This window comes from Phascolarctos cinereus, unplaced genomic scaffold, assembly GCF_003287225.1.
Source record: "Phascolarctos cinereus isolate Bilbo 61053 unplaced genomic scaffold, phaCin_HiC Scaffold_2;HRSCAF=192, whole genome shotgun sequence".
In the NCBI taxonomy this organism is placed as follows: Eukaryota; Metazoa; Chordata; class Mammalia; order Diprotodontia; family Phascolarctidae; genus Phascolarctos; species Phascolarctos cinereus.
Window position 1 is genome coordinate 226004841 of NW_027555625.1, and position 72089 is coordinate 226076929.

Sequence of the window (72089 nt, forward strand, 5' to 3'; positions counted from 1 at the left end):
GCAAAGGGGGCATGGGGAAAGGAAGGAAAAGAGAAAGAAAGTGAGGAAAGGAAGAAGGGAGGGAGGAAACAAGGAAGGAGGGAAGAAAGGGAGAGAAGGAGTGGGAAGAGAAAGGGTCATTGAGGCTTTTTTTTTCCCAGAGAGCAGAAGGAAGACCAGAAAGATCAGACAAAGCAGGACAGTTTTGAAAGCTGCAGACTCAACTTATATATTTAAAAATAAAAGCAAGTTGTACAAAATAAAGTTGGAATTTCATGTTCACTCCTTTTTTCCTGTTCTACTATGTATATGGAAATGTCTATTCTATTTTGTATTTGTTAATTTTGGAATAAAAATAAAGTTCAGGGCTCCTCATTTCCTCTAAGATCAAATACTCTATTGTTTAAAGCCCTTCACAACCTGACTCCAACCTACCTTTCCAGGCTTATTATATATTGTTCTCTCATGCATTTAATGGCCCAGCAAAACTGGCCTTCTTACTATTCCTTACATGTGATATTCCAACTCAAACCTTTTTTTTTTTTTAAGGCAATTGGGGTTAAGGGACTTGCCCAGAGTCACACAGCTAGTACGTGTCAAGTGTTTGGTCTGAGGCTGGATTTGAAGTTAGGTTCTCCTGACTTCAGGGCCAGTGCTCTATCCACTGCACCACTTAGCTGCCCCTCGAACCTTTTTTTTAATCGATGGACCTTGGAATCATGTCTCACACATTTACTAGCTTTATGAAAAATAGGTAAATCAAGCTTCAGTTTCCTCATCTGTAAAATAAAGATGATAATACCTGTACTACTTGTCACACGGTTGTTGTGAAGAAAGTTCTTTTGCAGATTTACAAAGTATTTATAATGTAATATTATTATTATTATTATTTTTAAAGTTAATTTGACTACTTCAGTGGAAGTATGGTATCCAGAATAAAGAAGATAACAGTCACTCTGTTGTTAGCACAAGGCATTCACATTTGTAATATTGAATTCATTCTGGGTACCACATTCTAGGAAGTATATTGACAGGTGGAAGATGTCTCCAGCAGCAAGGAGTCCTCACCTCATGTCCTATGAGAAAGAGGTAAAAGTAACTAGGATTGTTTATTCCAGAGAAAGAGAATTTAGGAATGGTATAATCTTTCTCTTCCCATATTTGAAGAAGTATCATATGAATGCAGGGTTAAATTTATTATATTCTCGCTCCAAGAAATAGAACTAAGACAAACAGGAAAAAAAAAACCAATTCAAGAGCACCAGACACCCCAAGCTACGTTGCTCCATCAATTAAAAAAAGGTCTACCTTTCCCTCTTTCCAAAGCAATCTGCACAGAAACAGGAAACAATTGCATTACAGGCCTCTCTATAAATACCAGCCCAGAGATTCTGCTTATCCATGCATTTGTCTGTTGTCTTCAGCAGCCTTAGGGAGGCAGGCTGGTATCCTGCTCAGGGTTATTACTTAGCTACCCTGGCTTACTTCATCAAGTATAAAATTCTCTGTTTGCCATGTTAAGCTCTTCATAACCTGTTCCCCTGCCTACTTTTCCAGTCTTCTTACACCTTACTGCCTCCTACACAGGCCTACTTTTAGGTCCTTGACTAACATACTCCATCTCTCATCTGCATGCTTTTTCACTGCCTGACTTTCTCTCATCCTTAGAATGCTCTGCCCCCTCACTTCCACCTCTTAGTTTGCAGAGCATCCCTCAAGATTATTCCAATCCCACCTTCTGCAGGAGGCCTGTCCTGGCCCCTTCCTTTACCAGTCCCCATTGTTAGTGCCTTCCCCTTTCAATTGTATATAAGTGTCCTAGTACCTAGTTATTTACATGGGATCTCTCCCATTAAAATGTATGTATCTTGAGTCTGGGACTGGGTTTTGTTTGGGTTGGGTTTTTTTGCTGTTGTTGCCTCTTTTCATACTTCTAGCATTAAGCACGGTTTCTGACGCGAGGGCTTCATAAATGCTTGTTGACTCTCCTTTCTTAAAAAAAATCTTTTTTTTAAATTGTGAACTTAAAAATTTTAAGGTACAAAGAACACGAATAGGATTATATAACAAAGTGACTTTCCTTTGCCGTACAGTGGTTTAAAAAAAAAAAGAGAGGGGCAGTTAGGTGGCATAATGGATAGAGCTCCAGCCTTAGAGTCAAGAGGACCTGAGTTCATATTTGACCTCTGACATGTACTAGCTGTGCGATCCTGGGCAGGTCACTTAACCCTGATTGCCTCACGAAAGGAAGGAAGGAAGGAAGGAAGGAAGGAAGGAAGGAAGGAAGGAAAGAAGGACGGAAGAAAGAAAGAAAGAAAGAAAGAAAGAAAGAAAGAAAGAAAGAAAGAAAGAAAGAAAGAAAGAAAGAAAGAAAGAAAGAAAGAAAAAAAGAAAGAGAAAATAAAGAAATGCATGTGTGTTTAACAAAGTAGTAACAAAATTACTCTGACTTCCTCTGTATTTTTTTCCTGTGTATTTTTTTTAAAAAGATTTATTGGTGCTTTTTTTCTCCATATCTATCATTACCCACTAACCCACCTGTCCCCCACCCCATGTCCCCCACTTTTAGGCATATCTTACGTCTTCCCCCATCTCCCTTTCTAGTACATAACCCTAGGTCTCCCTGAGCACCCCTCAAAAAGCTGGACAGCAGGTACAGAGAGAGGCATGGCCATCCTTTATCAGTTCCCTGGAGCCCAGAACTATAGGGGCTCCAGCTCAGTTCCTAGTCTGCAACTATGCTCTGGAGAGGCCAGAAGAGGTATCATTTGCGGGTGTTTTCAGCTATTGGCTGGACTATGCTTCTCCTGGCCTTTCACACACAATTCAGTGATTCTTTCCCTCAGATTGTCTCTTCATCATAAGTACACACTATATTAGCCTACTGCAGTGGGTCAATCCAATCGACATATTGCCTCCTTATCCCTCTGGCTTGCTTTCCTTTTTCTCTTCCCATAGACCTAGGAGCTCAAGTGCTGGACTCAATTGAAGTGGGTATGAGCCTGCTACAGACACTCTTACTAGCTGTGTGATTCCAGTCTAGGCACTTGGTCTCTGACCCACTGTTCTCTCATCTGTATTCAGGAACCGTAATTCTTTCACCTATATACAGGAGCCATAGTTCTCTAACCTGTACAGGATAATAATAGTATCTATCTCCCAGGGTGTCATGAGCACCAAATGAAGTCATATATGTAAAATACTTTGCAAACTGGAGAGTACTATTCAAATATCTGCTATTCCTATTACCTTAGTTTCCAGGTTACAGGATACAGGTTACCAACTGTCTAGGGGTTCTCTGGATCAGAATCCAGTTCTCTTTCCAGTACTACAGGAGGACAGAGCTCAGCACCAGCAGCTCCAACTGCTACTGTCTTCCATCAGGATGGAATCTCTTGTGAGTAGCAGCATAATTCCTTGAGTATCCCAAAGGGAGACTGTGTGGTTCGGTGGTTAAAAATGCTGGATTTGGAGTCAATGTACCTGGGGTAAAATCTTGGCTTTGTACCTTACTACCTGTATGACCTAAGTCACTTAACCTCCTGGACCTCACTTTCCTGTTCTGTAAAATAAGCAAGCTAGGCTCAACAGCCCCTCAGGCCCCTTTCAGCTCTAAATTCATGATTCTAGGACTATCAAAAAAAACAACAACAACAAAACCCTGTGAGGCAGATGCTATCATCTACCTCATTTTACTGGAGAGGCTAAGTAACTTTCCCAGGGTTGCATGATAAGTGTCTGAGGCAGAATTTGAACTCAAAGCTTCTGGATTCCAAGTCTAGTGCTTTCACTACTATAGTGTTCAACTGATAACTATCCAAACCTCCCTTATAAACTGAGAATAGTTCACCTTCAAGCAGTTATTTGTTTTTAGTGCAATGGAAAGAATCCCGGACTAGGACTCAGAGACCTGAGTTCCAGTTCTGTCACACTGCTGACATTTATATAGCACTCTAAAGTTGTAAAAGGACTTTACATACATTAACTCATTTGAATCTCACAGCAAAATATGTACAACAAGTATAACTATTCCCATTTTACTGATGAGGAAACTGAGATTCAGAGAAGCTAATTTACTTGTTCATAGTCATGTAGCTAATAAGTATCTGAGGAAGGATTCAAACTCTTCCTGACTTGAATACAGAATTGCAGACACTGTGTTGTATTGCCTCTTTAACTTCTTGAGTGACCATGAGCACATTATTTCACCAATCTGGATCTCAGTTTCCTCATTCGGAAAATTAGAAATTTGATGGCTTCCAAAGTACTTTCCATTTTTAACAGTCTATGATCTTATGATTCAATGGGTGGAAATATATGGGACATATTATTTTAATAGCTCTTTTCAGAACTTTGAGGGTTACACCTATACAAGTGAGGAATCTATTTCTCATGTGGTCTGCTACAGGTCGTCACTTGGGCAATTCTACAGATTTCTCTTGGAGAAGGATATACAACACAACAGTTGACTTCCATGCTTCTGTATCCTCAACAATAGTTCATACCTTGTGGCAAAGAATTGGACATTGAAGGGATGCCCATCAACTGGGGAACAGCTGAACAAGTTATGGTACATGAATGTAATGTATTACTATTGTGTTATAAGAAATGATGAGTGAGAAGTTTTCAGAAACACCTTGAAAGACTTACATGAACTGATGCAAAGCAAAGTAAACAGAACCAGGACAACATTGTACACAGTAACAGTAACATTGCACAACGATCAACTATGAATGACTTAGCTATTCTTAGCTATACAATGATCCAAGACAATTCCAAAGGACTCATTTGAAAAATGTTACCCCATTTAGGGAAAGAACTGATAAGAGTCTGAATGCAGATCGAAGCATACTATTTTCATTTCATTTTTTGTGTTTTTTCTTTTGCTCTGTTTCTTCTTTCACAACATGACCAATATGGAAATATGTTTTACATGATTGCACGTATATAATCTATACAAAATTGCTTATCATTTTAGGGAGAAGGGGGGGAAGGAAGTGATCGAGAAAATTTAGAACTAAGAATTTTTAGAAAGTGAATGTTAAAATTTGTCTTTATATGTAATTGGAAAAAATAAAATACTATTAAGAAAAAAAAATAGTTCACACCTGACTCTTTGCAGTATGATTCTGATCTAATCACATTAACTGAACTTCCTCTCTCCAAAGTCACCAATAATCTCTTCATTGCAAAATCCAGTGGCCTTTTCTCAGTCCTTATCCTAATGCAATCTTGGACTGCTTCAGGAAAGATACAGCTCCTAGGACTAAGTGGTAGGTAGTCTCTTTGTACTCTGTCCTAATCAGTCTTTATCTGGAGTATTGTGTTCTGTCCCGGACACCAGGATTCAAGAAGGACATTGATAAGCTGGAGACAATCCAGAGGAGGGCAAGTAGGAATTCTAGGATCCAGTGACACTGGCATTCTTGGTGTTCCTCCCACATGACACTCCATCACCTGACTCCATGACTTTTCAGTGGCTCTTTTCCCTGCCTGGAATAATTTTCCTCCTCACTTCTGTCTCCTGGTTTTCCTGACTCCCTTCCAGACTCACTTCAAATATCTCTTTCTACAAGAGGCTTTTCCCAGTCCTCCCATTCATCTCCCCATCCCAAACCCAATACCTCCCCTCTGAGATTACTTGTATATATCTTGTATAGACATAGTTATTTCCAGGTTGTCTCCTCCATTAGAATGTGAGCTTCTTGGATCAGAATTCTTTTTGTTTTTCTTTTTATTAAGGGATGGCTCTCTGGGAGAGGAAGAGAGGAGGGATATAGGGAGAAATGTAAGTAATACTGTAAAGACAAAATATGGCAATAAAAGTAACTTTTTATAAAACAAGATTTGGTTCTTTGGGCCAAGAAAGTTTAGGATGTGAATTATGAAAAACCTGAAAGACTTAGCTTTTCCCAAATTCCAAGTCAGACCATTTTACAACCTATATTTACAATCATCTTTTCCTGGGTCCCCTCTATAGGTGAAGGGAAATGGATAGGGAGAAGACATGATACAGTATATGAAGAGTGATCTTATTTGTACAGAACAAGGGGGAATCTTTAGGAATGAAGTTGAATTGTCAATAAAGTCACTTTATCTGATATAGATAATTATGATATGATAAAGAAACTTCCTGCCGTGTATTTTAAAAAATGAGGAACAGCCAAGGAAAATGAGATGGAGTTATTTCTCCAGTTCCTTATTTAGGTTTCTGATAATGAAAATATCATCTGCATTCACTGCCTCCACTTCCTTACCACCCACTCACTTCCCATTCTCTTACAATCTGGCTTCTGACCTCCCCACTCTATTGAAACTGCTCTCTCCAAGATTACCAATCATTCCTTAACTGTTAAATCTCAGTCATTTCTCAGTCCTTAAGTTCTTTTACTTTTTTACAATTTTGCTAACCACTTTTACTTTTTACCATTGACCACTCTCTCCTGCTAAACACTCTTCTTCCCTAGCTTCCAACATTGCTTTTTCCTGGTTGTCTTACTTGTCTGATTTACAGCTTTTTCTCATTCTCCTTTGCTGGGTTATCATGAATTTCTTATGCCTCTAACATGGGAGAGCAGGTACTCTCCTGGGCCCTCTTCTCTTCTCTTTCTCTCTCTGCTCTTTTCCTTGGGGATCAGCCTCCCTGGATTCAAGTATTCAAGTATTATTCCTATACAAAAGATACCCAAATCTCCCTATTCACCCCAAATCTTTCTCTTGAATTTTAGTCACACATTGTTGGCTTCCGATTGGATAGCCCTCACACATTTAAAATTCAACTTATCCAAAATAAAACTCATTATCTTCCTCCCAAAGCTTATACTTCCTCCAAACTTCCCTATTCCTCTTCAGGAGACTACCATCTTTTCCAGTCACCCAGTCATATTCATGGAATCATCTTTGACTTTTCCCATCGCCTTCCAGCTCCTTATCTAAACTATTGCCAACTCTTGTGGATTCTACCTCCAAAACACCTCTCACTCTTCCCACTTGCAAGGCCACCACACTGACTCAAGTTGTCATCATATATTCCCTAAACTCTACTGTAAAAAATAATCTCCCAACTGTTCTCCCTATTTCCAGTCTCTCCCCTCTCCAAACCATTCTCCACATAGCTACCAAAATAATCTTCCTTAACTCCAAGTCAGTCTTCTACTCAGATATCTTCAGTGGCTTCCTATTGTCCCACTTTCTACAGGAAGCCTTTCTAGATCCTTCTTAACTCTAGTGCTTTCAGTCTGCTGGTGGAGGGTCTTGCCTCGTGTTGATGGCTGCTGATTAATCAGGGTGGTGGTTGTTGAAGGTTGGGTAGTACAACAATTCCTTAAAATAAGACAACAATGAGGTTTGTCACATCCATTGACTCTTCCTTTCACTTGAACACTTAGAGGACATTGTAGGGTTATTAATTGGCTTGATTTGAATATCGTTGTGTCTCAGGGAATAGGAAGGCCAGAGGAGAGCAAAGAGCAACAGGTCCTCGAAGCAGCCAGAGCACACACAACATTTATCAGTTAAGTTCTCTGTCTTATATGGACGTGGTTTGTGGAATCTCAAAACAATTACAATAGTAACATCAAAGATTACTGATCACAGGTCACCATAACATATAATAATGATAATTATGAAAAAGTTTGAAATATTGTGAGAATTACCAAAATATGACACAGAGACACATTGTGTACACAACATGTTGGGAAAACAGTACCTATAGACTTGCTTGACATAAACCTTCGATTTGTAAAAAGTGAAGTATCTTCAAAGGCAATAAAAGGAGGTATGCTTGTATAGCTTATTTGTACATAGCTGTTTGCATACTGTCTTTCCTCCTTAGATTGTAAGCTCCTTGAGGGCAGGAACTGTCTTATATCCTCATGGCTTAGCAAAGTACCTGGCATATTGCAGAAACTTGATAAATGTTTATTGACTGACTGACTATAGGAAAAGCTCTTAGCTAACCGCTCTTTCCAGTCATATTTCATAGAGCTTCCCTTCACAAACTAGCCACTTGTGGTTCCACACATACAGTATTTTATTTCCCATATCTATAAACAGGTACAGTATCTCTGTGCCTGGAATATACTCTCTCCTCATCTCTGCTTCTCAGAATCCTTGTCCTCTTTGAACACTCAGCTCAGGCACCACCTTCTCTATGAAACTCATTCAAATACCCCCGTTGCTCTTTTCTGCCTTGTTTCCTGTACTATATTTATACATGTACATATTGTATTCTCATCTTCCACATAGACTATCAGCTATTTGAGGGTAGGCACATAATAGGTGCTTAATAAAGTCTTGCTGAATTGAATTCAAAGTAACAAGGAGAATCACCTTGAGTCTCAAAAGCAAAGACTTGAAAAGATATAAAGCTTAGTTGTTGAGGGGTAGCTATTAATAACACAAATGTGAGAAATGAGAACAGTGATGGTATCATGGAAAAAGCACTGGATTCAGTCAGAAGACTTTAGCTTAAATTCCAGTTCTGCCACTTACTCCCTTTATAACACTGGGCAAGTTGCTTAATCTGTCTGCATCTTGCTTTCATCATCCATAAAATGAGGGCACTGTATCATGTCGCCTCGAGTCCTTTCCATCTATGAACCTATACCTTCCATGTTGGAGGAATTCCACCTATGTAAAATAAATGCTTTCATATCTCGACTAATGGTCTCTCTCAGACTTTTTAATGCTTCCCTCCAAAAAAATCCACATTTATTAAACATGTGCCTGTCACATAGAAGACAGAAATAAAACAGTCTCTGCCCTAAAGGAGTTTATAATCTATTGTGAGAAAATAATATAAACACAGGTAAGTAAATATAATACATTTGTGGATGGGGAGGGAAATGGGTCAAGATAGTCTTTATCAATTGATTCCCATCCCCACCCCAGCCAGTTGATGGAATTGCAGAAGATATTTGGAATTGCAGGTAATAAAGACAATGAAGTATTAATGTAGTAGACAAGAAAAAAGACACAGCTACATGTTATTCCTTTACCAAGTGTGAAGAAGTTCTCTTTGATAGAACTAGAGTATGGCTAACTGAAGCTTTGGTTACATGGAAGAGTAGAATTTTAAAAGCTAAATAGCTTTGTAGAGTGTGACCCCTGGCCACAAAGAAAAGAGCCGTCAATGAAGGCAGAACCCAGCTCTTGAGAAGGGATTGCTTTTTGTTTTTCCCCTTACACCTTTACGGGGAATCCCTCCTTAGTGAACCATATGCCATTTTACTTTGCAGTAAAGCCACTTGCTTAATGGGAGACATTACACCCAGTAGGGAATAGGCAAGACAAAAAAAAAAACTGAGATGTGACATCTCTAAAGAGAGTGACCTCTGGCAGCAAGGAAGAGAGCTAGCTATAGATTCAAGAGTGAATTAGCCCTGGTGGTCAGGAGTAGAGCTGCAGAGAGAAACAGGCCAAGGGAATTCAAATAAGCAAACTGCTGTGAAAAGATACTGCACTTAGAGATAAACAGTATCAGAGCATCACGAGAAGAAAAAGGACAGGAGGTCCCTGCAATGCAGGAGGCATGAGTTACCTCATCCACATCTATACCTTATATTTGTGGCCCTCTACCAGTATTCTCTATGCTCACTATTTCTACTGCTTTCTATCTGCAGTGCTTTGGACAGTGCCTGGCACATAGAAGATACTTTATCATGTTTATAGAATGAATGAATTTCAGTCATAGAATGTATGAGATAAGCATTGAATATATTTCATACTCATGGTTTTAGCTCACTCTGCCCCATACAGATTATTGATGTAAAACTCTATCAGTTATTTGGGTGGCTTTATGTTTAGGCAATCAAAACCTCCTAATACTAATAATGATAGCTTGCATTTATATGGTGCTTTAAAATTTGCTTCCCACTTTATGAATGTAATACCTGCTGGCTAAATTTGTGGGTTTTTTTAATATCCCCACATATTTCTTTCACCTGTGTCAAATGGGGAAAGTATCAGTGACTTGTACAGCCTCAGGGGATTAAGCAAAGGGGAGCTGCATAAGGGCTTTGATGAGCCTTTAAATACAATTTCCTGAACTTCTTTATGGCACCCACACCAGAGCGACATGCTTGGGCACTATGCTGGGCAGACCAGGCCAGAAAGACAGGCCAGAGACAGACTCCATGGCAGTGAGCTAGCTGACTACACTTAAAATGTTGGTTGGAAGTCATTCTGTGACATAGCAATAAGGGATTCCCTCTCCCCCATCATTTCTCTTAGGCTTCTGGAGTTTAACAACAGGGACATTGAGGGAGAGGTCACTACTTTGAAAATGTGAGGGAAATGTTGACAGAGATACAGCTTAGACAAAGAGCTTACCTCATGAATTAATAGGACCCTGGCCAGACGGCAGCATCAGATGACGTCAGGGATCTTTTCTGGAACCTTGGAGTCAGACATAGATTATCTCTTCATGAGTCAGAGTGGGACCTCCTCTCAGGTGTGATGAGACTGTCTATTTCATTCATCTATAATATTGGGGATCAACAACAGCTCTCCTCTGCCAATGACTCATTCCCTTGTCAAGAGTTTCCTAGAAGCAACTACCTGGGAATTCTTTTGCACAATATCTTCTTTAGTTCTGATTTTGGTTGTATCATGTTCTTTTGATTCTCTTTACTGCTGCCTCCTTGTCTTCTCCTCATAGGCTCACAGGCTTAGTCCTAAAAAGAAGTTCAAAGTTCATTGAATTCAACCCCCTGATTTTATAGATGAAGAAACTGAGGCCAGAGATATTAAGTGTCTTGCCCAAGGTCACACAAGCAATTGGTATCAGAGGCAAGATTTGAACTCACATCATCCAACTAAATCTAGTCCTCTATCGTGTCACAAAAGCTCCATAATAATAGATGGTATTTATATAGAACTCCACATAATTACATCATTTGATCATCATAACAACCCTGTAAGGTAGGTGCTGTGTATTATCATCCCAACTCTACAGATGAAGAAACTGAGGCTAGGAGAGAAAAAGTGACTTGGCTAGGGTCATATATCTGGTAAGCGTCAAAGACAGGATTTGAACCTGTGTTTTCTGTCTCCAGATCCAGCATGTTTATACACCACACCCATCATACTGTCAAACAAAAAGGAATCACTCAGAAAGGGAAATCAAAACTATTACTCAAAAGTAAAGAATCTTTGATGGTAGATGGATGGATGGATGGATGAATGACTCTATGGAGCTGTGTCCTATAAATATAGGGATTAACTTCTCCCTAGAGTTGCTCAATCAACACTTACTTATGGTACAGTGTTTTAAAAATTAAATTGAGCACGTCATGAATACTGTGGATAACATACAAAAATTATGGTATCATTGATGCCTTCAAGAAGATTACTAGCAGAATCTGGCCCTTTGAATCCAAACTTCACAGGACACAGCTCCTTAATAAAATGATTTGTTCTGTAAAACTTGGACTCAGTCAAAAGGCCAAACCCAAGAACCTAGAAGGCCACATGTGGCCTCAAGGCTGCAGGTTCCCCACCCCTACAACAGGTTAAAAGGAGGACAGTTTCATGTAGGGAAATCTCATGAGTAAGGGCAAGAATGAGACTTGGAAAATGTTCCTTCTTGAGTCATAGCAATAAAACTGTTTAAAGTTAGAAAGATAAGTCGGCCTAACCTTTCCATATTTATAGGTAACAAAATTGAAACCCAGATTGGGAATTGGCTTTTCCAAGGTCACATAGCTAGGAGGACCAAGGTTTGAAGTCAGTTTCTCTAGCTCCAAATCTGGTGTTCTTTCTACTATATCACTTTGCAAGCTTTATTTTGCAATGAAAAAAATACACAGTTTTTATTTCCAACAAAGAGTCTCAGACCTTCCAATTTCTTGGACATCATGAAAAGTTGAGCCATATACTATACCTTTGATTATAGGGTAGGACAGATCCAAGTGATTGTTTAAAAATAAAATTTGAGGCCTCCAGAAGCAACCAAAATTTTCAAATGGGCAGTATCACCCAGGCAGGCTCAGAGGAACCATGGATGAATTTGATGATCTCTTAGGTCCTTTCTGACTCCAGAATGTTGCGATATGGTACCCATAATGGGCTGGGCCCATGGGGAACTGCTTCCACCAAAGCTAACAAAACGTTCTAGGCGGCTGCCTGAAACACAGAGGTTAAGTAACTTGCCCAGGGTCACACTGCTAAGAATTATTAGAAGCAGGATTTGAAGTCAGCACTTTCTGACTCTAAGTTGCTTGCACTCTATCCATGATGCCACCCGTTTTGTCTTGTGATTACATTCCAGAAACCAAGTGAAAAAAAGATGATACTCTCCAGACCCAGAGGAAATACAATGAAACAAACAAAAAAGGGCTAGGGGATCTGGCATGGATCTAAACATTCCTGAACTGAATTCTTCTTTTCTTTTTTTTTCCCCCTTTCTGAGGCAATTGGGGTAACATGACTTGCCCAGGGTCACACAGCTAGTGTGTGTCAAGTGTCTGAGGCCATATTTGAACTGAGGTCCTCTTGATTCCAGGGCCAGAGCTCTATCCACTGAGCCACCTAGCTGCCCCACCCAAACTAAATTCTTCAACTTCTCCAGAACCCTGTCCCTGCCTCTCCCTGGGGCTTCTCTGTATCTGCTGACGGTACCACCATTTCTCCAATCACTTAAACTCAGAAACCTTATTTATCTTTTACTCATCCCTCTCCTTCAACATCCAATCAATTCCCAAATCCTACTGTTTCTGCTTCCCTAATATACCTTGCATCTATCCTCTCCTTTCTACTCCTACCTCAACTCCTCTATTTTAATAGCCCCCTGACTGATCTGCCAGTCGTCATTATTTCCCCCTCTTTAATCTCTGCTTCTATCACTGCCAGTTTAGTCTTCCTAATGTACAGCTCTAAGTAGTTTTGTTCAAAAGCCTACCTTGGCTTCCCATTGCCCCCAAACAATCAATCATGAAGTATTTAAAGCACTTACTAGTGCCAGGCATCAAACCAATCACTAAGAATACAAAGAAAAAGCAAAAACAGTACCTGCCTTCAAGGAACTTACATTCTAATGAAGGAGAAAATATATATATATCTAGAAGTGCCAAATAAGTATCAATTCTCCTGGTATTCAAGATCTACAATCTGGTTCCAGATTTTTCCTGCCTAACTCCTACTGCTTACCTACACATATTCTACATTTGAGCCAGACTATAATACTCACCATCCCACCCTGCCTGCCCCGCCCTTCTCCCATCTACTTTGTTTTTGCCCTGTGCCTGGTAATATACTATCCTGCAAGCCCCCCCCCCCAAATCTCTATGTTTTGAAATTCCTCTATTCCAGTAGAAAGAACCCTGGCTTTGGAACCAGAGGACCCAAGGTTCAAATCCCAGCTCCATTTACTAACTGTGAACTTGGGTAAGTCTCCTTACTTTTCTGCACCCCAGTTTCCTCATCTATAAAATAGAGGATGTTCTTCCAGATCATTACATAACACTCTCCTTCACAAACTCTACACTCTAGCCAAACTGGCCTGCTTCCTGTTCCCCATACAGAACATTCCATCTCCTGTATCAAGACCTTGGCACAAGTTGTCCACCATAATAGGAAGTCTCCTCACCTCTGCCTCTTAAAATCCCTAACTTCCTTCAAAGATCAGTTCAAGCACTACCACCTACAGGCAGCCTTTCCTGATCACCACCCCTCAATTCCCAGTTGTTCGTGTTTTCTCCTTAGAAATCATTTTGTATTTATTTTTATCTGCTTTTCTGGGTACCAATTATTTTTTCACTATTTTTGAATTTTTTGTTGTATTTTAATTTTTAATTAACAAGCATTTACTTCCTCTTTCTCCTATCCTTCCTCTAATTAAATAGATATATAATATATAATAAATACATAATATGAATACATATAATAATACAATATAAACATATGAATATATAATATTATATATACATTTGTGTATATATATGTATACACACACACACACACACACATAGTCAAGCAAAACACATTTGCATATTATCCATATTGTTTCCATCCAATAGAATGTAAGCCTCCCTAAAGGGAGAATGATTCATTTCTGTCTTTGTATCTCTATCACTTAACACATTGTCTGACACATAAATTACATTTAATAAATGCTTGTGAAATGAATGGATAATAAAATAAAATAAAATAAAATTGAGGATGTTGGACTTAGGATTCTTGGGGTCTAAAAGCTCTAAATCTATGATTCTATGGTCAAACTCAGGAGTATTCCTGGATCCCTCTAGCTCAAAAGGAAGGATCTCCTCTTCCTCTACTTGATCCTAGCACTTTGGACCCCTCCTTTTGTATACGTCCAATTCTGCCTTGTGTTACATCTATTTGTGTTTTAATATCTGTGAACATGTCTTAACATTATGCTTCTAGTGAAGCTTTGTGACTATAAATGGTAGAGCATTATAGTCTCTGAAGAATTTATGTCAGGGCTCTCAACCAGAGGGCAGTGAAAAGGTGAATGGTCCATGTGAGCAGGACACATTTGTAAAAAGAAAATTGTTCAGGAGAAGATCTTTATTATCAGAGAGATGTGTGGGGAACATATGGGCAAAAGAGAGGGAAAACCAGTGGACAGCCACCATGCTCCATGATTATCCTGGCAAGCTGGAGAGCAGGGATTCCTAATCTGGGGCCATGAACTATGCAGTCTAATCCTATCTTCTTCATCCTAATTAGAGGTACCATATAAGGCTCTGTTGACTGGTTGTACCTCTTAGGGATATTAGATTCTTCCTCATTTGAGCTTTTTTTTATTTTAAGAGGCAGTATGATAGAATGGATAGTGACAGTTTTGAAGTGGGCAAGCCCTGGGCTCAAATCTTGCCTCTTCTTAGGGGGCAAGTATCAGCTGTGTGACCCTGCGCAGGTCACTCACCCTCTCTGAAATTCAGTTTCCTCACTTATAAAATAGAGAGAGTAATACCTGTCTACATGCCTCATAGGATTGTTATAAACCTTAAAACCTAAGAAAATATGAGTTATTATTCCAGAACTATTCATCTACTTAGAGAGTAATATCTTGGAGTCCAGGGTTTATTTCTCTTTCCTTAGATGTCCTTGTGCAAGGTGGATCTGATGGTGGCTAGGGAGTTTAAGAGCAGTGAGACTGGAGTTAAAAAGCTCAGGCCTCATATCATGCATCTGTTCCCAGGTCCTATAGTTTTGGTGGTCCAGGCTCAAGCTGTAACACCCTCAGCTGCCATGACAGCCATGAGTAAAGTACACTGTCGATAGGTCCTGAGACCACCTTGGAACCCTGGAGACTAGACCTGGGAAGTGCCTGAAGACCCAGCTTGCACCACTTTCTGCGTGAAAACTTTCCTGATCCTCCCAACTGCTAGTGCCCACATTCCCAAACGACTTTGTATTAACTACTAAACTACAGCACATCTAATTATACAACTACTTTGTATTTATTTGTATTTATTCTCTTTATATTTATTTCCTACATATGGACTTGTCTTCCCTATCAGAATATAAATCTCAGCAATACCTGGTTATGTCATGCCTTTTCACTGGCTGTTCCCAGTGCTTGGGATGCTCTTCCCCATCACCTCCACCTCCTGCCTCCCTTCAAGATTCAGCTCAAATTCCACTTGCAGCAGGAGGCCTGTTTCAGCCCATCAGCCTCTGCTGAGAGTAACTTCCTTCCATCCACTTTGCATCTTGCATATATCTTGTATGTACATAGTTGTTTACATGTTATTTTCCCATTAGAATGCCAACTTCTCGAGGGCAGGGACTGTTTTTGCCTTTCTTAATATCCTCTCATTGTTGAGTCATTTGTTTTTTCAATCCTGTCCACCTCTTTGTGACAGGATTTTGGGGTTTTCTTGTCAAAGAGACTGCAGTGGTTTGCCATTTCCTTCTCCAGCTCATTTTACAGGAACTGAGGCAAACAAGGTTAAGTGACTTGTCCAGGGTCACACAACTGACACAGGATTTGAACTCAGGTCTTCCTGACTGCAGGGCCCAAAGCTCTGGCCACTGTGCCACCGAGCTTCCCATTTATATCCTCGGAGCCTGCCCAAGAACTTAAATGTTCACTGACTCCTGAGTAGGAATTGTTACGCTCTTTGTATATGTATCCCTAGCACCTAGAACAGCATTTGTCACATAGTAGGCATTTAATACATGCTTGCTGCTAAATTTAAATCCCTGAGGCAACCCTGAGACTGCGGGGATGACAGGACCACGTGCAAGGGCCCTGCTTCCTCCCAGGGTCTCCCCTGCTTGGATGCCCCCCTCACCTTTACTTCTTGTCCTTCCTGTACTCCTCCATTCCTTCAAGCCTCACCTCCTACAAGAGACCTTTCCTAATAGACAATAGTTTCCCTTCCATTTGTGAGAGCCTTCTTCCACTGAGATGACTGTATTCTATACTACAAACTTCTTATTTTCTTATCAATCAACAAGGGTTTATTAAGCACTTACTAAGTACCAGGTGCCGTTAGGACCCAGGGCTACAAGATGAAAATAAAACCTTTCCCTTGAGATATTCTAAGCTGATATTCTAAAGTGGGGGCGGGGACAGGGAAACAAGAAGTGCATATCTAAGAATACAAACAGCTTTGGGAAGAGGTGCCTGAGGAGTGGGAAGAGGTTGTAGCAGGGCGGAGGGCCCCCAGTAGGCCTCCTGGAGAGGGCAGAGCTTGAGCTGAGACTGAATGGAAACCAGGTATTCTAAGAGACCAGGATGAGTAGGGACAGTCAATGCTAGGGCACAGACGGCTCCATGCCGAGTGGGGGCTTCATAATTGTTTGTTGAATGGAATACCAGAAAAAGGGTAAGAGGAGCTGGCTGATGAAGAAGGATTGGGAACTACAACAACAAGAAAAGTTTCCATTTGTAGTCGGGGTGGAGTCAAGTTTTACCAAACACTTTCCTTGGAGGTAAATAATGTTTGCACTATTATCTCTATTTTACATTTTCTTTCTTCTGACTCTCTTTTAACCCCCTTACAATCCAGCTTCCAACCTTCTCATTCTACTGCAGTTGCTTCTTCCAAAGTTACCAATGATCTCTTAATTGCCAAATCCAATGGCTTTCTCCCAGTCCACGTTCTCCTTGATTTGTCTGCAACCTTTGATGCTGTTGATCACTCTTACCTCCCTGATACTCTTTTCTCTCTAGGTTTTTGGGACACCACTCTCCCTGGTTTTCCTCCCGCCTATCTGACTGCTCCTTCTCTGTCTCCTTTGCTAGATCCTTTTCCACATCTCACCCTTTCCATCATATGTGAGAACCCTCAAGGTTCTGTCCTGGGTCCTCTTCTCTTCTCCCTCTATACCATTTCACCTGATGATCTCATCAACTCCCATGGAATTAATCAACCATCTCGATGCTGATGATTCTCAGATCTAGCTATTCTGCCCCAACGTTTCTGCTGACTTCCAGTATCGCATCTACAGCTGTCTTTCAGACATTTCAAACCTTGAACTCAACATGTCAAAAATCTAACTCTTTATCTTTTATTTTAAACCTTCCCCCACTCCAGCCTTCCCTATTACTATAAAGGACAACACACTTCTCCTAATCCCTCTGTTTCATAACCTAGGAGTTAATTTTGACTCTTCACTATCTCTCACCCCCATATCCAAGCTGTTGCCAAGACCTGTTTGATTTCACCTTTGCGACATCTCTATGTATTTATTTTTAGTAAATAGTATTCTATTTTTTCCAATAAAGATCGTTTTCAACATTAATTTTTTATAAAACTTTGAGTTCCAAATTTTTCTTCCTCCTTCCCATCTCCCCTCCCTAAGACAGCAAGCAATCTGATATAGGTTATACACGTGCAATCATGGAAATATTTCTGCATTAGTCTCTCTTAAAGAAGTCCTCTTTTCTCCTCTAACATTGCCACCATTCTAGGGCAGACCTTTACCCCCTCACAGTTTGCTTATTGTAATAGCCTGTCGGTGGGTCTGCCTAAGTGTCTCTCACTCCATTTAGCCACTAAAGTGATTTTTCTAAAGCACAGTTGCTCTAATGTCACCCTTGCTTCCACTGGCTCCCTATTGCCTCCACTATCAAATACAAAATGTTCTGTTTGGCATTCAAAGCCCTTCATAACCTACTTCCCTCCCACCTTCCCAGTCTTCTTACAGCTTGCTCCCTGCCATGTACTCTTCAATCCAGTGACATTGGCTGTTCCACAAACAAGACACTCCATCTCTCCAAGCTCTGGGCATCTTCTCTGGCTGTTGCCCATCTATGCCTGGAATGCTCTCCCTCCTCACTCTTCTGCCTCCTGATTTTCCTGGCTTCCTTTCAGCCCAAACTAAAATCCCATCTCTTACTGGAAGCCTTTCCCAACCCCTCTTAATTCTAGTGTCTTCCCTTGGTTATTTCCTCTTTATCCTGTATATAGCTTGTTTGTCTATATTTATTTGAATGTTAATTCCCCCATTAGATTGTAAGCTCCTTGAGGGCAGGCCTTTTGCCTCTTTGTGTATCCCCGGTGCTTAGCCCAGTGTCTGGCACCTAGTAGGTGCTTAATAAATGTTTATTGACTGACTACAGAAAAGAAAACTGAAGCTTAGCGAAATTAAATAACTTTCCCACAGTCCCCACAGCTCATTTGAGAGGCAGCATGACTCACTGCAATGAATACTCACTGTGCAGAGGAGCTGGCTTTTACATGTCTCTGCTACATATTGCCAGTGTGACCTTAGGCAAATCATGTTACCTCTCTAGTCTTCTGTAAGATGAGAGTATTAAACTAAGTGTCCTCTGAGGTCTCTTTCTGCTCTAAATCTTTCAGCCTCAGGAGACTCGGTCCCCTGACACCAAGTCCCAGGCTCTTTCCACCAACACACTCACTTTCCCAGTTGAGAAGAATAATCCAGCAGCTCCAGCAGCAGCAGTAGCTTGTAGATTAACTAGGTCATCTCTGCAGCTTTCCAGGTTGGAAGGAAGACAAAAGGTTTCTGAGAAGGGAGAGGTGTCTTTCTGGGCCACTGAGCCACCTGAAAGCCCTGCAGGAAAATGGCCAGATGCAAGAAGAGAAACTTCTGCAGTTCTAATTATTATCATTTTAAAATCCATTTTTCCTTGATTCTGTAGTTGGAAGGAAGGAGGGAGAGAGAAGGCATAAGGCAGCTCCTTAAGGCTGCCTGTGGGGTTTTCGGATGGTGCTCTGTACTGGGGATGCTCTCACATATTTTTTTGAAAATAAATTTTTAGTTATCTGCTTATTAAAATGCTCCCTTCTTTTTCATCTAAAAAAGAAAATAAATTTTTAGCCCTATCTTTCATTTTTATATTACTTACATTGCCTAATGTACCCTTCTTCCCTCCTTGTCCCAAAAGAGGGGAAAAAACAGTTCAGTAAAACTTATCGACACATAAAAGTCTGACGTTATATACATAGTGTTTTATACTCAGAAGTCCCCCATCTCTTCAAAGAAGTGGGGGCCAGGGGGGAGGGGGCAGTGACAGGGCACAATTTCAGGCAGAGCTGCATGTTGCAAGAGGTTAAGCAAAAGCTAAAAGAACTAGGGAAGAAACTAGACAATTTTGATTATGTATGTATGCATACTTGCATGTACGTATGTATAGCTGACATTTACATAACACTTCAAGGTTTGCCAAAAGCTTTACACAGTATTTCATTTGAGCCTCACTATCACCCAGTAAAGGGAAGAATGTCTTACAAAAGAATAAATCGGTTCAGAGAGGTTGTGTCTTGTCCACATAATACAACTTCACATAATCACCACATTTTTAGAATTGGAAGAGACCTCATTGGCCATCTAGGTTAGCCCCTGCACAAAAAGAATCCCCTCTGCAATATGCCTGCCAAGCGAACATCCAACCTCTGCTTGCAGACCATCTCTGAGGAAGAAACTACCACTTCCCAGGGCAGCCCATTCCACATTGGGGCAGCTTAGACTCTTAGAAAGTGTTCCCCGTAAGGAGCCTAAATTTGTCTCTTTGCAACTTCCACCCATGCTTTCTGATTCCGCATTCTGGAGCTAACCAGATTAAATCCAGTCCCTCTTTAACATGCCAGCCCTTCGAATACTGGAACAAAAAACCCTTGTCGGGGGCAGCTAGGTGGCGCATTGAATAGAGCACAAGCCCTGAAGTCCGGAGGACCTGAGTTCAAATGTGACCTCAGACCAAACACTTGACACTTACTAGCTGTGTGACCCTGGGCAAGTCACTTAACCCCAATTGCCTAAAACAAACAAACGAACAAACAAAGATGGTGGAGTAAAAGCAGTGACTTGCTTGAGCTCTCCCCAAATCCCTCCTAATACCTGTAAAAAGTGACTCTAAACAAATTCTAAAACAGTAGAACCCACAAAAAGACAGAGTGAGAAAGAGGTAAGAATGGACATTTTAATTGTTATTAACATTTTCTCATTGTAGCATCTATCAGGAAGAAAAAAAAAAGCCTTTTTTCCTGTCCTTCCAGGTACCTACTTTACATCTGGGGAGGAAGAGAAAGATGAAGTGACTTATCCCTTTAAAACCCTGAAAGGTGGGAGGGGGAACCCTCAGACTGCAAGAGTGCCTGCAGGGGGTGCATGGGGAGAGGACCAGGCTTGTCTTTAAGTAGTTCCTTTAGCCAGGGTAAGCCAAGAAAAACAATCCCAGCCCCAACGATCCAGAGAGAATAGGGGAGGTCAGCAGAACAGTCCCATATCCTGCCCTCACCCAAAGCTGAGAAGTGTCTCTGTCTCTGTCTCTGTCTCTCTCACACACACACATACACATCCCCCACCCCCACCCCCCCTACATCAGCACCTTTTTTTTGCTGTGTTTTGCTTTTAGGGGAAAGCATCCTTCTCTGTCTTTGGCAGGAAGGGATTGAAGGGGTGACTGGACATTAACTAAAATGCTGTTCTTAAGTGCCAATGTACTGCGGTGGGAGATCTTTTGGGGATATTCTCTTGGGAAAGATCCCAGCTCTCCAGGAAAAGTGTTGGAAGATTAGAGAGACACTTTAGACTTGGTGTGGGGAGAGAGGAAGTAAAAAGGGAAGACTTCAATCCCTGAAATTCAATCTGTAACCAGGAAGCCAAAAGCAAATGCCTACTTTTTCTAGTGATGATGCCTGCCTATCCTGCTGCTTCCATCTGAGCCTTAATCTAGATCTCTCCACATTGTGTATGTATATTAATGGAACAGGGGACACTCCCTTTTTAAATCTTTCACTCATGCTCTGCGACCAGCCCAAGACTTCACAAAAAGGATAATATTTGGGTCTCACTTTGATCAGGCACAGACAAGGCTTGGAGATGGCATTCCAGGTCAAGAAATTGGTTCAACCAAGACATAGACCCAGGAAAGTATGAGGGCATATTCCAGAAATAGGGAATAACTAGTCTGGTATAACTGGAGATAGAGGAGGGGATGCTGGACTAATAGATTGGGGCTATGTTGCAAAGGGATAGTGGTCTACTTTCTGTTCCCTTTATATGGCCGGCCATTCCATCTCCTTGTCTCTGCATGGGCTGTGCTGTCCCCCATTCCTAGAATGCATTCCCCCCTCAACTCTACCTCTTAGAAGTCTAAGCTTCCTTCAAAGCTCAAATCCAACCTCCTATGGAAGGCCATCTTGATCCCTGCCCCCCCCCAGGTGTTAATACTCTTTTTTCCCCAGAAAATACTTTGTATCTTTGAATTTTATACTTACTTTTCTGTGTACATGTTATTTCACTTCTAGCAAAATATCACGAGTCTGCTGTATTTTTGTCCTTGTGTCCTCAGCATCCAGCTCTGAGTCTGGTACATTGTAAGTACTTAATAAGTGTTTGTTAAATGAATGAATATTGATCTGGTAGGGAACCTGATAGAGTAAAGGTTTTGTCTGTGCTTTAGAAAGAGTAATTTGAGTGATAGCTTGAACCTGAGGGAGGCTGAAACCAGTTACCAATTAGGAAGTTATCAAGACAAGTGAGAGGTATTAAGGAGCTTAGCTAACTAGAGTGGGGTGATGGGAAGGGGGAAAGAGAGGCCTGATTCTAGAGCTATGGTAGAGGTCAAATTGATAGGATTTGGTGATGGGGGGGGGAAGTTTTCAAAGCTTTCAAAGTTGGGTGATATAAGCAGACAATCAAGAGGAAAATAAAAATGGGTTTGGGATGGGACCAACAAGCTTGGTATTAGACCTGTTGGCCAGCAGGACAGGGTCATTCAAGGTAGAGTTGAGGATATTCCTAAGTTTATCAGAGTGATTATTGTGGGGAAAAAATGAGGTTATGAGATAATATTACATATTATAATAAAGGTTATAAAGGTAAGACATATCTCATAGAGTAGATGAGCCATGAGTCTACCTAGCCCAGTAGCCTCGGTCTCTCCAATAAGGAAGAGAAGGAACCAGGAACCATGACTAGAGGGAAAAAATGTTAAGTTCCTTCAGGACAGAAAATGTTTCATTTTTGTCTTTTTTCCCCCTGGTAGCTAGCACAGGGCCAGGCACGTAGCGAATAGTTATTTATTCATACATCATTCAATCACTTGTTCCACAAGCACTTTTCAGACTCAATAAATTTATATAAATGGATATTGAACGAATGAAAGACCAATGCCTCTGCCTCTCTGACAGCTCCACCCCCACCATTTCTGGTAGGAAGGAAGGATTAACTTAGAACCAATCTCAGAGTTGGAATAGACCATGGAGCCATCTAGGGCAACCTAAGCAGGGGTCCTCTTTCTGACATCCCTGTCTATCATTTAGCCTTCCTTGGAAAATTCATAGCGAGGAAGAATAATGCTGTCTCCTGGGGCAGCAGATTCTATGCCTGGATGACTCTAATCGTTTGGAAATTTTTCCTTATGGCAGACCCAACTCTGTTTTGGCAGAACTTTCTCACGTGGCTCCTAAATTCTGCTCAGGGTGAAGCAGAATAAACAAGTCAGATCCCGCTTCCCCAAGACAACCCTGCAAACACCTTCAGACAGAGTCCCTTTGCTTAGTTTGGTTGATTGATTTCCCTTCTTTTCTTCATTTTATTTGTTTTCTTTTAAAAACATTTTGTCATATGTATTGGCTCTCTGGGAAGAGAGGGAGGATACAGGGGAAGTCCAGGTGATGTGAAGAACAAAGCTATCCATAAAAACTTTGAAAATACACCAACCTTCTAATAATACATCCTAGGATTTTGCCAGCAATTGAAGTCAAGCTTGGTAGCTTATCTTTGGATTACAACATTTTCTCTGTTTTGAAAATTGGGACAGAGTTGGCTTCTTAAGGCCAGTTTCACCCGTCCTGTTTTCTGTGGTCTTTACTTAAATTTTTTTTAATGCTCTTCTCTTATATCCTGTCACTTTCCAGTGACTCCCTTGACACCAATAGAACTATCCCTTGTAACAAGTCAGCATACTCAAGCAAAGCAAAGCAAGACTTCAGCCATATCTGAGAATGTATGCCCCGTGAGTTTGCTCCCTCTCTGCTGAGAGACTTCTCCATGATCTTTCTGTCTTTCTTTCTTTTTACAAGTAAGTACAAAATAGAGAAGGCTTCACAAATTTGCATATCGTCCTTGCACAGAGACCATGCTCATCTCTATATTGTTCCAGTTTTAGTATGCTGTTCAGTCATATTCAACTCTTTGTGACCCCATTTGGACTGGTTTTTTTTGGGGGGGGTTGGGTTTTTTTTTGTTTTTGGGCAAAAATTCTGGAGTCGTTGCCATGTCCTTCTCCAGCTCATTTTTCCAGATGAGGAAGCTGAGGCAAATAGAGTGAAGTGACTTGCCCAGGGTCCCACAGCTAGTAAGTGTCTGAGGCCAGATTTGAGCTCAGGAAGATGAATCCTCTTGACCCTAGGCCTGGCACTCTAGCCACTGGGCTACCCAGCTGCCCTACCAGTTTGGGTATATGAGTTGCCAAAAGGAGCACTCACTATAGTCTTTCAAAGATCGGACCCCTGATAGACGAGGGAAACTCCCCACCGCCCCTTCACCGAAGGGCTTGCCGACCAACCTGGAGATTCTTGTTATAAGGGAGGAAGGAGAGCACATCTCAAAAGGATGAGGTGTGGGGTGATATCACAAGGTGATATTCCTCATACATGATACTCATCTCCTGTCTCTGTACCTTTGCCATGGCTGTGCCCCATGCTTAGCGTGCACTCCTTCCACTTTCAAAAATCCCAAGATTCCTTCAAAGCTCAACTCAAGTCCAGTATGCCTTTGTTGATTCTCCTAGCTGTTACTACATCCCCGACTCCTGTCATACTATCCCTGATTTTGTATTAATGTATTTTATATGTATGTATCTATGTACATGTTTCCCTCAATAGAATGTAAGATCATTTAGGGCAGGGATTGATTTGTTTTTGCTTCTGTTTCCCTCATCTCTTGAACTATGACTGGCACGTAGTGGGCTTGTTGACAGAATGAAATTATTAAGGACTTTAGCTAAAGAGGGTGGTAGTGATAGGAAAGGGAAAAGAGCCTGATTCTAGAACTATGCATAGAGATAGAGTTGACAGGATTTAATGACTAACAGAAAGGGAAAGACAAGAGTTCTAGGTATTGATGGGGTGTGGGCCCAAACCAAGATCTTTGCCCCTTGCCCCAAAGAGAATCTGGCTCCCTTTTGTCTAGCTCCTTATCTCCCTTTGAATATAGCCCCATCTTTTGATCTTATTCAGATGCCTTTCAAACTTCTTCCATCCAGTTCCCTTCATTATCTATTCCCATTGTCTATTCAATCTCTCAGACCTTCCAATGGGAATTCTCACCTAGACCCCTTTTCCCAGCCCCCTCTTCTGGCCACCCAAAGTTACTTTAGTGCATATAAGATCCACCCTGGCCCCTATTCAAACGCTGAGACTCTCCTGGCCAAAAGGCTGAGATTTTCTCATGCCTGCTAGTCCCTGTGGCAGCGTTACTAAAGTTCACATTCCTTAAGAGTCTGGCCTGTATGGTTTATCTCTAATAAACCTTTTCTCTGGCTGAAAGAAGATTTGCGTTGAATTCATTCAGGCAGGGCCCATGTCACGATCTGAGGGTTCCAGCACCCCCAAACCTCTAGACCTCATCAGTAGCCCTGAGCTTTCAGGATCTCAGTTTAATTTCCTGGTCTTCCTCATATGATCATGCTCACAGAAAGAAGGGGAGAACTTCAAAGAAATAAGACAAATTTTCTCCCTCTTCAAATTGCTTTGTATTTCTCCTTGTTGGGAAGGATCAATTCATTTTTATTTCTTGTCTTTTTATCTACCTAGCATAATGCATTGCACGTAATAGGTGCTTAATAAATGTTAATAGAATTGAGGTTCTCTATCCCCCTCCAAAGGCAGCTAGGTGGCACAGTGGATAGAGTGCCAGGCCTGGAGTCAGGAGGATTCATCTTCCTGAGTTCAAATCTGGTGTCAGACACTAGCTATGTGACCTTGGGCAAGTCAATTAATCCTGTTTGCCTCAGTTTCCTTATCTGTAAAAAAAATGAGAGGGAGAAGGAAAACCACTCTATCTCTGCCAAGAAAACCCCAAATGGGGTGACAATCAGACATGACTGAAAAACTACTGAACAACAACAATCCTCCTACAGTGGAGAGAAAGAAGAAAAATACCTAGAGGGTTGGTAAAGTTAGTCGAGTTCTCTGGATCCTCAGAACTTGGCTTCCCCTTCAAGTACTCATGATGCTGCATCATTCAGAAACGAACTAAGGGGTGACTTACCCGTCTCTAAGGCTTTCAGCCTTTCAGATGACTCCCAAACTTTGTATCTCTAGAGGTTTGGCTTATCATTCAAAATCTAAGGCTTATTTCCACTAGTAAGTAAAACCTTACTTAATACATATGTTCCCATTTAAAAACAAAACCAAACCAAACCCTGTGAGGTGGAGAATTCTGCTTGTTTTCCAGATGAGGAAGCTGAGCATGAAAGAAGTTAAAGTACTTACAATCCCTACGAAACCTAGGACTTGACCCCAGTTCTCCAGCCTCCAAGCCCAGTTTTCTTGCTAATACAACTAATGATGCCATCTTTTAGAAGAAAGTTTTATTAGTACCTTTTGTTTTCGCTTCATAATCATTTCTGAATATACACTTCCCCAAACCTCATCCACACCATAAAATTTCCAATGTAATAATTTTTTTTAACACAAAACCACCAACAGTGACCTGGTTTAACAGTATTTATGCAATCATTCCACACCCAGAGTTCCTTACTTCTCCAAATAAAGAAGGAAGGTGAAATTCCTCATCTCTAAAAGGAGGTGGGGCAAGATTGGTCATTAAAATTACTGAACTTTTGGCTTTGGTTATATAAAGATATGCTTATTTGGATTGGAGCCAAGCTGAAAGTTAGAAGGAATAAAAGCAGAGCTGAAAGTTGTAAGTAGTAAAAGTCAGAAGCATCTGAATATAAAAGGAAAGCCCTTTCTGAGAGGGGAAGGAGGCACTACTTACCTTGCAAAGGGTCAGAGTCTTGATTAACTCAATTGCATATAAAAAGGTCAGCAAAGACAATGAATTTGCTTGTCAGGCACAGATTGCCTCAACATCTTTGTCCCGTCCTTCCCTACCCTCCACACTCATCAGCATTAAGACCTCTGTGAGAATCTGGAAAATGTATAGCAATGATCACCTCAAGGGTGGAGTCTTTCACTGAAGGAGAGTACTTTGAACCTAGAAGAATTGTGAAACTGGAGAGACTAGAAGTCTCGCCACTTCCTACCTAGAGAAAACAAATCTCAGAGGCTTTTTATCGATCCTAGGCGAAGTCTCATTGTCCTTGCTGAAAAAAGCTGAGCGAGAGGTTGGATGTGCTGAAGCCTGCCGCTGCTCATGGAACAGTGAGTGAGCCTGAGGAATCTAGTAGATTCACCCATCCGATGCCAAAGGTGAGCCCTGTGGAAAGTAACTGAGCTTTCGATGAGCTTAAACTTTTCAAAAGCACTTCTGAATAAGTCAAATACATATATATATATACACACACACACATATACATATATATTATATATGTGTGTATGTATATATACACACACACATACATATATTATATATATGTGTATACACACACACACACACATATATATATATATATATATATATATATATATATATATATAATAAAAAGACAAATTGGATTATATGGCATGCCCAGAATAAGGATGTAGAAATCTGATCCTGAATGTTCTCAAACTTTCTAGTGCCTACTTTTTAATTTTAGCCATGTCAGATTTTTTTTCTCCCTGGAAAAATGCATCCATTTTTCAATAGGAGATAAATAAATAAAATCAGTCTTAGGCCGAGAACAATACTCCTAGAGATTAAAGCTGTTTCCATTCCCTTGGTCAGAAGGCTCTGTGTAGGTCAAGGTTGATGATTTCAGATATCATACTGATAGTTCTAGGACATAGCAGACTGTGAAATCCCCAAAGTTCCTTTTAGTACTAATGGGTTTGGGGATGCCGAATTAAGTTCTCCACTGCAAAGGTCTGCTCCTTATATGGAGCCTGACCCATTCCTGCAGTAGCCCATTGGTTGAACAATCTGTCTAAACTAGCCCAGCAGTCAGATTGACTCACCCATCACTGATACCTTGCCCCGCATTTTACTTGGTGTGGACTCTCCAGAAAAAGAAAGGATAGCAGAGGCTGGTAAGGGGTTAGGGATGGGGTATATTCAGAAGTGACTATGAAATAAAAACAAAAAGACAATTTGTTCAATAGTAGATTAAACTCATCACTAAAGGAAGGAAGCCAACATTTATTTATTAAGTACCCACTGTGTGCCAGGCAGTGTGCTAAGCTGTTTACAAGCATTATCTCATTTGATCCTCATAATAATTCCGGAAGGGAGGTGCTTTTATTATCACCATTTTACAGTACTGAAACCTGAGGCAGTGGCTTGCCCAAGGTCATATAGCAAGTAAGTATTTAAGGTAAACTTGAACCCAGGTCTGTCTCCTTGATTTAGAATCAGAGCCCTATCCACTGTGCCACCTTGCTGCATCACCAAACCCTTACCCCATGAAGAAATTCATGTGCACTCTTCAGAGAAAGAAAGCGCATTGAAACTCCATTGTTTCAGAATTTTGAGTTGCATTGGTCATGTGTGTTGCCTACATGCATGGTAAATTTATGCTCACATTCCTGGATTCTATATGGTTTTGTGGGATAATGCCCCAGGTTTTTTTGGGAAATGCTTTGTAACTGCTATTCTTTTTTATGCCATTTCAGTAAATATATTTTCTAAAAAGCTAATGAATCTATTGGCTGATTGTTAAGAGGAAGCACACATCAAAACTACTTGGTACTGGCTAAGAAATAGAGTGGTGGATCAGTGGAATAGGTTAGTTACACAAGACACAGTAGTCAATGACTACAGTAATCTACTGTTTGATAAACCCAAAGACCCCAGCTTCTGGGATAAGAATTCACTATTTGACAAAAACTGCTGGGAAAACTGGAAAATAGTATGGCAGAAATTGGGCATAGACCAACATTTTACACCCTATACCAAAATAAAATCAAAATGGGTACGTGATTTAGATATAAAGGCTGATTCTATAAGCAAACTGGGAGAGCAAGGAAAGTTTACCTGTCAGATTTATGGAGAACAGAAGAATTTGTGACCAAATAAAAGATACAGAACATTCTGAAATGCAAAATGGATGATTTTGATTACATTAAATAGAAAAGTTTTGCATAAACAAAGCCAATGTAACCAAGATTAGGAGGGAAGCAGAAAACTGGGAAAGAATTTTTATAACCAGTGTCTGATAAAGGCCTCATTTCCAAAATATATAGAGAATTAAGTCAAATTTCTAAGAATACAAGTCGTTCTCCAACTGATAAACGGTCAAAGGATATGAACAGGAAGTTTTCAGATAAAGAAATTAAAGCTATCTATAGTCATATGAAAAAATGCTCTAAATCACTGTTGATCACATAAATGTAAATCAAAATGACTCTGAGGTACCACATCACACCTATCAGATTGGCTAACATGACAAAACAGGAAAATGACAAATGTTGGAAAATTGGAACACTAATGCATTGTTGGTGGAGTTGCGAACTGATCCAATCATTCTGGAGAGCAATTTGGAAATATGCCCAAACACAGCTATAAAATTGTGTATACCCTTTGACCCAGCAATAGCACTTCTAGGGCTGTATCCCAAAGAGATTATAAAAATGGGGAAAGGACCCACATGCACAAAAATATTTATAGCATCTCTTTGTGTGATGGTAAAGAATTAGAAATCGAGGGGATGCCCATCAATTGGGGAATGGCTGGACAAGTTGTGGTATATGAATGTAATGGAATATAGCTATGCTATAAGAAATGATGAGCAGGCAGACTTCAGAAAAACGTGGAAAAACTTATATAGATTGATGCAGAGGGAAATGAGCAGATCTAGGAGAACATTGTACACAGTAATAGCCACATCGTGTGATAATTAACTTTGATAGACTTAGCTCTTCTCAGCAATGCAAGGATCTAAGACATCTCCAAAAGACTCAAGATGGAAAATGTTATCCACATCCAGAGAAAGAACTATGGAGTCTGAATGCAGACTGAAGCACACTGTTTGCTCTTTTTTTTGTTTTGTTTTGTTTTTTATTTCTTCTCTCTTGTGATTCCTGCTATTGGTTCTAATTCTTCTTTACAACATTACTAATGTGAAAATATTTAATAGGAATGTATATGTAGAGCCTATATCAGATTGCACACTGTCTTGAGGAAAGAAGGGGGAGAAAATTTAAAACTCTAAATTTTATGAAAGTGAATGTTGAAAACTAAAAATAAATAAATTTTTAAAATTAAAAAAAAGAAAGTCATCTATACCACTTACAAAAAAAAAAAGAAAGAAAAAAGCACAGGAGTGTAGCTTATAAGCTACAGGTTAGAAGATAGACACCCACAGGGTTATCCCTGGCATCTGAGGCAGCAACCACCCAGAGGCGTGGGACCTAACCTGCCAGGGCAAGTTGGAAGATGGAGCCCCAGAGGGGGTGCTGTATTAAATTAGTCTTTATGTTTTCCTTATTGTCATTGGGTATATTGCTGTACTAGTTCTGCTTAGGTCACTGTGAGTTCTTAAGAGTATTCCCATGTTTCTTTGAATTGCTAATATTTGTCGTTTCTTTTTTCTTTTTTTTTTTTTTGGTGAGGCAATTGAGGTTAAGTGACTTGCCCAGAGTCACACAGCTAGTGAGTGTTATGTGTCTGAGGCCATATTTGAACTCAGGTCCTTCTGACTCCTGGGTGGGCGCTCTATTCACTGTGCCACCTAGCTGCCCCTTTTAGTCCTTTCTTACAGTGCTGTAATATTCCATACCATTCACCACAATTTGTTCAGCCTACTCCTTAATATACACAATGGTACCTCTTCAAGGAACTGTGCATCTGGAGGACCTATACTCCTAGCATTGTACCTGGCATACAGTAAGCACTTAATAAATGCTTATTGATGGATGACAGAGATAGAGGAGTTACAGAGGAGGAAGAAAACAGAATCCTAGAAGAGCCAGGAGACCCGATCTATGAGATCTTCTCTCTTCTTTGTGGCTGAGAGCTATATGCCAGTCTCTCCATTGAAGAAATTTAGGGTTTAGTTTGCTGTGGTCCTCAAACGTATTTTTTTGTTCATGTCACATTATTATTCTTCTTCTTCACTGTGAAGAAATGGCACATCATGGGAAAATCTGAAGACTTTTGTGTGTGTGATTGCAATTATAAGCTTAGTTAATATGGCTATAAGTTCCATCCAATTCCCAGCACAACTCTTTGCTAGAGCACACCCTTTGGATACCACTGGCTCTTGCTGGAGAGAGGACACAACAGTGAAGAGAGCCCATATGATGTATTTCAGTATGCCACAAAGATTAGATGGATGGAACAGATGGGAAATCTCAAAGCAGGAAGAAGTGATTGGGTCCAGAGTGGTCAGAGGAAATTTCTAGGGAGAGCTTTTCACTGGTCTTTGAGGATGGATGCGATTTTAAGTGTGTAGAAAAAGAGTTGCTGCCTCCAACTCAATTTGAACAAAACTCAGCTCATCCGTGCAGAGACAAACCCAGAGTGATAGGGAAGGAGGTACCACAGACAACCAATGGGAAGAAGTTAAGGCAGGAAATCGTTAGGGATGTCTAGCAGTAAGTCAGATAGAAGTCCAGACAGGCCACCTGGAAGTGAGCTTGTGGCAGAAGTTCAGGCAGTAAGCAAGCCTCAGGGAAGTGTTACTATAGGTAGCAGAACCCTTCGGTCATTGGACTGAAGTTTAAGACTAGGATTCCAGGCCTTGAACAGACTTTATCGGGCAGGGGACAGGAAGGAGACAGGTCAGGAGTTAAAATAATAATAATAGCATCTCTATAGTGTCTACTATGTCAGGCACTGTGCTAAGTGCTTTACAAATATTATCTCATTTGATCCTCACAACAACCGTGGGAGGTAGGTAATTTTATTACCTCCATCTTACAGTTGAGGAAACTGAGGAAAACAGGGGGCAAGTGACTTGCCCAGGGTCACACAGCTGGTCAGTATCTGAGGTCAAATTTGAACTCAGATCTTCCTGACTCTGGGCTTAGAGCTCTATCCAATGCAAACTGATTCAAATTTGTAAGAATGAGTCTTTTACCAATTGATAAATGGTCAAAGGATATGATTAGGCAGTTTTCAAAGGAAAAGACCCAAGCAAGCAATAGCTTATATGACAGAATGTTCCAAATCACCCTCCTTGTTAATTATTTCCTGTTTATCATGTGTATAGCTTGCTTTCTATATATTTGTTTGCATATTATCTCCTCCATTAGACTGCAAATTCCTTGAGGGCAGGAACTATCTTTTGCCTCTTCAGAATTGTTAGCATTTAGCATTGTGCCCAGCACATAGTAGCCACTTAATAAATCCTGATTGATTTGAAATAGAGAAATTTGAATTAAAGGTACTCTAAAATTTGATCTCAGATTGGCAAAGTTGATAAGAAAGAAAATGACCAATGTTGGAAGGGCTGCAGGAAACATTAATGCACTGTTAATGGGGCTGTGGATTGATCTAGCCATTGTGGGAGGATTACTGGAGAAATTCTGAGTGCTGAAGACAAGGACAGGGCAGGCCAGGGAAAATTGGTTGAAAGAACTGGGAATGTCAAGCTTGGAAACTTGGGATGTTGGGACTGGATCATTACAGCAGTCTTCCAAAACAAGGAAAAATGGGTGGTAGTTACAGAGAAGCTGTATTTAATTTATAAAAACTTTCTATCAATTAGAGCCAAGGGGAGTGGACAGCTCTTGGAAGTAGTGGGACTTTCTCTTTCACTCTTCTCATTTTATAGAGGAAGAAATGAACTAGAGAGTTTGAAGGACTTGTCAAAGCTCACCTAGGCAATAAGAAGCACAATCAGAATTCACACTCAGGTCCTCAGACTTGAGACTCAGTGCTCTGCCCACATCATACCGCCATTCCCAAATGTTAAATTTAAATATGATGCTTCAGATATTGGACCTATAGGTTACAGTGGATGGGATGATGGGCCTGGAGTCAGAAAGACCTGGGTTCAAATCCAGCCTAAATCCCTTAGCTGTGTGAACACCGGTAAGTCACTTAACCTGTCTGCCTTGTTTCTTCAACTGCGCCTGCCTCAAAGGGTTGTGAGGATTAAATTAGGTATCTGGAAAGCACACAGCACAGTGCCTGGCACAGAATAGGAATTACATAAATGCTTATTCCCTTCCTTTCCTCCACCCCCACCCTGCCAAGTAATGGGCAGAGGACATGATGCTCACTTAGTATCTCACTGTATCTGTCATTCACTGTTCTATGAGCATGCCATCTCCCTAGCCAGACTTCAGGCCCACAAGGACAGATCCTTACATCTCACAGGGGACTCTGTACACAACAGGGCCCAATGTTCCTTAATAATGTTGATGATGGCCTAAGATTTATCAGCAGACCAGAAAAAGCTTTATTCAGATCTTGGCTGTGCAATGAGATTCGGTGCTTTTGCTTCTCCTCATTTCTCTTAAATAAGAACTAAGAAGATCCTGACCTGAGAGGTGAGAATAGAGGGAAGAAAATAGATATTTTTAGATACCTTGCAGCTACAATAATAGAGGTGACTTATGACTTCTGTGGGGCTGGGGAATCAATACTACTGTTTCATGAAGATGAAAATGAGGGAGGGAATAGCAGGTGAGCCCCAGCAAGATACTGCTTTCTCTACTGTCTCTTAGTACATTCCCATAGGATCCACCCACCCACACAGGTGGGAAGGGAAAGACAAGAGCAGCACAGTTCAGAAAGGGTGGGAAGAAAATCCAGTGGGACTGGGAATTCTGGATTAAAAGCCACTGAGGGGTGGGCTGTGTATAGTTGTGGCCTGACTTTAGATATCTGTAGTCTGGTCTAAGCATACTCAGAAGGGGTTAGTTAGTCCAGTGACTAGGAAAGCCCATTACATAGGCATTTAGACTAGAAATTTAACCACCCACCACTGACTGTACATACTCCATTCCTCTGTGAGCTCCTTGAGATCAAGGACTGCTTTTTAGGTATACTCAGTGTTTTGCACGTGCCTGGTACATGATGTTTATTTACTGACACAGAGATTGGAGATAATATTGGGAATACTGAGAATGAGAAGCTGAAATGTAGGGACACATTTGAGATCTAGAAAAGCTATACACAATCAAGATCTGTAGTTTCATGCACAATCTTTTTTTTTCTTATTCTACTACCTATATAGAAAAGCTAATTTGGTTTTTTTCGTTCAGAATTTCAAAAAAATGGAGAAAACAAAACATTTGGATTTGCCTACTTGAGTAGTATGAACTCTGAATGTTCCAAGAAGGATTCAGAGAAGTAGCAGCACTCAACCTACTTCTGGTAGGAAAAAGCTAATTACAAATCATTTAGTTCCTTCAAGTCCTCACAAGTTCTTTGAAGAAACCTATTTGTCCCAACGATGCCCCAGTATGTGCAGCATGCCCTATCACGCCTCTCCCCACCCCATGGTGGTGCCTTCTCTCTCACTTCATTGCTCCACTAGACAGCTTCCTAGTACACACGTTCTCTGCAGCCTGATTTTTAGCATCATAAACCCTGCCAAGGGAGCAGTTTTAAGAATACTATTTAATGGGGCAACACTCCATCAAGGAGGCCTGTCCATTTCTAGACCATTGCATAGGAAGACCAGGTACTCAGCCTCTCATCTACATACAGATCAGGGAGTCCAGATTTCCTTTTTGCCCTAGTTATGGTTCATAGAATCACCCTCAGGTTGAAGCCAAACTTGGAAAATTCCAGGGGAAAAGGGAATTTTCCATGGGGATTGGAATAACTGAACCTTGGCCAGGGAGGAGGCTGGAACAGTTCCCTTGCCAATGGAGTAGGAGTAGACAGGATAGTTAGCATGGTACTAACAGATGAAATGAGAAAAGCTTTGGCCTTCACGAAATCTTCTATCTCCTTCCCAGCAGGGTTATGATGTAGTGAGGGAGCCTCAGAGTTAACAGAAATCAGAATCCTTGGAGGGGATTTTTTCATATTTGAATCCCAGGTGACTAACAGTGCCTGGCATATAGTTGGAGCTTAATATTTGTTATGCCCTAGAACACTAGAATTGTTAAGACCAGGTGATTTCTAATGCATTGTTGGTGGAGTTTAGAAGTGATCCAACCATTTTGGAGAGCAATTTGGAACTATGTCCAAAGGGCTATAAAAACGTGCATACCCTTTGACCGAGCAATAGCACTTCTAGGGCTATATCCCAAAGAGATCATACAAGTGGGAAAAGGACCCACATGTACAAAAATATTCATAGCAGCTCTTTTTGTGGTGGCAAAGAATTGGAAATTGAGGGGATGCCCATCAATGGCTGAACAAGCTGTGGTATATGAATGTAATGGAATACTATTGTGCTATACGAAATGAGCAGGCAGACTTCAGAAAAACCTGGAAAGACTTGCATGGACTGATGCAGAGTGAAATGAGTAGAACAAGGAGAACATTGTACATACATAATAACAGCCACACTGTGCGATGACTAACTTCGATAGCCTTAGCCCTTCTCAGCAATGGAAGGATCTAAGACATCTCCAAAGGTCCCATGATGGAAAACACTATCCACATCCAGAGAAAGAACTATGGAGTTTGTATGCAGATCAAAGCATACTATTTGCTAATTTTTTTTCCTGTTTTGTTTTGTCTCCTCTTTCTGTTGATTCCTCCTATTGGTTCTAATTCTTCCTTACATCACTAACATGAAAATATGTTTAATAGGAATGTAAATGTATAGCCTATATCAGATTACATACCGTCTTAGGAAGGGTGGTGGGAAGGGAGGGAGAGAAAAATTTTAAACTCAAAAGCATATGAAAGTGATTGCTGATAAATCAAAAAAAAAAAAAAGACCAGGTGCTTTGACCTGCTAGATGAATCTAGGGCTATGAACCATATTCTAACACCAAGGCAAAGATCTACCTTTGTTGGTTTATGGCACTAGCTCCTGGAAGGGAGAATGAAAGTGTAGGCATCCCTGGCCCCCTCTCCCCACCTCAGAGCACAAAGGAGGTGAGTCAAGCAAGGCCCACCAAAAGGGAATCCTTTAATATAGATACTGAAACAGGATACACAAAACGGCCCCCTGGGCAGTACTGCTCACACACATGACTCTGGCCCCATAAGCCAGATGGATGCAATGGTTTTCCAAAAAGGGACAGTTTACAACTTGGATTCTCTCCCCAGGGGTACAGGTAAAGGGAAGGTGTTTTTTTTAAAAACATGGCTGTCACTTGTTTACTTTGCAGAAAGGGGAATCTGGGGGATGAAGGGCACAGCCAAAGAATTTCTACATCCTGGTGAATAACAATTCCTCCCTCCCCCCAAGTATATTCCCTGCCAGGGCTGAAGCTTGGGACCCCTACTCCCCAATGGAATGGTCACTCATACAAAGTCAGGGAATATGCACATTTATGAGAACAAGGGAAAGAATAGGGGAACCAGGGGGGCTGTACAACAGAGGGACTCACTTTCCTTTAAATAGCTTTTTTTCTTTTTTTTTCCCTGCTTTTAGTGTTTCTACACTATGTACATTTTGTGCTTTGTAATTAATCACCTCCCTCCCCCCCAACCCCACCCTACACAGCCTCTTGCACTTGGGCTTGGGGTGAAGAAGAGGGAACATGGGTGCCACAGATACAATGAGGCTGGTGGGGAGAGATCTGGTCTACATGACAGCCCCTCAATACCCAATGAAGGGTAGCACAGGCTTGCTGTAGCCTTTAGGTCCACATACATAATGACTACTAAAGATGAATTAGTAGGGCTTCATCATCAAGCCAGGAAGAAAAAAAACCCAGGGCCCTTCCAGAGTCCACAGGCCCAGAACATCAGACCATGCTCGGCTTCTCCCCCAACTCTGCCACATTCATGAGGAAGATAAAACAGAAGGCTCAAAGCCAGAGTCAGATAGAGGGCTGGCACCAGTCAGGGTAGGGATGGGGCAAGGCTTCTGATAGGACACTGTGGATGGCCTGTGCAGTGGGAAGATGTAAAGAATACATCAGGGCCAAGGAGAGGAAGCCTCAGTCCTCGTGCTGGCAGAGAGGTGAGGGAAGGGGCCTGGACAGAAACAACTGTCATAACAGCTAGGAAGAAGGACGGACTGAAGTGGCCAGCCACAGTGTGTGGCTACTAGGTCTGAGCAACAACAGAAGTGGCTTTGGTTGGGTGAGCGTGATGTATGGGCAGCTGAAACGCTTTAGTTTCCCTGCCTCTGGATGAGGAAGAACAGTGGTGAGTATGTAAGGACTGAGGGGCAATGATGAGTGGATGGTAGGAGTGGGCATGGCAGTTCTGAGACCAGCCTAAGCTGGAGGATCCAAATGAAATCAAGGGTCAGTTGTTCTCGAAGAGGGACAGCAGGTCATCATTACTGTTGGTGGGGAGGTCGGGTGGGCCCAGGTACGACAGCAGCTCATCGGGATTGGTCAGTTCTGGGAGGAGCTGAAGACAAAGTGAAGAATGTCAGGAGCCAGAGTCTGAGTCCTATCTCCATAGCTGAACCCAGCTAGCATGCCACCCTCCATCTACTTTAGAACTAATTATGAGACAAGCCCTGTAATTATAATTACAGGGCCAACCCCCACATACTGCTGCTTTGACATGTTCATTACAAAACATGTTAAAATCATTTTTTTAAACCTTAATACAGCTATTGTATAGACAGTCAAAGATCTATGACTGTAACTATGGGAGCTCCTTCTGCTAACCAAGGTGGAATTGGATCTCAGGTCTTCCAAATGACTAAGTCTAGTCCTCCATTGACTGTCCCACTGCCTCGCTATGGTTTGAGGGGTGGGGGCACATTTGGACCTACTGGACATCTCAGTGAGGGAGCACTGCCAATCCAGAATGGCACCTGCTTCACAAATCTATCATCTTGGAGAGCTGGAATTAATGGCTTGTGGAACTTGAACCTAGGTTTTTTGGACTTTGAGGTTAGTTATTTACTATGCTACATTGCCTTTAATGAATAAGAGAAAACTTCATTTCCTTAAATCTCCTCACCTTTCTGGATTTCCTTTTCCTCATCTGTAAAATATGGAAACTGAATGAATTCTGAGGTTTCTTTCAGCCCTAAGTTAACAATCTCTGTGACCAAGAAACACAATTGACCTTTCCTTCCCTATCTACAACTCTTTTCTCGATGACCTTGAGTCTCACGTTTCTCAGAAAGGTATGGTTAGCAAGAGGTGAACTACACTCACATCCAGAGCTGGCTCTGGCCCTTCTACAGTGCCAGGCATCCCTGGCTGCCCCATCATGCCTGCAGCAGAATTAAAGGCCAACTCGCCAGTAGGACCTGTCCCACTCGATGGCCCCAAGGGCTGCCGGGCCTGGGGGGGTGGGTTCCGATGATGGAGCTGTGACCCTGGTGGGGCACTGAGATTGGGATTGTGCAGTGCCTGCTGGCCAGGATTGTGAGATGGGTCCATGTGGCCTGATGGTGCCATCTGAACAGAAGGAGGAAGCCACACAGTGAAATATTACAGGAAAAGGCATATTCATTTGTTCTCCCCCAGTTTCCCTCCCTTTGTAGGTGCAGAGACCAAGAATTATTCTTTAAGCCACCTGCCCCCTGTCCCCTCCTGAAACCACACTGACCTGTCCAGGGATGGAAGGAGCTGGAGGCTTTTCTGGAGTCAGGAGGCTGCTAGGAATGTCTGACTGGTATGAGATTGGTGGTGGCCCTGGGGTGAATTCTGTAAGGGTTGGGGTACTAGGTGTGGTGGGGGGGAAAGAATCAGGGAAGTTTCCAGGGCCTGAAAAGTTAGAACCTGCAAAACAAAGGTGTTTTGTGAGATACATTCTTCAAAATAACACTGCCTTATTGTGGCTTACACTTGTTTTGAAATCAATGACTTCAGGCAAATTAAATTTTAAAATGCATTTAAGATGGAAGAAGACTGACAAAAAACATCTTTGTGGGCTAGTTGTTTGTTTTGTTTTACTTAAAGAGCTCACTTAATTGGTGATAGAAATTCCAAAGTCTACAATAGATATAACTATTCAGAAAGAGAAAAGATAGCCTTTATTGTTGCTGATAGATCAGTAGCTTTTGTTAATATCCTTGCAGGTGGGAAGAACACATAAAATAAAACTTTATGCATATTTCACCCTGAATAAGGCCAGGTTATTGAAATGTCCCCCCAAAATTGACTAGGATTGACAGGGGCAGAGAAATGGGGACAAAAACCCTTCATTGATGGTCCTTCTGCTATTCCAGGTTCCTGAGGATTCTTACTCCAAACTATAAAAGAAACAATCAGGCTGGTACTCACTCTGACCGGGATAATCGCTGGTGGCAGGGGCTGAGGGAGGTTGCAGTGGGGCAAAAGGGGAAGATCCAGGGCCCAAAGCAGCAATCATCTCCATGACATTGGGCATCACCATGTGGGTAGGGCTCATGGTGCGGCAGCGCTTTAGAACAGGTCCATCTGATTCTTCCTTAATGTGGAGGTCAGGCTTGATGGGCACTGGTTTCCAGCTACAGGTGGGGTCAATGGTGATTTCTTCATAGTCTGAGCTGGGGAGGAGAGGGGACACACAAAAGAAATCAACTTTTAATTACATGCTATATCTTCACTGATAATCTTATACATTCCAACTGACCTCCCTACCCTCATCCCTTTATATCATTTTCCCATTTCACTAAGCCTCAGTTCTGAGTATCTCTTTGCCCAAATCAATTTAACAAACAATTACTGGGTACCTAATGTGTATAAGGCATTGCTATTATCCCTTGAGTTTCAACTGAGATTTTCCAACTCAAATCCTTATTGATTTGGAATGAATTGTTGATTATCTAACCGTTTGTACCCAGCATCATTAAGTTAGCAGGATATATGATCCCTGAGTTGGCACTGGGCCCATTTCCTGGGAAGATTCCATGATCCAACTGTGATATGGGTGAAAAGATTTCAGTAGATCTCAGCATTACATCTTGCATGGTCATGACTGCCCTCTGGTGGCCCCACAAAACATCAGTTCAAAATCTGGCTAAGTCCAATTAGAATTACTTTTGGATGTAAATAAGAATCCCCAGCATATATTGATCCACCTCCAGGCCTTCCAGCAACGCAGTCTTACTGCAAAGAAACAGAGGATACATTGTCAGTGAAGTAACAAGGTCTCTACCTCAAAGATACCCTCCTCTCTCTATCACAAGCCGATTCTCTGGGCACCCAATGTCTATGACAAACCTTGGAGAAGTCACTCCATCATTATGAAATGCAAGTTTTCCCATCTCTAACTTTACCTTGCCTTATATATTTCACAAGGTTGTGAGGTAACATGTCAAATTGCTTTGATAAACATAAAATGTTATATAAAATGCAAATGATCATTATTGCCACCACTATTGAAGTACCCTCAACCCCTTGGTGACTCCAAAAGGCATAATCCCTATACTCACTTGCAGACAGGACATCTCCAAGTTCCCCTCTCACAGTTCAGCTGCAGGTAGGATTCTAGGTCAAAGCACTAAAAAGATGATCAGATACAATCAATTAATCAACAAGTATTTATCAAGCACCTACTATGTGCCAACAGGCATTATGCTACTGCTGGAGAAACATGTACAAAGAATGAAACAATCCCTGCTGGCAGAGTTTACATTCTAGTGGCAGGAGCTGGGGGGCATGGGGAGCCCCTTCCTCTCAAGAACATATAAAAAGGCATAAGGCTGTAAGAAGTACCCAAGCTGAACAGGCTGGGTTTATACATTGCCTCAGTTGTCTGTGCTAATGTCTCTACTTTCACCCTCTAGCCCCTGCCTCTCAATTTCTAGATCTTCAAATTGGGCTCAAGGCATGACAAATAAACAAATGATCTCAAAGCCCAATTTATATGATTTATCACCACCATCTTACTTGTATGTGGCGGCAATCATGTCCTCGGGCAGGGAGCTGGATCCTTCGGAAGGTGATGGGACACTTCAAGGACACTTTGATAGCAGTCTGCTCCACACCATCCTCTCCATTGGGTCCAGGGGTGCCAGGGATGGTACCACTGCTAAAATTCCGCTTTACTAATCATTGGGAGGAAAACAGACGAGATGCTCCTGAGCTTCGAGAAGCTGGGGATACTTCAGGGATATAAATGGGGAAAGGCTGCTGCTAATTAGGCACCAATGAGTCAAATCTCATGATGACAAATCTGAAATAGCTGTCTGGCTCAGAGATTAACAGGGTTTCTGAAGCCCCATAAAGGCAGGCTCATGGCAGGAATTGGCAGGGGGCTGGGCACTACTCACTTTTGGTGATGCAGTGCTCCGCCGGAAGCAGGCGCTTCTTGATGAGGCCCTGCAGGACAGAGCGAACCGAAGGCCGATGCACCAGCTGCAGCACAAAGAGGTGCGACTGCACAAAAAGAAGGCTCAGGTTAGGGGGACAGAGACCAGCTGTTTGAGGGCACCCGCTTGCTGGGTCCCAGCCCCTGGGTCTAGCTCCTATAATTTCAGGGCTGTTGTTGGGTAAAGGAGAAAGAAATAGAGGGAAGAAGCTAGGTACCTGTGGCGTCCCCCTCCCCTGTGAGTCTTTAGGTGTGGGATAAAAGTTCCTTTGGCCCCACTTGGAACACAGGTGGCTGCCTCTATTTGACACAGATCTCCTCACATTGGCCTTCATTTAGAAGCCTCAAGCACAGCTGCTGTTACCCAGGGTTTACTTGTAAAGAAAAAAAAGAGATACTGATCCCCCTTCCTCCTGAATTAATCAAAATGATTATTTCCCAGTCCCTATCTCTCCACCAAAAAAAAACCAGGAAAAACTGGGCCCAGAAGTCTGCTGAAGGTTAGCCTTCCTTCTTCACAATATGTACTGTTGCTTATTTTGGGTCTGGGTTCAATTTCCAGAGCCCTGTACAATTTGGCCTGTAAGTGCCTATGCTTCAAGCTTCCTTATAGCAGCAGAGATACACCTGGGGGATTTGGGGCTCCTCCTTATAACTCTATGTTGAATATTGATTGAGGTGGTATAACTTCCACTTGGGGAGGTTTTTCCTGCTTCCTTCTCCACAAATAGCCAAGAAACCTCATGGAGAGCAGTGATCCAATCTTGGCACACGGCCTGGCATCTCTGCAATGAGGAGCCAGGACTCCAGGAGCATGGTCCTATACCCAGGGGCCCTTCTTAACCATTTATACAAATTAATGTCAACTCCAAATCTAATGAGTACAACACTGGCAGAAGCACATGCAACTGTGTCCCTCTTTTGGTGGGCACAGAGAAGGGATTGGAAGGTAAACAAATGGCTTGCAAGGAAGGGAATCCAGTACCTTTTCCTTTAGTGATGAAGCCTATAACTCAGACATCTTCAACTGGCCTGGCAGCTTTACCCTGACTATCATCAGGCAGGGATATTTGTATACAGATAGTCATACTCAGTGTGCCCGTACAAGTTTATACAAGTGTCTGTGCAAATGTTAACTCTCCTCTGTGTTTCGTGTTTGCCTGGCCCTGGCTATGCTGCCCACCCCACTTCCTTGCTCCCAGCTCCCATGTCCTGTGTTGTCCAAGAGTCACTTACACAGCAGCAGGCGGTGACAGTGATCTGGATGGTGTTCCTGCCAGGCTGGCACACATGCTTCAGGTAGAGGGGCTTGTGGGACGTCTTGTTGTCTCCTCGCTCGATGGTCAGGGGTGTGGCATTGACGCTCACCTGCACCGACGCAGGCCAGTTGGTGTTCATCTGCCGGTCCTCGTGATGATAGCATTTAAACTGTAGCTCCAGGTCAGGTCTGAACCAGGGAAGAGGAAACAGCTTGTAACCAAGAAAATCTACCACAAAGTATGGGGAGTGGGAATGACAGGCTAATGGGAAGGTGGGGGTCCAAGGGGCTCACCTCAGCATCAGCGTTTTGTAGACCGAGTCGCGGAGCTGGAAGACATGGTTGCTGACAGCCAGGTTGTGCTGCAGACGGAAGGGCTCCAGGACCACCCCATCTCTGACCGGGAACGTGAGCCGCAGCTCGTCACATGGGTTTCCTGCAAGGGGAGGGCAGGGGCTGGCGGCGGGCATGGGGGCCAGCGACACCCAGTGCCAGTGGACATGTAGCTTGAGTTGGTGCTGGGCAGAGGGGATGGTGGGGGAGCCCAGTGGGCACCCGACCAGCAGTGTGGACTTGGGACAGGCACTGCCCTCTCTCCAGCTGGGCCGAGCACGAGGCCCTGCTTCTTCCTGGTTCTTAGGGGGGCCCAGGGTGCATCTCCCCCTTCTCTCTTGAACCATGCTACCATGATGAGCCATGCTGGGGGCTGCGTTTGGGCATCCCTCCCCCCATTCTCAACTGTCACTTTCAACGGTCATGGAATGTTTGGAGCTGAAAGTTCCATTGCCCCTTAAAGGGGGCCCCCAGTTGGGATGTGCAGCAGAGGCATGTTGCCCCTGCCAATCCTGCATGGGGGGAGCCTGCTCCAGGCTCTGTGGAGGGTGGGAGGCTAGACAAAAGGCAGATCTCCTCAGGTTTTCCTAAGGACCCTCAAGTTCTAAGGGTATCCCCATCACTTTGTTACTTGACTGATGGTTTCAGATCCCCAAACTCTATCTGCCATGGTTCTAAAAACAGCTAAGAGAACTGTTTGGTTTGGTGGGCTTTTTTTTCTTTTTAGACTCCATCCACTGAAGGTTAAATGTAAAAAAAACCTGATGCGTTGATACATCAGTCACTCCCCTACCACCCCCCAACAAACCCCACTATCTTATAATCGTTTGACATAAAAAAAGTTAAGCAAAACCATCTAATACAATGATTGTAACTGACAGCAAGTGTAACTTTCTGCTCTTCTAGTTTACCACTTCTTAACAGCAAGGAAGTCTATTTTACCCTTAGTCAGTGGGAATCAGTACTGACCACTATACAACCTGAATTCTGTTGTCTTCATTTACATTAGTGCAGTCATTGTGTATACTGTTGTTTTGGTTCTGCTCACTTCACTCTGCAGTTCACACAAGTCTTCCCATGTTTCTCTGAATTCTTCATTAGACTGCCTTAGCAACCTAGAGATTCCACCGCTAGGCACAGACCCCAAGGAGGTCAATGACAAAAAGAAAGGTCCCCATATACACCAAAATATTTATAGCAACATTTTTGTAGCAACAAAGGACTAGAAACAAAGTAGATGTCCATCAACTAAAGAATGGTTAAATAAGTTATGGTACATGAACATAATGGAGTATTACTGTGCTGTAAGAAATGATGAATCCATATTCAGAAACATGGTTAGACTTATATGAACTAATGAAAAGTGAAGTAAGCAGAAGCAAGAAGACAATACAGAGACTGACTACGACAATGTAAATGGAAAGAACAAAACAATAACAATACTTGGAAATTATAGGAACCAAGCCTGGCCTCAAAAGAGGAAAAGACAAACCCATCTTCCCTTTGCAGAAGTGAGTGATCATGGGTGTGGAATATTACACAGACTTTCTTGGATGTGTTGCATAGTTTTGCTGAACTCTTTTTTTCCCCTCTTTTTGAAATTCTGTTACAGGGGACAGTTCAGGAAGGGGGAGGAATAAATACAATAAGAAATGTAGGTGACAGAAAAACAAAAGATACCAATAAAAATCTTTTTTAAAGGTAACACAGTCTTCTCCAATCACTGAATGGTTTTCAGGGCTTCCCATGTGAAGATGAAAACTGTCTTCATTTCCAACCTACTCTTCGATAATATTTCTTCTGAGAGTTCAGACTCTTAGAAACCCTAAGAATGAGACTTACCAGAGGGAGAAGGGTGTAGGGAACTCATGTTGGGCTTAATGTCAGGCAGGAATGGAGACTTGACTTCTTGACTAGGAGACATATAAGGTGGTATGCTACTGCCAGGAGTCATTGGGGGTGTAGGGTTCCCAGGCAGTGGGGAGCTGGGGTAGCCAGGCATTGATCGGGTGGGCTGTAGGAAAACAGACAAAAGCTATTAAGGCAAGTAATGGCTAGATAACTGGGCCAAAACAGAAATGTGTATGTGTGAGTCTAATATTTGAGTGCATAATCACATTGGAGGGGGAGGCAAGAGCTGCTGAGAAGTGGCTTAACTCTCAAAGGCTCCTCATGTTCTGGCCGCTGGGGTCAAGCAAGTTTCACAAGGGGGCCCATATTCCCATTTCCATCATACCCCATTTATGTTGGGCTGGCTGTAGCTGTTGAAGTTCCCTCCATTGAAGTTGGTGTTCTGCCCATTGAACTGCTCTGTGGACTGCTGGGGATAAAAAAATGTGTCAGTGACCTGCAAATAGAGCCTTGGCCTGTACCTTTAGTGCAGAATTCTCTCAGACATTTGAATACCAAGGGATGGCCAGAAGTACAATGCTAGATTATAGAAAGACCCTGGATGACAGGCATTTGTGAGAAAAGGGGAGAACTGAGATAGAGGACATAAGACACCAGAGAACTTACCACAATCTGAATAAATCACCAACAAACATTTCAACATTCAAAGAACAAGGGAGAAGCTTGTTATAAGAAACTGTGAACTTGTGTTATAGAAGCCTTTTTGCTAATTCTCATGAATTCTAGAACTGGGGGAGTAGAAAGAGAGAAGCTAGAGAGCCGGCAGTGTATGGTAACATATTAGGCACCACCTTCCCTGCAGCTTTCTTCCCAGCTCTAGAACTCAAGCATTAGCAAAAGGTGCATCTTGCCACCTCATTCAGCCACAGCAGAAGCAATCCTCAAAATCTCTACTCCAAAAGAGTAGTAGATGAAAGATCAGGTTATAATAATCTTCTGGGGCACTGTCACTGTTCCATAGAGAGAATGATACCAAGGCCTAGAACAGAACCTGTCTTGTACAATACTTTAGGTTTTCTATAGTAAAATGGAGAGCTTAGTGCTTTTGATTAAAAAACCAAAACAAAAAAGGAGTATTTAGATGGCTTAGACCCTTATAAACCTCTCTATATTGAATTTCCAAGCTACAATTCTAAAAGCCACGCTGGCAGCAGCTTTGTACCTTAAAATAGGGTCCTGCTGAGCTGGAGGTGGACAGGTATTGGCCCATTGCTTGCTGGATAGGCATCCTCTGGCCAGGGTACGAGGGGGAGGGTGCTGATGGCTGTGCAGTATTTGGTGCATATTGGGCAGTGCTGGGAGCATACTGGCCACCTTGCATATACTGCTGTGCTGGATAACCCTGGAAAAGAGATAAAACAGATACCCAAAGATAGTTAGAGGGCTTAAGACTACAGAAAAGTCATCTGGGAGGGAAAAGAAAACTGCCTGAAGAAGAGCATCGTTCTACTGCACAAGGGCCATGGAATACAGAACTCTAACCTCTGAAAGAATACAAGGGTAGGTCAGGTGGGGAGGGGGTTGAGGGGAGAATTCTTGGGTTTGTTTGGGATTCTGTTACATCTGCCCCCTGGGCCCTGGACAGCTCACTCCAATCTAATATCGGTTCATACTCCTTTATGCTTGCCTAAACCTAAACCAGTTGAGAATATAAACATCAGTAACTGAGGTATCTGAGCTGTTCCTGGGGTGAAGCAGCTCTCAGATCTTTCAATGCCCTTTTCTCTGTACTCACCTCACTGGAGTAGGCTCTCTTGACTCCCTGTCGGGGCATTTGCTGTGTCTGAGGGGCCCCTGGGTACCCATGCTGGGGCAGTCGCTGCCCTCCATACAAGGGAGTCATTCCAGGTGCCCGGGTTGGGTTCATACCCATGGGGGAGATCCCAGAGGGGCCCATCACCCCTCCTATACTGGCAGGGTTCATGCCAGCTGGGACACTGGGCCCCCTTGGACCCCCATGCTGCAGAAACTGGCTGTTAAAGGGCTGTCCTGCCCCCATCTGGGGAGAGAGAAAAAGGAATTATTCAAGGCCCCATCTATGAAAAATGACAGAGAGAGAGAGAGAGAGAAAGAAAGAATAACTCCACATTCATCTTTGCTTATCCCTCAGCCCAGCACAACACTTTTAACATCCCATCTGACTTCTATCATATTACAGTTATCTTTCTTGGGTCTTTTACTGCTCTACTTCTTTACTATCTTTCCCATAGCATGATCTTTCGTCTTATGCCCCTCCCACCCTTTCTCCAATAGACTCCCCTGGACAGCCAGAAGTGTGAAGGGGAGGGTTTGGGGAAACCATATAGCCCTCAGCTGTTATGCCCCCACCCCATGCCCCAGTTTATCCATGCGTGTCCATCTTACAGCAAAAAACCTTCTCCTCGTACCATGCTGAGGATCTGGACTAAGTCAGTGTTTTATCAGTGACCTCACAGAACTATTCATTTTTAGAGCTAGAAGGGCCCTTAGAAACCTACTGAACTGATTATTTTAAAGAGATGAGGAAACTGAGACTCAGAAGTTAAGTGACTTGCCCAAGGTCACACAGCTGATTACTGACAGAACTGAGACTAGAAGCCAGGCTCTCAGTCCAGTATTCCTTCCCCTATACCATGCTGCCTCAATCTGGGCACACAGGACCAAGGTGAGTAGTCAGGGAAGGCACCTTACCGCTCCATACTGGCTCAGCTCCTGACTCTGCTTCTCCTGGAGAGCGGCCACAGTGGCAGTAGCAGTAGCAGTGGCAGTAGCTGCAGCAGCAGCCACAGCGGCAGCAGCAGCTGCCTGAGTGAAGTCAGTGGAGGGTCGGGTGGCATGTGAGGGGAGACCTAGGCCCCCAGGGCCACTTGGGCTGCCTGTGTAGCTGCAGGAGACACAAGATTACACCTCCATTCCGCCCTGGCTCAGAAGCAGCCTCTTATTAATCACATAAGGCTAAAATTTGAGTTCTTTCAAAAGAGGGGACTCGGCTACCAACTTCTTAGGCAGAATGGAATCTCATTCATTCTTTTTCAAATGTTTTAGGTCATATCTGAAGTCAGCAGAGCAGCAGTTAGTCTGTGCACACACAATTAACCAACAAATATTGATTCACTCCCTAGTATGTACATGGTATTGTGCTAGATGTGAACTAAAGACCCAAGTTCTAAATGGGGAAAATTCAAAAGAGTTGGACAGGAACCCCTTCTACAAGATGGTGCTTACCTGGTGGGAAAGCCAGGACCTCCAGGATAGCTGCCACGGCCATACATTCCTTGCTGCATATAACTCTTGTTGGCACCGCCTTCTGGAAAAGCTTGCTGCCCCAAGAACTGAGGAGAGTTCATAGCAGGGCTGCCACCTGCCATGCCGGGCATCATGGGACTGCCAGAGGGGTTCCCCCCAGGGCCCATGGGGCTTCCCAAAACCTACAAAAAGCAATAATACTCACATTGCCAAGAACCTCTAAGGCAGCGTGTTATGGACCCCTTCTCAGAATGTTCTTAGATATATAAATGTTAAAATAATGATGCATTTTGGTTTTTTTTCCCCTTCCAAGTTTATGGAACCCCTGAAGTTTCTCCTTGGAATGCTTCTGGATCCATAGACCCTAGACTAAGAAACCCTTCTCTAAAGGGAAGTAACAGTCTAGTCTACTCTAAAACAGCAGCCTTCTACTTCTTCAAAACAGAGGGGCCAGGATGTCAGATTAAGGGAGGGGAAAGAATGTAGGGGTTGGGGTGGGGATTTACTGAGAATAGTTGAGAGATTACAAGACCCCAGAGAACAATGTTCTGAGGGAGACTAAGGTGACTAATTCATCTACACGTTTATCTTGGGGAAGCGACGGCTAAGTCCTGAACATTTGGTGGGAAGCTTTTACCTGACTCTGGGATGTATTGCTGACTCCCCACACGGTGGTTACCACGGAGAGTGATCCTGTTGGCTGATTGGTGCTCTGTTGCCAAGGAACAGACTCATACGCAAATGAACCATCACTGTGGGGGAAAGAGGATAGTAAGGAACATATTTCAAGTTCCAGACAGTGAACTGGCACAATCTTGAGGTTAGGTGGTATAGGGATGCCTGATAGTACAGGGATTCACTGTTCTCAGAGGAACTGAGGGCTGGGTACAGGGACAGGTCATTCCAGGGAAGATAGGGAGCGGAGAGCATAAGCATGACTCAAACAGACCAACCACACAGGTCCTGGCCTTAATCAAGGCCCAACACAGGAATGGGAGTGTCTTTTACTCACCCGTGTGGCGTGGGGGGGAGGGCAGGTTTCATTGGGTTCATGGAGTTCATTGGCTGTGAAGTATCGTGAGGGACAGGGGGGTCTGGGACTTGAATATAGTTGACCTCAATGGGGTTAATCTGGGACTCAGCCCCTCCAAGCTGCTGTGACAGAAAGAGAAAAACTGTCACCTCTGAGGAAAATTTAACAGAAGATGCTATAGGGACTTATAGGAAACTAGAGTAACTGAATCATTCCCTCCCCACCACAAACGATGAATAGAAAAAAGCTGAATGGGAGAGTTCATAGGTGTGCTCTTTTGGGGGCTCAGGAGCTAGTTAGTGCAGTCCCTTGGGCTCTTCTTTCATGAGCAGAGGGTATATTCTGGGTAGGAAGCACATGGAGGGCACCCCAGGCAGGGCAGGGTTAAGCTTAGGGACCCAGGGGGCCATACTCAGGGTGTCTCGGCCAGCCAGAGGAACTTGGCGTCCTGCCCATGTCTGGCAAACCTCTGCTCCTGGCAAGCTCAGCTAAGAAGAGTACATTAACCCCCTGTGGCCCAGCTACTACCACACAAGCACCCAGAGCACTAGTATGAATGACCCAGGAAACTACATATCTAGGTACAAATGTCTTCATCACTCTGTACAAAACTTTTCCTCCTAGTCTTTCAGTATCCATATAAAAAAAGGGAAATCTCAGCTTCTCTCAGCAGAAACTTTGGGGTGAGTAGAGCAATAAGAGAAGAACTGGGTCCCACCAGAAACCACTTGGAGAAGTGGATGGAGGGGCAGCTAGGTGGTGCAATGAATAGAGCTCTGGCTTTGGAGTCAGGAGGACCTGAGTTCAAATCCAGCCTCAGACACTTAACATTTACTAGCTGTGTGACCCTGGGAAAGTCACTTAATTCCAATCGCCTCACCAAAAAGCAAAAAAAAAAAAAGGTGGAGAGGGGGCAGGTAGAGAAGGGAAAGGCACCTCAGCTGTGAAGAGCTGCAGGCTCTTGTTTACCATTGCTTGCAAGGAGAACAGAGGTGAAAGGCTGATACTACAGTGTTTTCAGGCTCAAAGGGATTTCCATAGTTGACAAATGAAGATGTCCCTAGAGGAACTAAGCATGGAAGAAGTAAAAAGACAGAGCCTTGGGGACCTTGGGGAAGTTCGAGAACCAGAAGTCCAATATGAGCAAGGGTCCTCAGAGCTCAGCTTCCTAAGAGTAGGCAGGGTCGAGAAAGTGCAATAGCTCAGCTCCCAGAAAATTCAGACAGGGGCTTGAAAAACAAGGCCAAAAACAAAGCCTGGTAATTATTTTCTGGGAACGGTGCTGTATAGAATCTTACTCAAAGTCAAGAAGGTCAGAGAGGATTAGCAGGGAAGGGCAAAGTCCAAGGAATTACAATGTGGTTTAACTACCACCACCAGCAGATACCACCATACTCCTCTTTATCAGGAGCTGATGCCATGGAGGAAAGGGGACATAGCATGGGAGGTCAGAAAAAAAGGCAAGACAGAAAAAGCAAAAACAAAACCTTTACTCAAATGAAGCACAGAATCTTGGCTGTTGAACAGACAGCCAGGTCTTTCTGCCTCCTATAGTCTCTTCCCCAATCCCCTGGAAACAAGGGACATTTTACCTAACAGAATTTCTTCTCTGTGTCTGAAGGAGCACATAAGCCAGCTGCCTTTCCTTCTAAAGCCAAGCAGCCATCACCTCAGGATGCAGTAGGAGCTGCTCTCTCTAGCACCCGGAGCATTAGACTGGGAATCCAGTGTGAGCCCTTTAACACAGTCTCTCCCCTCCTCCCAGAATAGGAGAGGGGGGCATTAGTTCTGTTCCCATTCCCGGGCCAGTTGTGCTCTGTGTTAGACAGGCATCAGCCATCCCACTTGGGGCTTCTGTGCAGTCTGCCAGCCTCCTAGGCAGAGTGTGAGCATTACTGCTGGTAAGGCTAAGTTGTTTCAGAGAGGAAGAAAGACCGATATTGGCCACTCCACTGAAGATGGATGCACAGCCAGAGGTGGGATATAAGACAGGGCAGAGTACACAGGAGCAGAGAGGTTGGCCTTTACAGACAGACATGGTAGATGTTTGCAGAGATGCACACTCAAGACATGCACAGACACACTTTGAACATGTGTGTCCGTCTGAGGAATTGTATACATCCATCTGTCAGAGAGTATGTGTTTGCTCCCATCTGTCACACACATACAGCATGAGTAATTGTCAGCAACCACACACATGGCATAAGCACACAGGGGATATGACTTGCACAAGAGATGTTGCAAACAAGAGGCATGATACACTTAAGACACAAAGTACATAAAAGAATGACAGTGTTCCAAAGAGCAGACAAGCCTGCCCAAGACATGCAGAAACACTCGTGAGCCAAGGAATTAACAAAAGGGACAATGTGGAAAATGCCAATTGTGAAAAAAATTAAAGAATTCATGAGAGAGAGCATGTACCTAAGAGATACACTGTGAAAAAGGGAGAGCAGTAGAACCAAAATAGAGGAGGCCCAAGATATGGCAAGACACAGAAATGGTGAGACTACTATACACAGGGAAGAGCAGAATAGTAAAGACAAGTCTCTTAGGGATAACTGGTATAAATATATGTGTATCTATATGCACATAAACACACAGTACAGACATACACACATCCTTTATAGTAGTTACAGAATTAAAGAACCCTTCAAATGGTGAAAGGAGTTTTAGAAATTATGTAACCCAGTTCCTTTTGTAGAAGAGGAAATGTGACATATCTAAGGTCATTGGAACCCAATTCTCAATGTTCTTCTTATGTGTACTGTTTTCTAATCTGAAATAGTAAAACCGTAATCTTTTCTAGTCCAAATGTTCTTTCAGGGGGGGGGAGTAGGAAGAAGGGAAGGTTTAAGATGCCTGTTTATTGAGCTCTCACCATTTTAGTTCTTTGGAACCAAAGCATTAATTTCACCAGTGAACAATCCCCTCCCCTGACTGGGCGTTACTAGGCTGTTTCAACTGGTCCTTTAGAAGTCCCACAAAAGGTGGCAGATGTGGATCAGTGTCCTTCAAGTGTTAAGGGGGCCCACCTGGAGCAGTGACCCTTTGTGTCCCACAGCAGGGAATAAAGGAGACTCTAGTCTTAGAGACAGCCCCCAGTGTTCTCGGCAAAGATAGAACATGCTGAAATGGAGTTGCCTTTTGCTGGGTAGGTAGATAATTGCATAAGTCATCACAACAACCCCAAATACCAAGGACTCAGAGCAGTTGAGTAAGAGAATCATAACTAAAGCCAAATCACTGACACCCCCCCCTCAGTTAGCAATTCAAAGCACTTTATGCATAACTTCCAGCTGGGGAGGATGGGAAAAGTTAATCTTATTCTTCTAACCACTTTACAACTTTTAATTGTAGAGAAGAAGGAACAGAGGTACAAAGAAGGGAAAGTGAGAGCCAGGTTCAGAACTAAAACTCTACATAGTTAGAATGTTGGTAGTCTGACTAGTGAGCTGGTGTAGCAGAGGGAGAGAGAGAGGGGGAGAGGGAGAGAAGGAGAGAAGGAGGGAGAGAGAGAGAGAGAGAGAACCAGAATTAGACAAGAAAGTAATAGGGAAAAGGGGAAGTTTCATTTCTAGCTCAGAGAACTCAAGTCATTTTCCTAAAGAACTGTGGAGTTACTTGGTATGGGAACGAAGGTATAGAAAGGAGAAGAAAGTCTGTCTCATACATAGTGCCCGGAAATGGGGTTCTTTATCACGGACAAAAAAAACTATCCCCCCCCCAAATCTTGAAGAGCCAGTAGGCTCAGGCATTCTTTCAAAGACTCAACTATTCTCTCGTTCTATGAACGTGGGGTTTCCCAGTCCTAACCCTTGGGCAAATAAGGCCTCTTAAGAGTAACCCAGCTCACAAGGGTCTTTCAGAAGCATGTTTCTAGCCAGGGACAGCTGCAAGGCAGTCACAGGGAGGGGCCCAGAGGGAAGTAAGTGCATGCAGTTTAATTGAAAGAGCAGTAGGGGGAGGGGAAGACTGGGCTCCAGAGCTTGCCAGTTAAGTTTAGGAAATTCTAGGCAGCATAAGGCCAAGCCCACCTACCTCCCACCCCTTCCTGTTCCTTACATGCTCAGGTGATGACCTCTCTCTCCACCAGTAAGTGTTCCAAGATCTGAGGGGTCAGGACTATCAACCTGGGCAGTTGTCAAGGCTTGACCCCCTTGAAATGGACTCTACAACTTTAGTTGGAAAAGCAGGGGCCCAATAACTTTCTATCCCCAGGGCCTAAATTCAATTCAACAAGGATTTATTGAGTTTTTACCACGTGCCCATACTGTGTTGAGGTACACAAGGGCAAAACATCAAATTTGTCATAGCCCTCAAAGAACTAGCATTCTTCTGGGGCCCCAAACATAGGGCTCACCCATCTCAGGATAAAGAAAAATAGATTCAGCTGGTCCAGTTACTGGACTGTCCCAGCAATGGCCAGACAAAACTGAGGCTTCCCCGAATCCTTGAAGCAGGGATGACACACAGGAAGGGGGGTGGGGAGATTCTCAAGCAACTAGAATCAGGGTTTAACCCACAAGCTTCCTTCTCTGAAGGTAGCTACATGGGACATCAGTTTGTGAAGTCTAATCCCAAACCCAGCCTTATCTCTCAGGAATGAACAGAAACATTATAACCCCTCTTCCACCATAAGGCTCTCTATAATGCTGTCCCAGAATGCAAGAGATCTAAGGAAATCTGAAAGGCTGGCAAAGAAATTTTCCTGGGGTGAAGGTTTCTGTGGTGTATCTAGTCATTTCAGCTTACCTAAGAAATCGTACAGGACTCTGGTCAGGTTAGTGTTAGGACTGGGTTCTCGGGTTGAGACTATCAGGCTGGAGCTGAAGAGAAGAGAGGGGCCTGCTATCACATGGGTCTGGGGAATTCCAAATCAACTGAGTTCCTGCCATGGACAGGAGACCACAGATAGTTTCAGTTCCCCCAACCTAAATCCTACAAAAGACAAGGTGATTTTCTACCATATTCAATTATTGTGAATTTCTGTGGTCCCTTCCATTTTAGTGGACAGCTCCCTCCAGATTTCCATGGATTCAGTTTTTTAGGGTGAGAAAAAAAATCACCATTCTCTAATGCCATTCATTATACTCTGCAGAACCTCAGCAGGCTGACCAGAGTCCTGGCAAAGAAACTCAGAATGTTATGGCTGGAAGGGATTGTGGAAATCATCCAATCCAAACCCCTCATTTTACAGATGAGGAACTGAGACTTGGAGAGGTTAAGTGATTTGCCCCATGTCACACAAGTTGGTGGTATAGCCAGGGCTAAAATTCAGTTCTTCTGAGTCTTAATCTAGTTTTCTTTTTACCATACCAGGCTGTCTCTTACTCACAAAAGGTAAAGGCTTGGGGTATCATCATCCTAATCCTTTTGAGATGGAGGCAGCTTTCATTCTCTATCCTTCTGGGCCAGGAACAGAGCTAGGAACAACAGAACCCAGGAGGAGTCTCAGTTTTATACCTCCTAAAAAAAACACAGAAGCAACAATCTCTCTTGGCTTCCTTTCCCTTTGCTCTATTGGCACCATATACAGCTCCTTTCTCTGTAATAGGCTGCACTTCAACCTACTTTCACTGATAACAGGGACAGACTGACATTCCCAATATTATTAAGTTGGGGTACAGGGGCAATCTAGATAGTCATATAGCACGAGAAATTCAGATCACCTTGAAATGGAAGAACATGGAAAACCACGTTCTAGCCTTCTTTCTCACCATGGACAATCTGAGCTCAAAGAGCAACTGGTCAATTGATGAAGAGATCACCCAAAATTTCCCAAGTGACTGGAAGAGACAAGACAGCTTTAACCTACTAAAGAGCAAAGGCAAGCTAAACTGAGTGTCTGTCTTTGCTAACCGTATAAGTACTAACTTTGTATAAGGCTCCAGAGGAGCTCTGTAAGTCTGGTTCCATATACTTAGACTCTCTTCAGGCTCCTCTCTAGCTAGCCCAGGCTTTCAGTTGGGAACAGGAGTAACAGTTCAAGCCTCTTCGAGTCTGAGCAACAGGACCAATTCCCCTCTGCTTTCCCAACTAATCAACCAGACTCCCAAGAGGATGGCCCTGTGGCAACTCATTCTCCAGAGGTTGCAAAAAGCTGCTAACAGGACTTTTTCAGCTACAGACTTCTACCTTGTAGCTTCTAGGAGGCAAAGGTAACTGTAGAAGGGACAAAGGAGGCCAAATGAATTTAGAGAAGCCTACAGATAGGATGGTGACAATGGGACAGAAGAGTTCCTGATGAGGCGGGGAACAGAAAATGAAACATTCCCTTCATTCGGTCCCAAGTAATATAGGGAGGAGGATTAATTTGCACTACTAGAAAGGGCCACAGCCTAGTGTGACTGGACTAGCTGTGTTCTATTTCTGGGAGGTAGCATAAGCTACTAGAATAAGCATCAAGCAGGAGCCTGGATACTTGGGTTCTGATGCTGGTTCAGTCACAGTGACTTTGGCCAGATTACTTAATCACTTTAAACCTGAACTCTCCAATAAGCAAAATGGGGGAAGGGGAAAAACAGTTTCTGCTCCTATCTATTTCATAGCACTGTCATTCGAATAAGAACAAAAGAATTGCTACCTTGGGTCAGAAACATGGCCTGTCCAGTCCATGACAGTAGGTCTAACATTGATCCCACGGGATCTTTTATGCAATAGCATAATTGTTCTTTTAGATATCAATCACAAAATATCACAGATGTACCCCCCAAAAAACCCCAATATTTTAGTTTCCCTTAACAACTCATTATGGATCTATCATCTATTAATTTAGCTAATTTTTAAAAAACATTTATATTTTTAGTTTGTACCTCCTGGAATAATTAATTCTTTAAGTTTATTATGAAAAATAAGAATTCCTTTTATTTATCCTAAATTTACCTTTTTCAAGCTTCAAGGAGTGCCCCCTAGTTCTAGTATTCCAGCATTTGGTGATTAAGTCCAGGTTCACCCTATCTGTACCCTTCATGATTTATGACATTCTGTAGATGTCCCTGTGAAATCTTCTCTAAGTAAAAATCTGTGAGAATAAATAATACAAATGAAGTACTTTTGAGTCAAAGACATTATTACTGACATTATTATTAGTACTGCTATTTTATGCTCCACCCCTGAGTGTCCTAATTCCAGCCTCTCCAGGCTTCAGTTTCCCCATTCTGGAATGGGGTGTGCTCTCTAGGAGGCCATGGCAGGGTACTGGAAAGGTAAACAGTCTACCATTGACCCAAGAAAAATGTATAGCACCTTTTGGGATGAGCCTAGGTAGGATCACAGACTACACTGGTGGGCACATCTTAGGGTTTAGAATGGGAAAGCCTCTAAGAAGATGGGACAGAAAAACCAAAGTGGGCCTGGCAAGACAAACCAAGTAGGCCTGGCAATGCCTATCTGTAAAGGGAAAATCTATCCAGGAAGGCCCACTCCTCTCACCACACACAGGTAAGAAAGGTACTGAATGATGAGTAAAATCTCCGTTCCCAGAGGCCCCCACCTCCCCTTCACCTTCTTGGTTTCTCGGAACAGCTGGGTTTTCCCCAATCAGACCCCAAACAATGGCTCAAGTTGGGTGAGAGAGAAAACCTCAGGAGACAAAAGGGTCATTTCTGCCTAACAATAGGGTCATTTTTTCGTAGGACCACCCCAAGGAAAGGAATTCAGTCAAGGTATGTCCCAACAGAGAGACTGGAAGGGAACAGAAGGGGGATGGGGTGGTCTTACCCATCACCCGTGCCAACCCCCCCTTCTCCCAAGCAGAGGAAGCAGCAGCCGCCTGCTGTGTTGGGGGGGGGGCTCAGGAGCGCCCCAACACCTTCTACTGGGCAAACAGTCACAGCCTCGTCGGATCTGGCTAGCTCATTTGGAAGGACAGCTTAGGCCCGGTGGAAAGGGGGCGCTGCAAGGAACCCCGGGCTGGGGGGCGGGCAAGCTCCGGACACCCACACGGTGCCGCCGCCGGCGTGGGAAGGGGGCCCACTGGGCGCGCGGCCGCGGCTCCCCTCATCCTGGCCCGGCCGCGCGCCCCGGGCACGGGCACGGGCACCTCGCTCCGGCCGGCCCCGCGCCCCCGTGCCCCCACGGCGGCCTCGTTGCCATGGTGACCCCGGCCTCCCCGGTGAGGGTGGCAGCTACGCTCCCCGGCGGGAGAGGACCCGGGGAACCCGGCCTCTGGCGGGGGCGGGAGGAAGCTGGGCTCGCAGACCCCGGGACGACCCCGCGTCGGGCCCCTTGCCTGACCCTCCAGTGCGGCAATCTCGCCCACCCTCCCCGCAGCCCCAGCCCTGGCCCACTCACCTTCCGGCCGGGCGCCCGGAATGGCCGAGGGGCCCTCGAGCCCGGCTGCGGCTCAGGGCCCAGCTCAGCGCCTCGCCGGCTGCCTGCCGCTGCCGCTGCCGCCGCCTCCGCGGCCCGCCTGTTCCATGCCGCCTCGCGGCCGCCGCGCCGGCCGGGGGGCTCAGCTCAGGCGCCCTGCTCCAGGGGCCGCTGCTGCTGCCGCCGCCACCGCCACCTCCCGGCTCCGATTGCACAATGGAGCAGCCGCTGCCGCCGCATCATCCATATGCATGAGCTCGGGAGACTGGCTCCGCCCCCAGCCCCACCTCAGGCGAGAGCAACACATCCTCGAATGATCGATAGGTCGCGGAGAAGCGGGCGGGAGTTGGGGGCCGGGGGGGGATTTGCTCTGCTGCCTGAAGCAAGGGGAGGGGCAGGGAGGGAGCTGAGAAGAGGTGCTCGTTGCTCCAAAGCTTCCCCCCCCGCTTATCCTTCTGGACTCCCGTCCACTCGCCATCACCCTCTCTCCCTCCCCTTCTCTACTACCATTATCCTGGCCACTTCCAGGAGGTTGTTTTGCTCTTGAGAGGTGTAGTAATGAACTGCCCCCCACCCTGGACAACGAGGTGGAGTGTGGAAAACGAGGTGATTCTGGATAACGCTACCCCGGGAGCCAGGCGTGCCCTTCAATTGTGTTGTGCATTCCACTACTCTTACCCCAGAATCCTGGCAGGAAACTGAAGGGGGTGGGGATGGGTGGAAATTCGGGAGCAAGTCAGAGGTAAACTCTACGTTCCAGAAACTTGGTTTTGATTGGGATGATGGACAACCAACCACCAGTCAGCCAACAAGTATTTACTGGGCAGACTAGGTGATGTGGGTGACAGAAAAAAGTATGTCTGACCACAGTTATTCAGGAGAAAAGACACGGAAAGCAACAGTTGAGGGCTAGACTTATTGGTACTCACCATTCATCTTGGCTCTTAAGCAGCCTACTGGATGCAAAGCCAAAGTCTTGTCCAGGGGGGTGGGGGCGGGGTGGGGTGGAGGTTCATGGCCTCGTGGGTCTTGCTATCTGGTAAATTTCTTTGCTCCAGATATTCCCCGTGTCTGGAATGCTTTAACCCTCTTGGCTGGTTGAATTCCTTTCCAGCCTTCAAAGCCCAACTCAAAAGCCACCTCCTCCAATTTCTCTGACTCCCCCAGGGCAGAAAACACCTTCTTCTCTTGTCCATGGTACCTGACTTTTTGGTCTCCTAAACGCTAATATATTACTTTGTGTTACAATGATCTGCCATCCTAGTAGATTATAAACTCCATGAAGAGAAACAGTAGTTTATCTAAACCTTGTATCTCCTGCAGAGCCTGCCTAGACATTATGCATGTAGATATTGTCTCCCCAGGCCAGATCTTAAACTAAGCCCCAAGGACTGTTACCTTTTCATCTTTCTATTTCCTGAAGACTTGCTTAGTGCTTGGCATATAGGGCAAGGGCTAAAAACTAGCCCTTTAGTATGGGGAACTCCTGGGTGAAGATACTCCCTCCACCCTTGCAATGGCACAGAAATCTATACTGGAGAGTTGTACAGAAACCTGGGAAGACAAGTGATTTGTCTAAGTTCACAATTGCCACAGTCAGTGTGTCAGAGGCTAGACTTGTACCCAAGTCTACTTGGTTTCTGGGCCAGCTCTCTATCTACTGTGTCATTCTGCCCCCTCCCCAACGTATAGAAAGTGCCTAATAAATGCTAGTTGATTAATAATATATAGTAAATCTTATAAATGTTTGTTGAATAAATATAAGGCAGAAGACATGGGCAGCCAGGTGGCACAGTGGATAGAGTGCCAGGCCTGGAGTGGGAAAGACTTGAGTTCAAATCTGCCCTCAGATACTTGCTGGGCAAGTCACTTAACCCTGTTTGCCTCACTTCCTCATCTGTAAAATGAGCTGGAGAAGGAAATGGCAAGCTACTCCAGCATCTTTGCCAAGAAAACCCTGAAAGGGGTCATGGACAGTCAGACAGGATGAAAATGACGAAATAACAACAACATAAAGCATTGGTTCTTAATCTTTTTCTGTGTAGACCCCTTTGGCAGTCTAGTAAAACTACCCTTTCTCAGAATAATGTTTATATAGGGTGTTCCAAAAGGCTAAGTGCAGTTTTGTTGCACTATCTTCTTAAAGTGCCTAAGATTACAAAGAAAACCCATAATATTTAAATATGGTTATCATCTAGGGCAGCTAAGTGTCACAATGGGTAGACCACCAAGCCTAGAGTCAGGAAGATCTGAATTCAAATCCAGTCTCAGACTATCACTAGCTGTGTGACTCTGGGCAAGTCACATAATTCTGTTTGCCTCACTTCCTCATCTGTAAAATGAGCTGGTGAAGGAAATGGCAAAGCTGTATACATACATATATTTGTATATATATCTATAGATATATCTATATATGGAGAGAGAGAGAAAGTTTAAGAACCCTTGCTTAAGGGAATAGAACATCTGCAGTGAAAAGCAAAGCAATAATCCATATCCAAAAAAAGACCTATGGAGTCTGAATACTATTTGCTCTCTTTTTTGGTTTGTTTCTTTCTTGTGGTTTCTCCCATTGGTTCTAATCCTTCTTTACAACATAACTAACGTGAAAATATGTTTAATAAGAATGTATAGGTAGAGCCTGTATCAGACTGCACGCCATCTTGAGGAGAGAGGGAAAGAGGGGGAAAAAATTTTAAACTCAAAATCTTATGGAAGTGAATATTGGAAATTAAAAATAAATAAACATTAAATTTTTAAAAAAGCAAAGCAATAGCTGATTTACAAGACCTCTGATTTGCTTTGTGTAGGAACAACCAGAGCAGCTTTGAAATAGATCCCCAAGCAGTCAAAAACTTAGTAAATAAGTCTTAGAGAGTCGCCTGAGGCTCAGAGAGGTTGTTGTCTGCCCTCGGTCACACTACTAGCAAACTCACCCAAGTTTCCCAGACTCCTAGAGAAGCACTGTACTAGTTAGTACCCATGGTTCTTAACTGTCTCCATAAGTATATGAATGTGTTGAATTATAGGATTTTAAGCTTTAAGGAGTTTTTGCTTCCCCTAGGCCTGACAGCGTAGAAAGGGAGCTTCCTAGCCTCCCAGAGCAGTTGTTGCATAGAGATCTAGGCACCTTTTCTGACTTGCTACAATTCCGAAGCAGTTGCCTCCCCTCCCCCAACCTCCCTTCCAGCTATACATAGCTACTAGATATATCCAGGGACAACTCCACCCCTGAGGCCAAATTCCTAAGAACTACAGCAACCTATCTGAACTCTTCCTCAATGATTGATGTAATCTTACCACATCCTACCCTACACATCCCAGAGATTTTGAACCCCTGGCTGCTCTTTTATTCCCTATCCCCCTCAATCAAACTCCTTCACATCCTTCAATCCCCACCATGTCCCACTGGAAAGCTACCCACTCCTTCCACTATACTATCTGGAATGGCTGCTCCATAGGTAACAAACTAGCTTTCATCATAAATCTTTTTCTTTCTTGCTCACTCCATGTTGCACTCACTGAGACCTGGCTCCATTCTGATGAGATAGTTTCTTGCACTGGTTGCACATTCGTTCATACCCCTAACTTGCTGGTTGTTGTGGGGGAACTGGAATACTCCTGGCTCCCCATTGCCACTTCCAGGCTTTCTTTGGACTACCATCATTCAATAAGCTCTCCTCTTTTGAGGCTAATTCAGTCCATATTTATTAGCCAATCAGGATTCTGGTGGCCACTGTCTGTGGACCTTTAGAACAGGACTCTCTTCTTCCTTAATGAGTTCAGTTCCTGGCTCACAGTCTTTCTCCTTTACTCAACTCCTGCCCTCATATTAGACTTCAATATACATATTGATATTTCCTGAAACAACTTAACCCCTCCATTTCTCAACTTGCTCATTTCCCATGGCTTATTCCTCCCCTCCCTCCCCTCAGCTACGCTCACACACAGTCATATGCTTGATGTTGCCATCACCCACAAGTGACCCCCTTCCATGTTCATGAACACTGAAATTCCTTTATCTGATCAGAATATGTTATTCCACCTCTCCCTCTGCCCTGCAACTTCAAACCCTGTTCTTCACTCTCACTGCAGCTTCCAATACCTCTCTTCCCCATTTTGACCTCTTGGTAAATGAGTTTCACTCTACACTGAGTCCTTTGCTCCCTTATCCTATCAAAAATCTTTCCCTATTAAACCTTAGCCTTGGATTTCTCCCATCATACATTCCCTTTACTTCTAGTCATGTGCTGCTGAATGAAGCTGAAGAAAATCACAGAAACATGCTGACTAGGTCCACTACAAATTATTGTTCTATAATCTCAACTGGCCCTTATTTTGGCAAAGCAATTCTTTTCTTTCTCCTTAATCAGTTCATTACCCCATTTACCATAGTGCCTTTTCTAAACCTTTTTACCATTCCTCATATCTTCCATGGCTCTACTTCCCTCATCCTCTTAGCTGAGAACCTTGCCTCATATTTCACTAAAAAAAAAAAACTGAGGCCATTCTTTGAGAGTTCCCTCTTATCCCCTCCTCTTCACCCAACACCATGGGGAAGCCTTTCTTTACTATCTCCTTCACCCATGTCTCATATGAAGAGGAGACTCTTCTCCTTGCCAAGGCAAATGCCTCTATGTGCCCAAGCAATCCCACTCCATCAGATCTCCAGAGGATTGCCTTTTGTGTCATCTTCACTCTCTCACTTATCTTCAACCTTTTCTTATCTACTGGCTGCTTCCCCACTGCCTATAAACATGCCCATGTTTCTTCTATCCTCAAAAAACCCTTCACTTGATCCATCCATCCCTGCTAGCTATCCTCCCATATCTCTTCTTCCTATCCTGTCTAAACTTAGAGATCACGTAGTACAACTCTCTCACTTGGCAGATGAAGTAGTTGAGTCAGAAAGAAAGAAACTTACCCAATGTCAAGAGTATACAGTTGGCCTATGGAAATCTAAAAGCAGGTCCTCTGACTACAAATCCAGTGATCTTCCATGTATCCCACATTGGTTTCAGAAAGGTACAAATAAATAGCTATGTGAGTTCAGAGGGTATAAAAGTTATTAAAAGTTGAGGACAGCTAAGGTTGTTGCCAGGTCCTTTCAGAAGAGCTCACAGTACAACAGGAGTTGAAATGAATTAGGAGCTTGGGGAAGAGACAGAAAAGACTTTGCTGAGGAACAAGACTTTATACAAGGCATGAGGTCTAGTCCTGGGCCTCATGTTAGGGATCTTAATCTGGGACCCACAGACTGATCTGTGGATGGAATTTAGAGAGTCCATGAGCTTGCATGGTTTAAAACAAATGCATCTTTATTTTATAGTATAATTGGCTTCCTTTGTAATCTTATGTATTTTAAACATTTATAAACATTCTGAGAAGAGGCCCATAGGCTCCACCAAATTGTAAAAGGGGCCCATGATACAAAAAATGTTAAGAATAACTGTGTTTGAATCTCCCTTCCTAAGGCCATCAGAAATCTTTTGATGTCATCAAAAAAAACTGAAAGAACAGCTTGCAGAAAAACTTTTGAAGGAAAGTTTGTCCTGTGTCACTCCCTACCTCATTCCTCCGTTTGTGTCTTTATTTCCCCAGATCTCTAATTACAAAGGTTAAGAACCCCTGCCTTAAGTAAACTAAACAGAAGGTCTCAACACAAGAGATGACAGCAACCTGGGGAATGGTGAATTAGACCCTGGGCAAGTCACTTGACCCCAATTGCCTAAAAAAAAAAAAGAAGGGGAATGGTGAATTAGCTGGAGTCCTTGCACCCTGAGTTCCTGCATCCAGGCTTAGAGAAGTAGTGTCAGAGACAAATTGCAGTTGTAGATTTTCTCAAGCCCTAGGAAAGGAGCATAACCAACTCCTGAGCCTTCTAGAAGCAGAATGGCTCCTGAGAAGCATTAGTCCCTGTTACATCTCAAGCAACCCCAAATTAAACAGTTCTCAGATGTTGTCTTCTAGAAAGACAAGGGGGGGATTGCCTGAACTACACCAGCCTCTCTGGAGGAAGAAAATTAAACATGTAGCCTTGAAAGCTAGAGGAGTGCTAAAGGACTGAGCCACAAGATGAATGAGCAGAAGACTAAGACTTTTTCCTCTACTACTACTACTACTACTACTATTAGTGACTTGCATAATGCACATCTGAAAGGACCCCAAGTTCACTTCTGTTCTGAGGGGGGTCAGAACCACAGGGTAGTACTATGAGTCTGGTGGACGCTGGAAGGTCCTGAGTAGGGACTGAAATATTAGAGAACTCTATCAAATGTTTATGGGCTACTGTGAGTAACCTTCATATGTTGGTTTTTGTTAGTTTGTTTGTTTGTTTGAAATTTCAAATTTGAATTTGAAATAAAGGCAGTCTTGTACCCACTATGCATTCCTACCTGGAGTCTTTGTTTGCATAGGATCTCAGAACTCTTTAACCCACATCTGTGGAGCTCTATATGCAAGCTATATTGGAGATTTCCAGAAAAAAGTCTGGGTGGAGCAAAATGAACCCGAGAGATATCATTCTGGTGGGCTTTCTCTAGTCCCTCCTCCCCCACAGCTTTGCAACCAGTTTATTCAAGCTCAGAGCCTTAGACCCTGGGATGCAGTTGTCCTTATTTGTTTATGTGTAATGGGGTATTGGTCTCTACTAAGGAGGAGAGAGTCCCATACCAATTGACTTTGGGACTCAGGTTATTTTTACATGTCCCGTCATCTCCCTCTCTCCACAGCTCCTTAAGGTCAAAGATTGTTCATTTTTGTCATTGTATATACCCAGTGCCTTGAAAATACTATGTTAATAAGTTATTAATACAGCTGGTAAGTTGTGAAATGGATTGGGGATGTATTGAGAGGCTCAACTCAACCCTTTTAGATAGTTGGCAGTTAAACAGGTCAAAGTTTCAGCAGTCAAGAGGAGAGTGTATTGACAACACAGGGTCCAAGCCTGAAGAAAAACAGGGCATCTTGGTGGCCCAGCTGGCTCTCTTCATTTACCCTCCTAACTTTAACTCTTTGTCATCCATCCTCGGCTTGAACATCTAGTGATGAGGAGCTCACTACATCCTAAAGCAGCCTATCTCAATTTCGGATGGCTATAATTGTTAGGATGCATCCTTATATGAAGCTAAAATTTGCTTGTCTACAACTTCTACCCATTGCTCCTAATTCTCTTCTCTGGGTCCAAGTAAAACAAATTTACATGACAACTTTTCAAATACTTAAAGACAGTTGTCTCTATCTTTGCCTTCCTATCTTTCTACCTACCTTGCCTCCTCCTACATCCTTTCTCCAGGCTAAAACACCCTAGTTCCTCCAACCAGTCCTTGTATGGCATAGTCCCCCGTTTCTTCACCATCCAATCACTCTCATTTGAAGGTGTGTCAGACTGTGAATTTTCTCCAAAAAATTTGGCACATGGAACTAAACACAGCACTTCAGATACAGTCTGACCAGACCAAAGGGTAATGAAACTATTACCTCCTTTACTCCAGACACTGTGCCCTTAATACTTCCTGTGACCACATTAGCTTAATTAAATTTCCCCAGACTAAGCATAAATGAGGTGATTTTCCTTAGGTAACTAGTAACTAGTCTCCTTTTGGCTTTTAGAATAATATGTCATCTTCCCTTTCCAGAATACCCTCAAGTCAAATGGGGGGGTGTTCTTTGCACTAAAACAAACCCATCTTCCATTCTCCAATTCTGGGCTCAGGCTCAACCTTCCGCTGACTTGGTGAGTTTTGAGTTATTCTAGGTAACATTATTGGATAATCACTTAGCTTAATCACTTTTTATCTCCATCCCTTCCCACCTTTCCCCTCTTACTGAAATATAAACAGGTAAATATGACAGTGTTTCCACCACCTCAAAAAAAAATTCAACATGTCACACAGTTTACCCCCAAAGCTCACAAAAGTCGTAGATGTGAGTAAGACTTGAGGATAAAGAGGAAGGAAAAGGCAGTTTAGGGATAGTATTTGTATGGAGGAGAGATGGACAGTGAGTAGATTGATTTGGTTAGTGTGGAAGGTTCACATTATAGGACAGTACCAAATAAGGTAAGGCAGGTAGACTAGCCTCAAATTATTGGGGAGGGGGATATGATAAAGCTTTTTAAACCCCAGGAAAAAGTTTGGACATCTAGTTTATATGTCTTCTATTTCAGTGCCTTATCCTGTTTTTGACTGAATATCTCTTAATTGATGATCACTATTATCATATAATTCATGAAATTATTTCCTGTACTCTTCAAAGTAAAATCTGATATCCTAAATTTAGAATTGGTTCAATGACTGGATACAGTCATTAATGGGTCAATATCAATTTGGAGGTAAATCTTCAGTGAAATGCCCCAGGGACTTGTCCTTGGCCCCATACTTTTCAACATTTTTATTAAAGACTTGGATGAAGGCAATAGATGACATGCTTGTCAAACTTGCAGATGACACTAATCTGGGGGGAACAGGTAACACGTTGTATGATGAAGTCAAGTGCAACAAAAAAATTTAAATAGCTTTGAATGAACCAAAACTAAAAAAGTATTAAATTGGAATAGGGAATAAATGGAATCAATGGCATAAGTACAAGATACAGGATAGGGGAAGATGTAGCTTGATACCAGTTTATTTGAAAAAAAAAGTTTGAAGGTTTTAATAGACTGCAGGCTTAATATAAGTGAACAACACAATGAGGCTGCCAATAAAGCAAAAATGAACTTTGTGTGCATTAAGAGGCCCTAAGAAGAGGAAGGTATAAATCACATCATATTTTCTCTGCCCTGGCCTGCAGACATCTAGAATATCGTATGTAGATCTGAATGCCAAGTTTTGGGAAAGACACAACATAAACACACTGGAAAATATCTAAAAAAGAGGTAGATAAATAGAGAGAGATGTAAATGGTGAGGGAGCTAAAGACTAGGCTGTATGAGACTCATTGGGGGAATTGGGGGTCGTTTAAAGCCTGGAGAAGAGAAAACTTAATGGGCATGACATGATGGCTATCTGTTCTTTACAAATGACACTCATCTCTCATTTCCATGCCTTTATACAGACCTTTCCTCTGCCGAAATCATGCTCCTTCATTTCTAACTCTCAGAATTCCTAGTTTCCTTCAAAGTTCAGCTCAAGTGCCACTTTCTAAAGGATACCTTTCCTGATGTTCCCTGCTGCTAGAGCCTTCTCTCAAAAAATTATCTTGTACACATTTTGTATATAACCTGCCTTCTATTTGTACATGTTGTCTCCCTTAATGGAATGTAAGCTCCTCGAGGACAGGGACCAATTCACTTTTGTCTTTGCATTCCCAGGGCTTAGCATCATACTGCTTGCTTATAACAGGCACTTAATAGATGTTTATTTATAAATTGATGAAGATATTTGAAAGAGTACAACTAAGAGATGGAGCTTACAGAAAAGTAGAGCTAGGTTGTGACATAAGGCAATAATTCCTAACAAAGAGAGGTATCTAAAAATTAAATGGTTGCTTTGGAGGTACTTGATTATCTTTCATTGGAGGTCTTAAAGAAGTGGATAGATAAACACTTATGGGGCTTATTGTAGAAGGGATTCTTGTTGAGGTAAGGTTGGATTACAAAGGAGTTCTTAATTTTTTGTGTATGTCTTGGACCCCTTTGGCAGTCTGGTGAAGTCTGTGGACCCCTTCTTGAAGTAATTAATGTGTATAAAATTAATGTGTATAAAGGAATAAAACAAAATTCATACAAAGGATTACAAAAGGATTACAAAGGAAACCAATTATCCTGAAAGACAGTCATCAAAATAATAAGAAAAATTTGCAGACCCCAAGTTAAATACCCCTGGATTAGATGATCTTTAAGGCCCATTCCAATTTAGATTCTGTGTTTCATCATGTGTAGGGAAACTCAGCTAAACAGTAAGATAATTACTATAGAAATAAGAAGCCTAAAGTTCTAGAGGGGTTTGATTTATGCTTCAGATCATAAGATCTGGAGTAGGAAAGGACCTTAGAGATAACCTGTATATGTAGACATCTAGTTTTTTCACTGGCGGAAATACAATCCTGAAGTAAAAGGGCTTTGGTGCTGAAAACATAATAAAGGTAGAGTTGTGGAGAACAAGGGAGGGAAGTAATAAGTTTTTATATAGGACCTACTACGTGCCAGGTTCTGTGCTTTATACATATCTCATTAGATCATCACAGCAACCCAGTGAGGTATGTGTTGTTATGATCCCCCTTTTACAGTTAAGGAAATGGAGGTAGACAGTAACTTATGTGACCATTCTATCCACTGCTTCACCTCACTGCCTCAAAGACCAAAGTCTTTGCCTCCTTAAATTTTCTTTTTGTTTTGACTCAGATGCATTTGATATGGTAAAATAAATTGAATTTGAGGAATTTCTGACTCTAAGTTAGATAAGTATCCATAACAGAGGGCTTTGTTCTTCACTCAGACCTACAGGTTAAATTAAACCTTACCTGGAAAAACTGTCTGATTGGAGGGAAAAAATAATAGATGCATTGGTGGGTATTTGTGAGGTATGGTTTTGAGTGGATTAGGACCCATAGACTACATTGAGCCTGGAGTAGCTACTCTGGGGACCTCACATAGGAGAAGGTGCTACAACAAGTTCAACTTCCTCATTTTAATCATAAGGAAACTGAGACCCAGAGAGGTGATCTGCCTAAAGTCACAGGAAAGGAATAAAAGAGCTGGAATTTAACCTTATGTCTTCCGATTTCAAATCCGAGGTTCTCCCCACTATACTACTTCTCTCCCCCTCAGCGTATAAGATGATGCTTTATAAAAAGTAGGAACTCAGTACATTTTTGTTGATTGATTCATGACACAATGTCCCACAACAAAAGAAGCAGAATTATTTTCTAATGATTTCAAAGAATATCTCAAAATCCACAAGATAGCAATTCAGAATAGACTTTTAAAAATAATATAAAGTAATATAAATAATATAAACGGGGATAGGGTCGATACCTGCAACTTCATTGGCATAGGGAAGCCCCAGGCAAGGAAACTTTAGCCCCTTTTCTGTAACTTAGAGTCTTAGAAAGTTGCCTAGAGCCACATAGACAATATTACGTCAGAAGCAGGTCTTGAACCCAAGTCTTGTTGGTTTTGAGGCCAGCTCTCCAGCTACATTGCAGTGCTGCCTCTTTATAAACACATGTATTTAAGAATAACTCCCCTAAGTAGACAATGGTTTATTTAAATCCACTTTTTATTTAACCTGTGTTTTCACCCTACAGGTCTTAATTATTTATTGCTAGGCCATGGCCTATTCTACTCCTTTCTCTGTACCCTATTGCCCCTCCTCAGAACTGGCTACCTTAATTTCAAACTAAACCTTAAATCAAAATTTATGTCACAATTAAACCAAACTTTTAGTTACTTAATCTTTTAAAATAAGTATTTATTCAAAACCCAACATTTAGCATTCAACAGATATTTATTAGGTAACTATAATACACAAGGGAGGCAGTTTTAGGCACTAAGGAAGATACAAACATAAGACAAGGCCACTGATCTTAAAGGAACTTTCAAGGCCTCTTCTCTTAAAGGAACTTTCAACCTAGTGAGATAAACATGTATACAAAGAATAATAATACAAATAAAACTCAGTAAATACATAGAAGTACAAGCGAAGCGTGAGAGTTTCAAGGAAAACTTGTATAATCTGATACAAACAGAAGTAAGCAGAACCAGGATAACCATTTATTCAATGACCACTGTAATGCGTAATAGTAGGGCAGGGCTAAAATCACTTCCACTCCATTTAGGGATGGATATATTTATTAGGGGAGAATATATCTTTATGGAATCAATGGTTCTGAGGTGTGAACAAGGCCTCAATACCTCTACATAATCAGTCAAAGACTTTAGACTGACTCCTACTAGCTGGAGTGATAGTGACAGGAAAGGGGTGTGATTGGCTGAGGAAACTTTGTAATGCCTTGTTGTTTGTCATTTGAAGAGGACCAATAACATCAGGAAAGTGATGTCTTGACTTGCAAGTGAATTGGATTTAAGTGAGGGAGGGCTGTACAAAGTCACCAGCCTCAGTTTCTCCTCTGGAGCCATCTGGGTCCAGTGGCAAGGCACAGCTCCAGGAGACTGGAGATGGCCCCAGATACAGTAGGAGACCTTGGCCTTTTTAAGCGAAGTTCTTTCCCAATTCTATTTGTCTGGGGCAAAACCCATTCGTGACTTAAGGTTAGGTAAGAAATGAGGCAAAAGATGGCCTCTTTTATCTATTAAAAAAAAAAAACAATCTGGGAAGGGAAGACCCTCAGGGTTTCTGGCCTTAACAGAAACATTTGCTATTCACCCTCACTAGGAGCCTACAAAACCCAAACAATGACCAAGTAAGGCTTTGGTTGGGACCATTACTGGCCAATCAGTGAGAACCAGAGTGATTTAGGTTTAATGACTTGTAGAGCTGGTATAAAAGGAGGGAGCTAATCAGAACTGAAGAGATTTAGAGCAAGGGGAAAAGAGAGAGCATTCCAGTTTAACTCCTGAGGAGAAATTAACTGGCGGAAGGGCAATGGAAGAGGGGAGACAAGCAAAGCTGAAGAATGAGGCATATGTTGTCAGACATAACAATTACATTGGTTTGTTTTACTTAGCTATACTTCTTTATTACAAAGGAGGAGTTGATTGGAGGGAGAGGTTGTCTTTAGGAAGTGACAATGATCTAAGAAAAGAAAAAAAAAAGCAATGTAATTCATACCCTATGGTTCTTATCTCAACTGCTACTTGAGTACCAACTGGGCCAGTCCTTCAGAGCTCAACAACATCTCCCCCTTAGGGCCCTAGGGGTAACGCTAAGAGGTTGGAGGGTTTTTCTAATTCTATAAGATCAAGTCCTTGTTCCCATGTGTCCCTCCTAATGTCAGTGTGCAGTGATTGGTACTCAAATGCCATCTAACTAATATCAATTAGCTTTCAAAAATAGATATTTACTGAAAAGATATAGCAAGAACAGAAGTATAAAATGTTTCCCTGAGCAGGGGCACACTTTCACCTCTCTATTTAGAGAGTCCCTGCAGAAAATAAATTGCAACTTGAAGTGGTTACTTAAAGGCCTTTGCTTTGTTAAATTTGCTAAGTTCATTTCTGAATGTAGAATAGCCAATAGATGAAGTTCATTCAATCAATTACTTAATCAATAAATATTTAGTAAATGCCTACTATGTGCTAGGTATTGTGCTAAGTGCTGGGAATATCTCAAGGAGTCTCTCTCTTGCCTGTGGGACATAGCAGCCAGACTGTCATATTGATCCACTGTTAGGCTGGGTCATACAGGACTACACTGGCACCTTACCTGGCTCAGTAGAGGCATCTATAATAGTCTCTGCCATGGAGTCCAATCACTGGACTCCTGGTGGCTCTTCCAACCTTTTTAAATTTCATAAGGCCCTGTACCAAAGGAAAGTAGACACAAATAGGAAGTAGCCTTGTCTTGGACACAGGTTTGCCTAACAGTGTATGGGCCAGCTTAGGAGGGGGAAAGGCACCCTCTGCACCAGCTGTCCAGAGCTCAGGGAGTCATCCTTATACTTCATGGTTAACAGGAAGGAAAGAGACTGAATTTCTCCATCGAAGCATTTTGTACTCACTTTTACTTTGGCTCTTCTTCACCATGTAGTAAGTAGAATGTAGCAGCTAGCCACAAAATACTTGGACATTCTCTGAAGTGGAGAGCAGGACCCTTCTAAGCCACATCGTTAGGCACTTCCAGGAATAAGCTCACTGAGTATCCATGTGGATTGGGTACAGGCAGAGTAGATGGTACATGCTTGAAGGACTAGGTCCCTATTGTCCAGTGCCCCATTACAACAATATAAAACATTTGTTGTTATTGTTATTATTATTATTTTGATGAGGCAATTGGGGTTAAGTGACTTGCCCAGAGTCACACAGCTAGTGAGTGTTATGTGTCTGAGGTCGGATTTGAACTCAGGGCCTCCTGACTCCAAGGCTGGAGCTGTTTCCACTGCACCACCTAGCTCCCGCCCTCCCCCACCTTATTGTTATTTTAGAATTCCAAAGAAGGAAAGAACATTTCTAACTGAGGGGTGTGTGTATGTGTGTGTGTGTGTGTGTGTGTGTGTGTGTGTGTGTGTGTGTGTGTAAGGATTTGTAGAAGAGGTAGTATTCTAGCCGGATCATTGAGAATGAGTAGGATTTCAACAGGATGAAATGGCATGGAGAATTCTAGGTATCAGCGAAAAAAGTACATGGGTGGAAAGGGTTGGAATGTGTTCACAGGATAGCAGGTAGCCCCATTTAGCTGGAGTATAAAGATGATACTAGTAGTAATAGCAGCAGCAGCAGTAGTTGTGCTAGCATTTGCATAATTTTGAAATTTTCAAAGCATTTTATATACAATAACTCATTTGAGCCTTACAAGGCTAACAGCTTTGGGAGGTAAGTGCTATTATCAACGCTCAGTGTAGAGATATGGACACAAAGGCTAAGAGAGGGTTAGAGGTCTCATAGTAAGTATCTGAGATGGAATGGTCTTACTGACTCCAAGTCTGGCAATGTCTCCACTAGGTGTAAGAAAATGCTGCAGACATAGGTTAAAGCCAGATTTTGGAAGGACTTAAATGTCAGACTTTATTGTGTCAGGAACAGGGAGCCATTGAAGGTTTTTGAGCCTGATACGATCAATAGGAAGGCTAATTGGCTTCAGCCTGAAGGCTGTATTGGAGAGATTAAAGGCTGGAGGCCAGGGGATTTTATTAGAGAAGATTAGAATAATTCAGACAATAGATAACAGGGGCTGGACTAGGATGGTGATAGTGGAAATAAAGAGGAGGGGACAGGATGGATGCAGGATGGATGCAGGAAATACTTCAGAGGCAGAATCAACAGGACTTGGCAGCTGATTGGATGTGGGGGGCAGGGGAAAGGGAGGAGTGAAAAATGACAGAGAGGTTTCCAGCTTGGGTGACTGGAAATAGTGGTGCCATTAACAGAAATAAGGAAGTCAGGACGTGGAACAGATTTGGAAGGAAAGATTAAGAGCTCAGTTTTGGACATATTGAATTTGAAGTGCTCAAACCTAATCCTAACACCACTCAGACTTGTAATTTAATACCAAAAATTACCCACCCACATAATCACCTCCCAAATGGTAATGAAAATAAAATTATCAATTGTAAAATAAATGGTTGAATAAACTGTAATTTGACTAAAGTACTCATTCCAATTATTGCAGAATCATAGAATTATTTTTT

The 72089-nt window shown here is 42.7% G+C and overlaps 1 protein-coding gene and 1 non-coding gene across 13 annotated transcripts; both read right to left on the reverse strand.

Moving 5' to 3' along the window:
- Positions 1-23459: 23459 nt before the first annotated feature.
- Positions 23460-23562, reverse strand: LOC144456028 (U6 spliceosomal RNA). Its single transcript, XR_013484937.1, has one exon. It is a non-coding gene; the product is annotated as a U6 spliceosomal RNA (small nuclear RNA).
- An 11942-nt stretch (positions 23563-35504) lies between these two features.
- On the reverse strand, positions 35505-57064 carry ZMIZ2 (zinc finger MIZ-type containing 2). Of its 12 annotated transcripts, none has more exons than XM_020984033.2 (22): positions 56829-57064; positions 55419-55557; positions 53872-54002; positions 53289-53362; positions 48513-48655; positions 48138-48252; positions 47480-47682; positions 46946-47138; positions 46011-46274; positions 45438-45617; positions 44601-44681; positions 44207-44378; positions 42326-42467; positions 42010-42220; positions 40736-40841; positions 40353-40510; positions 39896-39963; positions 39501-39569; positions 38763-39007; positions 38086-38258; positions 37689-37934; positions 35505-36924 (listed from the first exon to the last, which is right to left on the reverse strand). In XM_020984033.2, exons 5-22 carry the CDS (start codon positions 48560-48562, stop codon positions 36817-36819), a joined length of 2784 nt encoding a protein of 927 aa, XP_020839692.1. In that variant the 5' UTR covers positions 48563-48655; positions 53289-53362; positions 53872-54002; positions 55419-55557; positions 56829-57064; the 3' UTR covers positions 35505-36816. The 12 variants fall into 12 exon arrangements, with proteins under 12 accessions (XP_020839692.1, XP_020839696.1, XP_020839697.1 ...); XM_020984037.2 differs by having other exon boundaries at positions 44601-44684; positions 53872-53959; positions 56829-57063; XM_020984038.2 differs by having other exon boundaries at positions 44601-44684; positions 48513-48652; positions 56829-57063.
- Between the last annotated feature and the right edge of the window lie 15025 nt (positions 57065-72089).

Bases quoted from the DNA above. Each gene is read 5' to 3' on its own strand.
- ZMIZ2 (XM_020984045.2), bottom strand. From the start codon at position 48,562: ATGAACTCCATGAACCCAATGAAACCTGCCCTCCCCCCCACGCCACAC. The intron at 44,379-44,600 runs GTATGATGGAAA...GTTTTCCTACAG, and splicing joins GCCAGCCCAACATAAATGGG to CCCACCCGATCAATGCCTGG. The intron at 39,964-40,352 runs GTAAGATGGTGG...TCATCTTTTTAG, and splicing joins ATGATTGCCGCCACATACAA to TGCTTTGACCTAGAATCCTA.